This window comes from Dreissena polymorpha, chromosome 9 (assembly GCF_020536995.1).
Source record: "Dreissena polymorpha isolate Duluth1 chromosome 9, UMN_Dpol_1.0, whole genome shotgun sequence".
Taxonomy (NCBI): Eukaryota; Metazoa; Mollusca; class Bivalvia; order Myida; family Dreissenidae; genus Dreissena; species Dreissena polymorpha.
The window spans coordinates 73238410-73310498 of record NC_068363.1 but is presented as its reverse complement, the minus strand read 5'-3'; the positions used below and the strand labels follow the sequence as shown (position 1 = coordinate 73310498).

The following is a 72089-nucleotide window of genomic DNA, read 5'->3' as shown; positions in this document are numbered from 1 at the left end:
AAGGCTGTAGGATACAATTTGACAGAATTGAGAAAAAAGCTCGAGGCTTATGCTATGTCTCTCTTCTGTCAGTTAGAAGCGCTGCTGTTATGGTGTAAACAACCAAACGTGTAACAGCAACTTATAAAACTGACAAAATTACGAAAAATATAGTTCAGTGATTGGTTTTTGAATACCGTTTAGAAATGGAAATATATATATATGTTGTAATACAAATCATATAACAGGGTAATATAGATAGTAAGAAAAGCTAATAAGTTGAGAAGGAAAGGGAAGGAAGTGTAAGAGTAGAGTTCGAGTAAGAGAAGTTGCGATAGGAAAAGAAGTAGTTGCGGGACGGGGCATCGTTAGCAGAAATGGTTTGTTCCTGAGATGGAGTAGGATTAGAATATATGACTATCTCGGATGAAAGACTGAACATGTTTGAAAATTAATGAATTTACTTCGTATGGTCCGTCTTTAAAACCAAAAAGAAGTAGTTGCAAAGATATGGGTTGAAAACTGGTCAGATTGTCAAAAAGGATAACTCTTTTCACAGTATAAACGGGGCAATTGAAGAAAAAAATGATATGTATCTTCAATCTCACCACTTTGACAATATGGACTGTGTACAATATTGTTTTGCGTACAAATGTTCATTTAAGCTGCTACAATGCATTCGTAAACGTGCATGAAGAGTATTAAGCTGCCGCTCTCCATCGTAGTAAAGCTGGGGAACTATTGTGTTTATCTTTGTTAAGATTTGCTTTGAAAGCTGAGAGAGAAGGAGCTGTTCTTACAGATTCAGGTAAATTGTTCCATAAGTTTATAGTTGATGGCAGGAAAGATCGTGAAAAGAGTTGTGATTTACATTGAATGCTTCGAATATTGTTAGAATTGCGAAGTGAATAAGCCGAACTTTCTCCAACACGCGAGGGGATCAGTGTACACAAATAGGGGGGTGATATAGAATTATACATTTTATAGAAATTGGTAAGTTTATGTTTTGTTCTGCTATTTTTTAATGGTTCAAGAGCCGTTTCATTATATAGATTCTGCAAAGATGCTAAACGTGTTCCCCCCGCTGATTATTCTTGCTGCGTCCTGTTGAATCTTTTCAAGTTCAATTTCATCTTGTGTAGTAATGTTGTCCCAGACTACATCAGCATATTCGAGAATGGCTCTGATAAATGTTGTGTATATCAATAGAAGAGACTTTCTATCGAGCGTAAACTTAAACGTTCGCATTAAATTAATCTTCTGCCTCGCTTTCTTCTTGATTGATTCAATATGGTTTTGCCAGGAACATGAATCAGAAAAAATGAAGCCGAGATGTTTATAAGACGAAACCTGCAGTGATTTGGCAGTCCTTGAGAAAAAACCAACCACTTATCGTTGTCGACGATTATATATAGCGCAGTATCGTCTGCAAATAGGCGAATTGGACAGTGAATATCTCGTATAATGTCGTTGATGTATATAAGAAAGAGGAGGGGCCCTAATATAGACCCTTGAGGAACACCAGCATTTATGGGTAATGGGTCAGTTTGGCACCCATAGGTCACCTTTTAATATGTATTCTAAAAATAAAATCACATTACAAGAAACGAAATTAGAACAATTTAAATAGAGCTTAACGTACGTACGGGTTTATATTTTATCTTTGCTTTTTAACCAAAAATTACATTTGGACATACAGCACAAAAAGATATGGAAATAATGAGCAATTTTAATTACTTTGGTACTGGCATGTCAAGTTGGGGGACGGGGTCCATTTATTTCTGCAAATCATTATTTGTATAAAGAAGGACGTTCCAATACATTTTATGATCAAGTTGTTTGATTCAAATGTCTTATCAATCCTTAAATATAATTGCGAAATATGTTAATTTTTTGGACACCTGATATTGAACTTTCTGCATAAGACTGTACCATGTGAACGAATATATCAATTCACTGTCAATATATGCTGAAGTTGGTCGATTCCCTTTAATCATTGATAGAAACCTAAGCTATGTTGATTTGTTCGTAAAACTTTATCACGATAAATAAGCAAATGTTATCCTTAATTCTGTCATTTGTATTCAAAAATAAGAAATGAATACATAAAAGAACATTGTAAATTGATCTTCAATAGTTGGCTACATTGTAATTCGAGCAGAATGTACACGTGTACGGTTATTTCCTGAGTTCGTATTAAAGAAATCTGCATTTCTCTGTCAAAGAATATCCTGAGAGATTAGTATATATCTGAGTGGAAAATATAATTTTTGATAAATCAACTTTATTACCTGTTTTCGAAAAAAAAACCTGTATCTGAAAAGCTTGAAAGGTCTCTGTATTTAGATGTAACCGAAAATAAAATAAAACCATAGAAATATCACTTCATACTTAAAATGCTTGTTTTATTAAGCACAAAAATCCAAATACATATCAACTTTTTTCTCAACAAAACCAATTAGGCATACATATTGGGTTTTTTAAGTTCGGAATAGTAACAAAAACAACGCTTAAAAAGATAGCTTTTCGTTGTATAACATGCTTAAAGAAAAGAGATTACGTATGTTTTTTAACTGAGCGCTTAATATTATCATTTATGAACATTTTAATAGAAAATGAAAGTATTTTGTGCATGTTATCACTGATTTCTGTAGACATATTATGTATATGCCAAAATAATTTTTTATATATCACCACACATCCGTCTTACGCTTTACCCATGAACTTCCCTATCATACACAAGCACACGCACGAAAAACACACACGGTAGCTATCCTGCAATATACATAGACATTTCGACAGCATACAAACGATCAGGGCCTTCTAAATGTTTATGTTCATTAAGACTACCAGAAAGTTGCATTACGTAATTAAGATTTGTAAAAGTAATAAATAACTTCCTTTTTTGCACTCTATCATGTACACGGCTTAGTAAAGGGATTTGTTAATAGCGATATTCAGATGTCAACATATAATATGCCGTGTCAAAATGTCAAGCACACATTCGAGCAGGCATACACACATTCTCAACAAACATAGACATACATAGACATACAGTTTATTCAGACGCATACAGTACATCGTCTTCATACTAAAAAATTTCAACCCAACAAAAACACCCGCTCGAATTCACATTTTCCCCATTAAAGCAGACAATTACATCAATTGTTCATATACTGTGAATGAATTATATAAATATGTTGTTTTTACCTGACACCTAACACAATTATTGTAATAATTTTCTGTTTTCTCGCCTGTCTATGTTTTATTATTTTATTACCACGTTGGTGTGATATATGCTACAGTGAATATAATATTTGTTCTGTCTTGTTCTTAAGTGCAAAAACTGTTATAAATGTATGGCTTCATCACGTTTTGTTGTTTCCTTAGTGACGAGTCCGGCGCATTCGCATACCATATCTCAACTTTTTATTGATATTCACGGATTTTATATCTCTTCTAATAATCCAGAAAGCCCTCGGAGATCAACATGGAATAGGGTTTTTTATCATCTAGACATGAACAATTACTTTGTTATTCAAAATAAAAACGAGGAAAAGCGCACATTTGTGCATTTCATGTCAAAACCATTTTGTATGAAAGTATACATTTGTCTACTTTTGTCTGTATTTTGTTCAGCGGTCCTAACCTAATGTACACGCAAGAACAACTTTGAAACTTCTCACTATATGTGAATCTAACTCGACAGGAATGACTGTTTGAGGTAATGCAATTTTCGTTATTGCAGTTCCATTGAATGCACGAAATCAATTGTTTATAACTATACACTTTTCGTTCCAAAAAAAAAACACAAACATATTCTGCGACCAATTTTTTTCTCTAAAGGCAATACGATTTTAAACCACGATGTATATTGTAAACATAAAGTATAGTGATTGGAATTATTGATCATCGAACGGCGGCACTCTCCCATTTAACAGCTTAGCAGGAAATACAAACTCAAAACTCTTGCGCGAGAAAATTCTTTTTGTTTTGTTCACAAATGACTGCCGTATTTTTTATATATATTATTATGTTTATGTTTTTGGTTCAAAATTAACTTGATCCGATTGTTATTAAATGATGGATAAAATGTTGTTTTGCCACTTAGAAACTATCACTAGTCAACTTAAACGAGATGAATGAACGAGTCACTGAATTTTGAACATATATGAAGACATTTCAATTTAGTATTTTAATCTTTATTGAAGCGCCTGTTGTTGACATAAAGGTAAAACATGATACATTTTACTCGTGTGACGCAGATACAGGTGGACGGACGGATATGTTAACAACGCATATTGTATGACGTAGGTGTACGCTTCCTGGTGTATTATGATACACGTTTTAGATAAAACAGATCCTTCAGAACGGGAATGTGATTTAAAACCGATAAGCGCTTTAGGCGTTGGAGATCCGGTTGGGATTGAAACAAACAACTAAGTGTATTTAAGGACTTTCTTTATTGATTCAATTTGGAAGGGACACAGTAGGAAAGGTATCCAAACCGTGAGTATATCTTATTTTTCGTACAATGATAGACAAATAATGTATTTTAATTGAATTCAATAAAATGTTAAGTTTTGACAATACAGCATAATTGAGATAGACTGAAAAACAATGGTATAGAGTTATGTGTTAATTGTTTTCATATTCAACAGATTCCGTCCTAAGGGCAAAGATACATTTGCCACCTTATACAATATTCTATCAATATTCAATCTTTTTTCTTCAGGATTTGTGTGATATACAGAGAAGATACAATCATGAGGGTAGTTTTGATAGGCTGCTTGTGCTTGATGAGTATGATCCTCATGGCAACCGCCACTGACTCTTTCTATGGCATGCCCGCATATGGCTCGTACGGGAGTGGCGCTGCTATTTCCCCACTTGGATACGGGTACGGGGGCGGATTTGGCGGTGGTCTAGGCGGTGCGGGCGGCGGCAGCGGAGGAATGGGTGGAATCTTTAACATCCTCATCTTCTGTAAGTACAGACGTGAAAAAAATCCGTTTATGAGTTTCTTTTTTGGGGTTGTCCGAATGTAGATTACATGTATTTTAGTTATTGCAAAAATTATGCTAGCATAATGCCGTTCAGGGTATTTCGTGATATTTTGAACGCATATGTGTATTTGGGTTTTTTAAACGGCATACTATAATTGTTACAATACTTAAATTAAATACTGACGTTTAACATTTGCTTAGATGGGCTGAACACACGCAAAGAAACTGCGTGTGTTATATATTTATATATAATTATAATGTTTATATGTTAAGAGGATGCGCTCAAGATGGCAATTATTATTATTTTTTAATATACTTGACTTGTCTCAATTATTTTATTATTTATACAGATTATTGTAAACATAGTGTTGGCATGTATATTGTGATAAAGTTTCATTACTTTAATCAGAGTTTATATTTGTGTTTCTACTGTTTTATTTCGATTTCATTCTCTTATGATGCAACCATGCGACCACAATACATTGGGATTAATTGTGTTCTGAGCACATTCAATATTCATAATGTAATATAAAGTTATTGCTTTTTATTTGCATATTGTGGTGTGATAAATAAAAACAATAATATATTGCTGATTAAAAGCTAATGCTATCCTTCCTAAAATGAACTATTATATTCTAAAATAAATGGTTGTAAACCTCTTCTTTTTCAGTGTTCGTTTTCATCATCATCATCAATGTCTTGTTCGGTGGAGCCGGTGGGTTTGGCGGACTCGGAGGATCAGGAAGCAGCGGCAAGAGTGGAAGCAAATACAGTGGAGGCAGCAACTATGGAGATGGTTTGAGTCACTACAAAAAATAAAGCAAAATGGTAGGTTTAACAATTAGTGTGATGTTTTAAAAGTCACATTCTTGCCGTCAAGAACAAACGAAATCCGACTAATGTGGATAATGTTTTTTTCTTTAGACATGAGTGTTTACATGTGTATATAATAATATATTATTATACTTGTGTAGATTGATTTCTTAGATTAATGAATGTCTTCTATGAAAATGATTATAAATCTAGTCTTACTTAAATTGCAATAGTTATCTTTTAACACATGATTGTTTGCTTTCAGTTGTGTATTCTTGTTTTGCATTGTAATTTATATCCTAACTCTGTTGTAGATAAAGAGTGTAAAAATGCAAGATGGAGAGGTTTTGAACGGGAATACATTTTGGAATACGCAACGTATTGGAACCAAAATTGTTTTTGTAATAAAAGCAAGTGTTAACAGTATTAAATGAGAATCCAAAGATGTAGTTCTCATTGGTTTTCCTTGATCAAATAGACTCGAACGAAGCAATATTTTTTAAATTTATGAACAGTTGTGTCAAGCTCGTTTACGACAAAATAAAACCTCAATTAAGGTGAATGTTATTTACTGTTATAATATACAATATAAATAGACAATTAAATGTCTAGTAAAATTGTTTTATTATGTATGAAGATATGATCGGTATGACGTATGTTCACATGCACGAGATGAAAACACTGCTGCAAACATATATATAATTATAACAGAGATTTCGGATAACAATTTCACTGTCACCTTAAACAAAACATTTCAGGTTATTTCCAGAGTATTTACAGGGCATTGATCATCAGGATCATATTATTTTAAAATAAAATAAAATACAGTTACAAACAAAACTATAATATTTAGATTGTTTAATCGCATCCCGCGGGTTGTTGATATTTGAGTGTATTTAAACACTATCTTAGTTATACAAGTATTTTTATGCTTTTTCAAACTATTTATATAGCAAGGAGGTGCAGGCTATTCTTCATAACAGTTGGGTAATTTCATATCCTATTGTGAACAACACTGGTCATGAATATGGTTTTCTGTAATTATAATATTTGTGTACATCAGCCGCTTCTATCAATCGTTAACTATTTCAAGAAGTATGTATTCCACGTTTTTAAACTCTGACTTTGTACAATAATGTACGCGGCTGTTTTGTTAACTTTTTGTTATTGATATTGGTCGTGTTAATTAAGATATGGTAATTGTATAAGTGTGTGTGTGTAAGTATTGTAAAATTATTGATGAAAAGCGTTTCAAACGCTTTATTACTTTACCGATTTCGATTGATATTTATCGATAAACAAACCAATAAAAAATATTTCTTAGTAAGGAGTATTATTTTATTTGTAGGAATACATTCTTTTTATATTGTATGACAGAATTTCAGAAAATTGTACGTTTGATATACTGTGAACAAGTCACTTTAAACATGAACCAAACATAAGCGCCGCATATGCATCCGATCGGCCGGCCAAATATTCCTCATAATTTATCCGGATACAAAACAATTATTGCGTTAAATAATAATCTGAACTTTTTAATGCCTGTGTTTTTTGTTTAATAATGTATTTTCAATTTTCCTCCAGACCTGTTATATGCTCGGTAATTTAACGTTAGCCGTGTGTTGACGTAGATTGATGTTAAGAAATAAGCAACCTTAGTTACCTATACTTTAAGATCAAGGCACACTGATCAATGACTTCACATTAAACCGAGAGATTGACATGCGACTGGAAAAGTTAAGTCCAGCCCAAGACCATCTCGTTTGCCAATCAAATGAAATATTTAACATTAAAATGCGGAAGTGTACAGAATGTATCAATAATATAGATATACGCACGCAATCCAATAGTGTTGAACGCACTGCCTACCATCTAATTTGTGTACTAACATACATTACACACTAAAAACAATATTACAGTTTCAGACACTGTTTAACGGTAAATTTTAAACTGAAAAAGATGCTTTTGAGAAGAATTTCAATAATATTAAATATAAATACATGTTGATATTTCCTCTATGATTCTTGTTTTATACCTTCACATGTTTTATTTCTCTGTTAATTCTCAAATAACCGCTCAGGAATTATCAGAGGATCATCGAAACATGAACAATGACTATATATTGAAACGGAGAAAGGCGCAAATTGATACTTATTATTTCAAAGACTACGGACTGGAAGTGTCATTCGAAGTTTCAGCTGCTGTCACTACTTGGCTTTCGTCATTTGTCTTCAATAAACGCAATTACATATTCAATCAACTCTACATTTATAATGATTTTAGGGTTATGTCATTTCTGCTTTTGAAGCTCAATGGATTGTATTAAATTGATTGATTACAAATGATGCGCTTTTCGTTCCGGACAAAAATAAAGTATAGGATTCCTTGAAAAAAAAATATCAAACAGCATACCGGTAAATATGTTTTGAAACCGTGAGTTACTAGTATATTGAAACTGTTAAGTAAGCTGTTCGAAAAAGCTGGTCGCCGAATGAAACTCTACTTTTTTGGGAGATTTTTTTTCAAATTAATACCATATCGAATCTGGTTGTTCTTGCTATTGTTTCATTCAATTGATGATCAGAAATAATTTAGCATATTCTTTACAAAATCTTTTGGATAATTTAACGAGTACATGATTTGATAAAATCTGATTGCAGAAGCTTGAAAAAAAAGTGAGATTTGATTGACATTACGGTTAGTCGTGCAGTTTCATATCTGCACTGACCAGCGTTTTGTGGGAAATAAGCAGTATGTCCTTTTTGTAGTATTCTTGGTATCATTGGGGAATCGGTCACTTGACTTTTATATAAAAAACATTATTATTATTATTATTTATTATTACTATTATTATTATACTTATTGATATTATTATTTATTATTATCATTATTATTATTACTATTATAGGCATAATAATTAAGAATATAAAGTTATTAATAAAAATAAAAATATGTGTTATTTCTATCTCTTTATAACTGATAATAATAATTACAATAATACATTTTTTTCTGTTATTTTAATTGTTATAAGTATTACTTTTATTATATCAAAGTTTAACAGCAAAAATAATTACAGTTATTATTATCATTATTATTATTATAATTATCATAATAATAATAATAATAATTATAATTATTATTATTATTATTATTATTATTATTATTATTTTATTATTATTATTATTATTTATTTTATTATTATTTTTTATTATTATTATTATTATTATTTATTTTATTATTATTTATTATTATTATTATTATTTATTATCGTTATTAATAATTGTTATAATTTTTATTATTTATTGTTATAATTATTATTATTGCTGTTGTTGTTGTTGCTGTCAACGTCGTCGTTGTTTATAGACGGTTAACAAGTTATACTTATAATAATTATCATTGTTCTTGTTGTTTTTGTTGTTAATGATGTTTTCTTTAATGTTAATATTATTAGCTATCATCACTTGTTAACATATGAGAACTTTGTAATATGTTAAAATGATCACATTGTATTTTAGCAGTGAACAATATCGTATTGTATGTTCGCCGTTCGAATCACTCTAAAATATGCGCGCGTTCACGTTGTGCTATAACTTTTATATCGATTCTTTCTTCATATTTCACTTTCAAAAAGACGTTCAACAACTTAAGTTGTTGGTTTATTTTTTAAATTAAACAACATATTCTGATCAAATTTATACAAAGTATCTAAATATTTATACAAAACATCCACAATGTGAATATAAACAGATATATACGAAAATTGAAAGTATTATTATTATCAATACTAAGTGTACACCTGCATCGTTAGTAATTTTAGTCATGTTACTACTATTCATTTGCGTGCCATGAATGTACTATTTGCAATACTAATGACACATATGTTTAATTATACCCCAACTATGAAATATACTGAAATCATAACTAACGCCCATCTGTGTGTCTTTACGGAGAATCAAATTTTCTGCAGGCATTGTTTTTCACAGTTCAATGTCCAACATCCAAACTTGTCATTGTTCCACTCGGTGTGAAGTTGTGCAAGTGCGATTGTTATCAAGCTACATGTAAGATTCCAGAAGGTATGATCTTTTTACAGCTCCGACATTCTATAACAGTATGATAATTAATTTACACAAAATTAAAATGACTATTGAAAACCTTAATGTAGGTATATATAATATTTAAATTGTTAAAAAATTACCTACAAAGTTTACTCTAGTTTTGCTCTTTTAGTTTAAAATGGTCATACCTTGTGGGTCACAATAAACACAAGGCCAAATCGTATAATATTTGTTGTCCTCTACACAATTTTCTCAAATGGTGCCTTTAATGTTCAAAATGTTCACTTTTCAGTTTACACATTATTAAGATAGATTTATATATCAAAATAACTGTGTAGAGAATTAGGTGAGACCACTATAAAGCATCTGGTATAAAACCCTATAACATTGGTCTTCCATAACGTGTTTCAAAACCTGCTGTCAAAACTGTCACGCACAAGGATTAACATGTTAGTGTAGCAAGTTGCTTCACATTTCGTCGAGCGGTTTTAGGGAATTACGCGAGCTCTATTTGTAAATAATATATAATGAGGTATATAACCTTAATATTAGTTTTAATAATCAAAACAGTTAAGACATTTCTTGTTTAAATTTGAGTTCATCACATAAGGACTCACACAAATAAGGCAGCATGTAAACACAACCTGGTTACCATTATTTATTATGTCCTTTTCAGAAACATGACATGTTTTATTTCTTTTTCATTAAAGGGGCCTTTTCACGTTTCGGTCAAACAAATAAGCGCGACAAAAATCATTTATGCAAAAGCAGATTAGGGTTTTATATTAATTATATGTATGCAATTACAGTGGCAACACAATAAGTTTCCATTTACTAAAGCGGAAAAAATTAACATTGAAACGTATAATAAAACTAAAAGGCGATAAAACTTCTTACTTGAAACGATGCCATTAAAGCCCAGGAACTGACTCTAACAATACAGGTAAACGAATACTTTGAAAAACGATATTAACATTATAAAGAAATTATCCAAGACATTATATCCATTAATTTACGTGCCATTATAATAGTAGAAAAAAGAACACACGAAAACCGAAAAATATAAATAAAATAAAACCAAAATCCACAGTCACTCCTTTTTTGGAAATGGTGCTTCAGAAACAACCCATTAAATTGTTTTAGGTTTTAGCCTTAGCAAAAACCCGATTAAAGCGAGATTATACAATTTTGTCAAATATTCATGAATTTATATAAAATGTGTAAAAAACTTATTATGTAATTATATATTTCAATATAAAATAAAATTGATAAAAGTTCAGAAGAACGTGTGTCAAAAAATAAGAAATAAGCCAGATATTTAATTCTGAAATCGAAAACGGCTGTACAGTCGAATTTGCCAGCATGTATATCATGTATTTACGATGTGAATCTAAACTTAGTTTAACGGTTCATTTTAAATTCCTGCAACGATATATATTGATACGACACACGAACACTTACTCTGGTTCTAATAAAAAGATCAATGCTTCGGTTATTGTAATAAAATATGTTCGTCACAATCGGCTCGTGGCGCTAATTTGTCTTTGCTGCATTTTATGAAATTCGTATTTAATGTATAATTTTTCTTGCCTATTTTGTGTTATTGTAACATATTTAATCAATATATTACAAATTAACACATATAAAAATCGTATAATATCGCTTTAAGTATTTCTCAAAACATGTTTTACATAACAGTAGTGTGTATCATGAAATCTGTTATAAGGGTATCTAGTAAATTTCACGCAAAAAAGTGCCCAATCACGGCGAAAATGTCATGATGAAAATTGGATAATTGTAAATAAAATTATTATATTTACAAATACACATATAAAGAACTGAACCAATATATGAGAACATCTATATGTGTGTGAAGATGTGTGATCGGATCTTGACGCACATATTTTGGTGTGACTTGGACGAGTCAATACACGTAACTAGAAATACATGTGGACTTATTTCAATAACGAATGTTAATTGAACTTTCTTCAGAAACGAGTAATTAATTATAAGTTGTGTTATAAGAGACGATAAATAATTTTTAAACATGTCTATTGGTTTGGTCAAAATTAATTAAAATAGGATCAAATGTGGGCCGGCTCGATATTGATCGTACAAGTCTTATGAAAGAGACCTTATATCGGGCGGACCGAAACCTTTATGTTGCAAAGCTGGGTGGTAAAGTCAGTTTGCACAACGGTACTTGTAAACAAATGTGAAAAACGACAGTGTCAATGAAAAATTCACATGTATTTAAAGGCAACTTGTTCAAAAAGACGGGTTAAACATAAGAAAAGCAATATTTTTGGTAAAGATGTGTTTAACTTGTATATTAAAAATATAGAGTTCACGTATATTCCATAATGTCAAGTAACTGCATCCAGATTCATATTTTAAATTACGACCAAATAATATTAATAAAAAAGATAATTGAAGTACATTCTCAACTTCGTCGAAGAATAACGATAATATGATACCTTATATATTATGGAAGGGAAAGACCGCCAATATTATTTATCACCAGAAATGTTGCACGTTTTGAGTATCATACGCATTTTTTCATATAATTTTATTTTCAGTAAGGTTTTCCATTGTTTCCGTTTAATATTATGGGTAACGGGATCTTCATTGTCGTATGATAAAAAATAAAGTTCCTAGTAATTAACAATTCTTTCCATTCTTCGATTTTCAGTCTTAACAAATATTATTTCTACCATATTTCAATTTCATTTAGCGTTAAGCGCTAACACTCTTTGACGTTTGAGAGATGTAAATAATTAAATAAGTCGGTGATGTAGATACATCAGAATAATTAAGTATTGGTTTAAAATTAAAGACACTGATAATATTATATTAAGTGTTGTTTATAATGAAGCTCTTAAAGATTGTATTAGTGGAAAGAGAAATTGGGTAACCAATGTAAAAGATCTCCTTAATAATTATGGATTTGCATACGTGTTTGAAAATCAAAAGTTTGTTAACATAAAGACATTTCTCAATGAATTTAAATGCAGAGGCATAGATTGTTTTAAACAAGATTGGTTGCGCACACTTGAAAGTCCAGTTTTATTATTATACAAAGAGTTTAAAATATCGTTTGAATATGAAAAATATTTAGATGTCTTACTTAAAAGTCTCGGATTTTACTTCTGTGGATTAAGAATTTTAAGTCATCCATTGAGAATTCAAACGGGTAGGTTAAGTAATAACCGCATAGCTAGGGAAGATAGATATTGTACTTTTTGTTACTCACGTGACATTGAAGACGAATACCATTTTATGTTAATATGCCTTTGTTATAACGATATCAGAAGAAAATACATAAAAACATATTATTTCAAGCGACCATCAGTATATAAATTTCTAAGCCTAATGAAAACATGTTCTAAAGAAGAAGTTAATAAATTAGCTGTTTTTGTGAAAGAAGCTCTTTTAATTAGGAAGTCTATATTGAATGATGTTCAGAATACGAATACGTCCAACTGAATTGTAATGTTACACGGCTTCGATTCTGTGCTTGTCTATTTGTTTTGTATAAATGTATGTATATAATAAAATATACATAATACGAATACCACCAGCTGAATTTTTTTGTTCCGCTGGTTTGCTTATGTTTGATTTTGTTTATTTGTGTATTTTGATGGTTTGTGTAATCATATTTACGCAAGAAGTGTAAATTTACTTGTATTCATACTGGATACGAAACTGCGTTATTGTAGTTATGTTATGTAACATATCTAATGTACTCACTTATTTAATATATTTGTGCATAATATATGTAAGATAATCAATTGCCATTTACTGTCTGAATGTTTACTGTTTGGCGCCAAATTTGTTCCATACAAAGTTCGTGAGCTATTTCTTTCTATTATAATTTAATCATTATTATACACATAGCATTTGTTGATGTAAGTTTATTTCCCATAAATGCTAATAGCTATTTGCCGCTCTGTTGCACACACACTTTGAAAATATTCGAGTGTTTCCTGTATTAATTGTTTTGTGTTTACCTACCACTGTCATGTAAAATGTTAGATAGTATGTACAACTTTTACAACTATATAATCTCTTTCTTTTCACATGACCCTTCGATATGTTTATTATAACATGGTTTTGACTGACGATGTACTATGTACAAGTCGAATAAACTTTCTGTTCAATTCTGTTCTGTTCTGTAAACAGCCCATTTTATTCTCTGAAAGATATCAAAACACGAACAATGTAATTTATTAAAACAGTATAAATATTTGCATGCACAAATATTATTAATGATGTATAAGTAACGATATTGATACTCATAATAAATTAATAAATCATACAGAATATTATTCAATTTCACAAATATTTTTCAAACATTAACATTGTTCTTTCAAATCACAAAATAAAGAAACTAGTTATTTATGAGAAAACAGTACTATTAGTTTTGCTAGTATAATTCTTATCAAATAGCGACAATCATAAATACACAATTTATATTTTTGGATATTGTGCAGCCAAACAACTTTCCTAAATACCCAACATTGAATGCAATCAAAACGAATGAAAGTAGCAAACAATAATTTAAGCATGAATATATATATTTGCAGCAAACAATAATTTAAGCTTGAAAATAAATAAATAGTAACACCTAACCTGAAAGATATCAGAACACGCACAATGGCAAGTTCGCCGTGCGCGGTTCTTTAAATATTCTTTCATGGGCAACTCCTTGAAATTCGATCAGGCTTTTTCCAAATGCGTATTCCACGTGATCCCAGGTGGTCTCACGTGACACGTTTATTTACTTACTTATTCATATTAATTCGGGTCAAAACCGTTGACCCTAAGTCACGGAACTTTCCAGAATCTCCTGACTTCCACCCCCCCCCCTGTTCCTTACTTGGAAAACAATTTGGGTTGGAATGTGTTATTCATTATCTAGCTGACTAGACTGTTTTATTTCATTTATAAGTACACCAAGGTAAGACTCCAACATGTAAGTATCAATATGTGGTTGACTGAGCACAAAGGTACGTTGTGCATTTGGAAACCGGGTCTTAACGCATTGCGTAAAACTGTTATTACTTTGATATATTATTTTCGGAAAATGGACTGCACAATTCCTTACATAAAAGTAAGCATTTCTAACATTATGCAATAGCTATTTTAAGATTGTGTTAATTGAAATTAATTAAAACTATGTTAATTAGGATTATTTAAAATTATTAAAGGCTCTATAAAGGTGAGGATACGTAATTATTTACACATTTTTAAATATTTTTTTCATATTTTATTTTTAAAAGTTATCAAAAAACAATAAATATATGCTATTGGACATAATAATAAAAAATTAGCAATACAACTTCTTTTGAGCTCAAAATAAAGTGTCCTCCAAGTCAATTGTGTTTACAGACAATCAGTTTATTTACATTGCTGTTTACTCGCGAAAGAGAAAGTGAAAGTGACTCAGGTCACCAAAAATATAACGACAACTTTTAACGTTTTCCGGTTTCACTCACAAAGTAGGTCTTTTCTAAATGGTTAAAACGTTTGTAGAGATCTAATAAGTTACTTTCTGCTGGTAAAAAGTTGTTAAAATAGAATTTAAATTGATTTTTTTTCGGCTATTTTTAGCATATGTCAACGCTCTGAGGCTACACATCACGTTAGTTGCAAAACTGTAAACATTTCGTCCAATTATGAAACGGGTTTATCTTCCATAATTCTTGACAACGTTGTACCTAAGCTGTGTTATTAGCAGTTTTTATGCAAGAGTAAATGAAATCAGGTAAAAAATTAGACCAGTTGATATGCATAATAATTGGATTTGTGACCTTTATAGAGCCTTTAAATAAGTTAAAAATGAAAATTTAAACATTACAATTAATTCATAAGATTGTGATTTTAATTGGGTTACATGAGTATTCAGCTGATATGCTCCATGTTGCAATTATATATTACACATACATGCCAAATAGTATCCGTTCAAATAAACAATGTTTGATATTTAATGTTTCAATTTTCAATAATGTTAATTTTCAAGGTGGAGACATCTCAAATGTTCATCTTGTGCATCGTTTGCATTTTCCAATTAAAACTGTTCAATTAATAACAAGAAATATCTTGACGTTGATTTTGGTTGGAGTTGATGAAAGTTAAAGGCTACACTGAATGAGATCAAAGATAGCGGATGTCTTTTTCTGTGCAGTTCTCAACTGCATCAAACGCAGTACGGGATGTTACGCGGAGTTTTCGCGGCTTATTTTACATTATTTTACATTATTACATATTGCTGGTCATAAATCTATAGATACAAAACAGAAAACCAAAAGAAGAATGGAAGTGAAATTAAAACATATGAGTCAACCGGCCACACGCGAACTATCCGTACATATTTAAATATTTATACGCGCGTTTTTCGACCAAACCTGTTTTAGTGGTTTGTCGGGCATTGCTATTTGATTATTAACAGTATCGAAAATCATCGCGCTCATGCTTAATACATTAGTCAAAATGGTGGAATGATTATTGTTAAATTAATTTAAAAAAAAACACAATATTTATCATGGTATTGTTGAAAACACATTAAGAATCTATTATTGACATACCATAATTATATCGCTGAATACCTTCATTTAACATATTTCTGGTCTAAAGAAAATTCCAGTTCACCTAGTTCACGCGATAGCGTCTACATTATATAACAATTATTTTACTGGCCGCGAACTGACTCTGATACCTTGCGGGTTGGAATGCAATGCATTAAAGTGAGGCCACGCTTCCACTGCTGTAACGACGGCTTGTTAAAAACTTTATACGTTTACATGTTAAATGTTCAATTTCGAAAATAATTTAAAATGGTTTGGCCAAAACGAATATCAGGATAGAGAAAAACGATACTTTTATGAACTTAAATATACTACTACACAGACAGGAATATGGAAGTAATTACTAAATATGAGAGCATAGCCTTTAAGTACAAACGCTTTTGCGCTGGCAATCCTCTGAAAATGAAAGGTGCACGAACAAACCGTATTGATGTCAAGAGTTGAGTGTAAAACTGTTCTATCTATCAAACCTTTTCATTATAGATAAACTTGTTTCATGCTAAACACGCAGTAAAACAGTGTTACAAAGTTTAAGTGGTATGCTCAATTTGACAAATCAGCCAATGGAATAAATGAAATGTATTTATTCGTGTCTAGCCGCGGGAAATTTTATTTGAATTTTATTGGACACTTACAGAGGTCAGGTAAGGTCAAGAGCGACGTTAAACAGCTACGCCGAAAAAAAAAGTTAAAAATGTAAAATATACATTTACTTTTATTTTTAAATCGCATACACAACACACAAAACTTTGTCACAACTCTAACGCCTCTTTACAAAGGTGAATGCTAACGTATACAAATTTGCCACAATAACTTTAACGAACTGCCGATTTCCACTGTGAGCATGTAAACACGTCTAGATTAGTCATCGCGTATCTTTACATCTTACAATGTAACAAGTTGACATTTGAACAGTTGTAAAGTCTGCATAAAATCTACACGCGGTGGAAGCGACAAAATTATTTTTCGTCTTAGCCAGGAACCAATCCCTCGCTCACGGGCCGGGAACCATTGTCAATGTAAACAACGATTCTTCTGGTGCACAGGTGTTGGGCGCGTGGCAATGTCACTTAAACACTTTCAATATGTCATAAAACAACATTTTTATCATTTTGACCTAAACAATTTTTCTGATATAATATACATATACAAGGTAGGTATCTCTTGACACAGGAACATCACCTACATTAACATTTTTAAGCCGTTAAGTGCCTAAATGGCGGTCGATTTTCGTAAACTATGTACCATTGTGTTGGGAAATGTTGCCTCGTGACGTAAAATGACCACGAACGGCTTCTTGCCAACATAAACTACAAGAAAACAATTCTCCACTCGTAGAAATGCTAGGTCGGCTCTCGTCTGACCGAACGTTCAGTGCCGATTTTTACAAGAGTAAAAGTATCGAAATACCCCGGCTACAAAACATAATCCGCATTAGTACAATAAACAAATAGGAGTTTATCAACTAACAACACATATTTGTCTTTTGTCCACACCAAACACTAATATAATCGTTTTGTATGGATATTTATTTCACCGAGAACCGTATTTACCTTGAGCGTCTGATCGACATGGAGCTGGACTCGAAATTGCCGATAAACAATGCCCGATTTACAACGATTTTGACGTTATAATGCAAACAAAAGGACAAATCTGTGTTTTTAGTTTTATTGGTAGTGTTTAAGTGACTTGGCCACGCGCCCAACACCAGTGGGTACTACTTATGACAATGTGTACCCTAACACCGTTTAACTTGAAAATGCGTTGTAAAATGTTGAATTGTGATTCGTCAACTTGTATTCTGTACATTTTTATAGTGTACACTTGTTAGATGCTGACTTGTAGCAGATTACTAAAATCGATCGTACAACTTAGAAAATATTCAACATGCTAATGTAGTTTGTCATCAACTTACTTTCAGATGGAACTTTTATCTTGTATTTATTATTATTATTACACTATTAGGTATATGAAAATGTAGACTTTATATATGCACTATCTTCATTTTCAGATCTGTAGTTTAAGAAGTTACAAGTTTGTTTTTAAATATTTAAACATTTTGTAGAATCGGAAAATACAACATTTTACACTTTACAATTGTACAAAACAGATATTAAAATGTTGAATTTTAAAAATTCTCTGTTACTTAAACAAATGAGCTGAATATTCAACACGTGCACAATTTCTGGTGATGAATAATATTGGCGGTCTTTCCCTTCCATAATATATCAGATATCATTGATCTTTAAAATATATATGTGCACTAAGTATTACCATTACATGCGCAAATCCCCTGTGGGCGATAGTGATGCAGACCTTGAAAAACAGAGACTTTGAATTTCTCCGCCAATGGAAATATTTTAATAATACACCTTTGTCCTTGACGTTACGAGACCAAGTTCTCAAAACTACGTTTGAAGATGATCGTTCAAACTAACCACATAGCCAAATAACAAAACACACAAATGTAATTTTTTAATTTCAGCTTTTCCAAGATGTCGGGGCGTCTAGACAGGTCGCATGTTGACTGTATATACGTTTGGCACTCGACGCATAAATTGGCAGACGAGAGAAGACTATAAATTACAAGCAGTAACGATAGAGAAACACAGTTTTGAAAATATTGGATCAAGTTGTGCAAGGTTTGCTTTAATTGTATTACACTTCTTCTGACATTACAATTAAGTTACAAATTCAATTTAAACAAACAGGAAGTACATGCAGTTCATTTAAAGCCTGTGTTTGTTAAACATTACTGTCTTATCTTAGGATTTAACGATATGTGTTCCAATATAAAAGCGAAATTTGTATCATAGAGCTTATACTTGATTTAATTCAGGCTTGACAATTAAGCTGTTTTACCTAGGCGCTGTCAGTTTGCTTGTTGCGAGCATCTTAATGACCGCCTCTGCCTACAAATGGAAAACGCCGGTTGGCCCTGATATTTTTTCGATCCTGATTTACCGTAAGTTACGACATACATATTTATATTTGGACAATGAACACTTTTGTTTACAGTTTTTGATGGTAATCTTGACAATCGTCTGGTACTATTAGTGGGCCTTTTACATACATACATACATTTAAATATTGTGCCCGTATATTTGTTTGTCACATAGACAGAAACGTATATATTTGGACAATGAACACTTTTTAACAGTTTTTGATGGTAATCTTGACAATCGTCTGATACTATTAGTGGGCGTACTATTAATTTAGAGGAAATGTTCCCAGTGGACGCACAATAATTTAATTTAATGTGTGAAACATTCATGTGAAAATGTTTATTCAATTTATTGTATTAGTCTTTGAATTTTACATTAAAACATGTTCAACAGCAATCTACGAGTAATACATTGTGCAAAATGCTTCTATAATTAATATTCCCTTGTAGCTTGTTAGTTGGTATTATATCGAACAGTTCAATCGCATATCTCGTATGGATATACATTTCAGTGTTCGTGTTTATTATCGTCATTCGAGTTTTGTTCCCTGATAATAACAAGAAAGGCGTCAATTCATATCGGTAAACGTATGTATTTCTTTTCAAATTGATTTATATTAATTAATATATTAATTTGTACTTAAGATTCAGTTATTGACACAATTTATGCAAAATGCATTAAATTTCAAGTCAACAATCTTTTACCAAAAAAACCTTGGAATACAAATATAAACATTCAACAAATTAAGCCGGCTTATAAGATTTATTGTCGGATTACCACCATGTAGATGTTACATAACGTTTTTTTAACTTATGTTCGCTTTTCTATATGAAACATTATTAATTTATATATATAACATATGGTAGACAAGGGCGAGTCGGCGAAACCCGCAAAATGTATAAGAAGTTATTGTAAATATATAATAAAGTTTATCATTATAATATTATTAATTAGTCGTTATTTGTAAGTTGTACAATATCAATTTATTTTAAATCGATTATCATAATATTGTTATCACTTACAAACGAATAATTACAGATTGATGCTGTTAACGTTGAGATTTATTCCGAATTAACATTATAACAAAATAATTCAAGTGATTTATATAAACTGTCACGGTCAAAGCAATATTATGTATTATTTGTGACATTACATTTGAGCCGTGATCTGTGAAAAGAGGGTTTAATGCATGTGCGTTCAATGTCGTCCCAGATTAGCATGTGCGAACTGCACAGGCTAATCAGGGACAACACTTTCCGCCTAAACTTGATTTCTGCTAAGAAGGGACTTTCTTGAAACAAAAAAACATAAAAGCGGAAAGTGTCATCACTGATTAGCCTGTGCGGACTGCACATGCTAATCTGGGATGATACTGAACGCACATGCATTAAACCCCCTTTTCACAGAGCACGGCCCATTTCTTTTATATTTATTTCAGACTCAAGTTTTGGAGTGAAAGGCCATTCACCAATTTAGCTGATGATATAAACTGTTTATGAGGAATGTATCAATAAAGCTAAAGCAGTATACCGAAACGTTGTGTTATGCATGTGTTTCATTTTATGTTTGATTGTCTATAAGGGGAAGATGTCAGTCAATGAAATTTTTTTAATGGACAGTAAAAATAACAGTGATTTTCCATTATTATCTATTATGTTCATTGTTTCAAAGTAACGGTCATCCCTTGCTCTTGTATTAATCGTATTGAACCGGTAAGTGAATTTAGCTAGATAAAAAAATTAGAGAAATTAAGTTATTGTCATTGTTTCGGCGAAATTCATTATTTATTAAAATGGTGGAAAGTATCAAGGAAAATGGGAGAAATTTTTCAGTAGACGTAAATATAAAAAAATATTTTACTCGAGAAAGCTCCATTCTTTACCATAAACAAGCCCTATTCTAATTGACGATATATGTACGTAATCGAAAATGCAACATCGTACACACTAATATGTTCAGAATCGGTATTGGATTTGAGTGATAAATTGGTACTCAAATATAATTACACGTTCCCAGAGAATAAACATTAAATATCCAGCAATCAAATAATTTAAAAATTGATATAAATTTCACGCAAATTGTTACATAAGTAATCAGTATTCAAATCAGTATTCACAAAAAAGTTTCATTGTCTATGGCAATCAAGTTTATTTGTATGTTTGCATTTTTTCACTCTTTTAAATCATCGAACATATATTCGTTAGCAAAGTATAGAGAAGAAATGGAAGTAATTATTATGGTATCACATATTATAGTCACAAACGCTGTCCATAAAAATTATCAAGGGTTTTTATCCAACATTCATAGTTCAAACTTGCAATATAATAGATAAATTCGAAGTTTGTAATAATTGCAATTGATTACCATGTAGTGTGTTCAGAAGTGAAATTTCAAATGTAATATTTGGTTAGCCCTTCGGCATATTTATCGCTTATATTAATGATTGATTTTGACTTTATTGACTTTCGCTATTTAAAAAGATATAGCAAATACAACTTTAACTATCTATAAATGAATATACAAAAACTAGATGGTGTGAGAATACAAGCAAGTTAAAATTTTACTCATTCTGATGATTCGCATCGATTTAATGTTAAATAGAGAAACTCAGTCATAATTCTGACACAATTCTGATTATTGTATAATTGATGGATTTTATTTTAATAAATATTGTCAAAATCTAGACATTAAACTATTATATATAGAAATTGAACGTGCAATGTATAAAAATATCTCAATTTTAGATGGTTATACAATAACATTACTAATCACGAAACAAGCAAAATCAATCTAAAATAAAAAATCGCAAAGTGAACATCATTGAACAGTTTTCTAATTGAAAGAATCAGTTCCTGTTTGTTTGTATATGTCAACTCAATGTTCTGAATAATGGGTGACACATGTTTCCTATCGAGGACCCATCATATGTCACAAATGCATGTACAATATTCGTTAATGTCAAAATCTGGACCAGTTCAATCTGGACCAGTTCAATCTGGTAGTTCAATCTTGACCAGTTAAATCTGGACCAGTTCAAGTTCCATTCAGGTATTATGTTATTCATCAACAGATATTTAAAATTTGCTTTTCAGTATATATTTATATATTTATAAATAAATAAATATATATATATATTTATAAATAAATAAATATATATATATATATATATATAACCTCTGATTCAAAACAACAGAGTCTTATTTTTAATAACAAGTATAAACATTTTCTCCATAAGGCACCAATTTCACATGTTTTCTCATTTGCGAAATATTTCAACAACATTATCATTTGTTTTAGCTGAAATTAAAATAGTTGACTACAAAAATAAGACAAGGACGAACCATCTAATTAAATAATTACCTAGTGTATTTGAATGCGCATTATTTTTTTACTATCCAAATACCATATTCATACTAGCAACAAACTCGTAAACACAGCTGGTGCAACATGTATTACACAATTTGCAACATATATATTCATGTCGGCCACATGTTTTATCCACAATACACATGCGTTTGGTGAAGGCAAGAAATGCATATCAAGATTGATATACCATGCATTTTACTTTTTTTTGGACAATTCTAAATTTTGTCTTTCATTATGGGGAACAGATACCTGGATTGTCCTATTGTAAATTTAGCGTTTATCAGTAACAGTATACACGGGTTTTTGTTATGTTTTGATGTACAGTTTTTGATGTACAATTTTCAATATATCCTATCTCGCCGCAGTCATTTTGAGCACACAAGTAGTACAGGCAAACCTCCTGTTTTACATAATTACATCAAATAATGACACTGCAATCAATCAGGTACGTACATCAAGCACGCCTTGTATTGTTTGAAAACATTCAATACTCGTTATAAAATCATAGGTGCATGTATATATTAAATATTTCGTTTAATTTATTACAGCTTATTGAATTTAAACAATCAGCTTAAATTATTTTAGAGCAAAGTTACATTGTCTAAGGGAAGCAACCTAGTTGTTTGGTTTATCCATTGTTTATAGCAGTAGCCTCCCCTAGCAAAAGCACATGTTTGAACAGGAACAGGAAGTAGCAAGTTGTCTCCCTTTTTTATTTCCAAGGCAATTCTGAGAACAGCTTATTTTTTCACAAAATTTATAATCAAAAGAATCCTAAGAAATTAAAGCATGTCAGGTAGAGGGAAAGGTGCAGGAAGGAAGAGGAGACAGCCATCCCCTACAACAAGGGCTGGGATGAAGAGGGGACGACAAGACAATGATGAAAATGAAGGAGAAAGCTTGACCCTCTGACAGTCAAGAACGGCCATCAGGTAAAGTTGTGGATTTTGAGCAACTCATTGGAGATTCATTTTCTCTTGAAGATCGTAAAAACCTCAATTTAAATTTAAGTACCGAGATCAATAATGACAGGCCCCAATTATTACGGAGCGGCGGGGATAATTTAGGAATGCTGATCCCGGATAACTTGCAAATAAAAATCAAACAAAACGAGTATGTCAATTTAGCAACTTTAATTAAGGGAGCTGTTGACTGCAAGGAGACACAGAATGAAACCCTTTTGGGTGTGGATGAACGGGGGAACATAGTAGCTAAACCGAAGTCATCCACAGATAAAATCGTCTCCATTGAAGAGTGGACCGACGCATTTTTTTATCTTTAGCAGCATCCATTTTAGTGCGCACCCTGATCAAACTCAAGATATGCTCCAATTCATGTATGTTATTAGAGAAGCTGCCAGAAAACAAGACGGGTACCAATGGCGGACCTATGACGAGCAGTTTAGGCAACGTCAGAGTAGTTTGTTCATGCCATGTCAAAGATAAATTCCGACTTGTGGTTGCGTTGTTTTTCAGGGGCCAGTCAAGGGACAACAAAGGCAGTGTTTGAAACACGAACAAAACTGCCCCCACCTCCTTGCGTTGATTTTAAGAAAGGTTTTTGCAAGTGGAAAATTTGCAAGTTTCCCCATGTTTGCTCGGTAAGAGACAGAGTTTCCTTTAGCCCCTTCCCCTCTTAATATCAGACAATTAGAGAAAGATTTGCAACTTTATGATAAATCAGAGGCCGTTTGTCTTTTAAATGGTTTTAAAACAGGGTTTATTACAATACAAAGGCCCAAGAAAAGCCACAGAATCAAACAATTTAAAATCTGCTTAATTACAGCCTGACATACTAAGAGAAAAATTGAGAAGGAAGTGAATTCAAAAAGGGTAGAGGGGTCATTTCAATACCGTCCAATCTCAACTCTAAGAGTATCACCAATCGGACTTGTTACAAAGAAATCTTGTGGTGAGTTTCGGCTTATCCATCATGTCTCTTACCCAGCTGGCGAGTCCCTTAATGACTTTATAGATCCCGCAGTTTGCTCATTACAATATAGCAGTTTTGCTCAGGCCGTTGAAATGATTCAGTCATTAGGAAAAAAACTGTGAACTGTTTAAAATGGATATCAAAAAATGCATTTCGCTTACTGCCAGTTTCTCCACATGATTTTGATCAGCTTGGGTTCATGTTCGATAATATGTATTACTTTGACAAATGCCTTCCATTTGGTTGCTCAATCAGCTGCAATTTGATTAATAGATTTGCAGATTTTTCGGAATTTGTAGGCAAACAAAAGTCCAGTTCAAACAACCTTATGCACTATTTAGATGATTTTTTAGGAGGAGGCAAGCAAGATTTAGGGCATCGCAGGGAACTTATGTCAGTATTTGTATCTTGTTAGTCACAGTTAGGTGTCCCATTAGCAGACGAAAAAACAGAAGGGCAAACAACAAAGCTTTGTTTTTTAGGGTTGTTGCTAGACTCCGAGAACATGATGGTGAGTATCCCAATGTCTAAAATCAAAGAGATCATTTTAAAACTCAATCTCCTATTGCAAAAGAGTCGCTGCACGCTTAAGGAAATGCAAAGTTTAATTGGCATGCTAAACTTTGCATGCAGAGCAATTTTGCCCGGAATGCCATTTTGCAGACGACTAATAAATGCAACATGTGGGTTAACAAAGGCACATCATCATCTCAGAATCACGGAAGGCATAAAAAATGATTTGCAGATGTGGAAAATTTTCTTTCAGCACTTCAACGGTATACATGTTTTTCAGGTTTTGGAGCACGAATGAGGATGAACAGCTGTTTACTGATCGTGCCTCTGGAGAAGGGCTGGGTTTTGGAATATACATTGCAGGCAAATGGGTTGCAGAAAGGTGGCCACAGACATGGCACACAAAAGGGTACACAAAGGATATAACAGTACTTGAACTTTTTCCAATTGTAGTTGTTTTATTTATCTGGGGAGACACACTGAAGAACAAGAAACTGAAGTTCAGGTGTGATAACTCCTCAGTGTGTCATATTTTAAATAAAATGTCATAAAAATCTGAGATGGTAATGGTTCTTTTAAGGAATCTAACCATCAAATGTTTACAGCAGAACATCGTGATGAGGGCAGAGCATGTCAGCGGTGCAAACAACTCAATAACTGATGCTTTGTCTCGATTTCAGATACATCGCTTTCGGGAGCTAGCTCCCACAGCAGATCAGGAACCATACAAAATGCCAACCCAGCTTTGGAAAATATTCGAGACAGAGCTATTAACTTAATACAAGCTAGCCTTTCAGTCAACACAAAAGGGGCCTATCAAACAGCGTTGCGCAGCTTTTACAAGTTCATGCAAGATTATTCCATACCCTCAATTTGGCCAGTGCCAATAAAACATATCATTCTTTACATATCCATTTGCTTTGAGAAAAACTATTCTCCGTCCACTATCATGACATACATTTCTGGTCTCAGTTTCTTACACAAAATAAATGGATACCCTGACCCATCTGCCAATTTTGCGATACAAAAGATGCTAGAAGGTTGTAGACGTAGCAGAAAAGTGAAGGACTTGAGATCTCCCATTTCACTACAAACACTAAATAAAATAATTGGAGCATCAAAACACATCTGTTACACTAAATACGAAACAGTTCTCTTTGGGACAGTATTCTCATTTGCTTATTATGGCCTTTTCAGAGTAAGCGAACTTGTTCATACTAATCTGGACGATAAAGCCTTGACAAAAAGGGATGTAATTTTAGAACATGGGGGGGCAGGCCGTTCAAATTCATCTGAAGGTCACAAAAACAATTCAATTAGGTCACCCTACTTCAATCAGAATATCACTTAACAAGGAAAACAAGGACATGTTTAATTTTCTAACAGACTACATGTCATTTATTTCACCAAAGGCTCATTATTTCTTTTGCCATGCATATCTAAAACCTTTGACAATGTATCAATTTTGTTCAGTACTCTCTAAGGCATGCAAACTCATTGGCCTTACTTCATAAATAATTAAATCTCACAGCTTTCGCATTGGTAGAGCTACTGATCCGGCCATCCAAAATGTTCCTGACGATGTCATAAAGCAGATGGGAAGATGGGCATCCAATTCCTTTTCTAGCTATGTAAGAATTTAATGCTCAATGATCTGATTATTACTATTTTCAAATATTGCAGACACATAAGTCCTAGGTGACTCTCTTGTCAGATGGGCTGGGGCACAGTACCACGAGAGGGTTCGGCCGTCAGACATAGAATGAGAGGGGTATAGTGGCCTTAAGGCCGAAAATCCACTCTAAAATTAAAAATGGACTCTTGTCAGGCAAGACACCTAAATCAATTTTTGTGCATATTGGAGGAAATAATGTTACAAACACACATACATGTAAAATAATCCGATTACTCAAGAGGGAGATACAGTACTTGATTGACAACTTTGAACATGCATTGGTTGTTTGAACTTTTATCTTGCCAAGATTAACATGGGATGAAAAATCGGATCCCCAATACATTAAGAAAAAGAATGACAAAAGAATGACAATTAACAGAACTCTTTCGAAATTCATCTTGTCTTTTAAAAATGGCCGAGCCCTCAACATTAAGTCCATCGACACAAACACATGGTTTTATATACCTTTTTATAAAGATGGCATACATCTTTCTCAAGTTGGATAAGAAATGTACATTTTTGCAATTTCAGACACAACAGAACAGTTTTTAAAATCGTCACTCAAATATTTTGAAATGTAAGACACTTTAAATGTTGCAGCCTAACTTTGGGGGACAAATGGTTATATAAATATCAGATTATTTTTTCACAAAATTTACCCGCCCGCCACACCCCAATAATCCTGATATCCCTAGTAGGAAGCTAAAGCCAACTTGTTAACTTAAAAAAATATAATTAAACAGCGAAAGGAAAGTGCTTGAGTACATATATATACAAGTAAAGCTTTATGGCGATTAAAATCCTGCCGCTGAGTTTTTCTTGTTACAGAAGCTGGCAATGTGGTGCTCACACACGCGGTATCCTGCAGATGTATATTCGATTTGGACGACACCGCCTTAAATATGACATTCAATGATTGTGACAAGTGGAAGCACCCCGTAGTGCCCTGTGACAATGAACAATGTGGACTCGGGGAGCCCAGATATCCAGCTGTGCTTGGTGGACGTAACTGTGAAACAAAATTAACTGTGTTTTTTGTATCTAATGTCTTGCTTTACATCTGAAAATATACAGGAGTCGTTTCATGTCTTTGTTAGGTGCCACAGTGGGTTTTAGCGGAAAAATTCGAGGCTGCTGGGAATCAGTGGTGTCACATACATGTATACAATTATTCAAATGCAAATGCATTTTGATAACTTTGGCAATATTAAACTGGAGTTTGCTGCCTTTCCTTTCAGAAGTTGTCTCAATTTATACAATGCATAAGTTGTAGAAAAACAATTCTGTGTGGATGGCAGCCTCTCCTGATTTAACACCAAATTGCTTCAGTGTCGCTCGGAACAGGCGGCCTGACAGCGGAGACTTTTACTATTAATAGATGAAGGAGACTTAACTTATTTTGGAGACTTATTTTGGAGATTCACTTTGGAGACTTATTTTTGGAAACTCATTTTGGAGAATTATTTAGTTTGAAACTTTATTTGGAGTATGATAAATTGAGGATATTGGATATGGAGGAGACAAAATCAGCATAAGTTATTTTACCTTGGAATGGTTGAGCTAAACGTGACATCATCTGGTTCTCGGGGCTTTGGGATTTTCTAAACAATTTCTTATTCCTTATGACAAGGTCTGACCTTGATATTCATAGGAGTATAAGTGAAGCACTGTGGTCAAATAACTGCCATTCTTATTTTCTGTTTTCTATATTTTGTATTGGTACTAATAAAATGTTATTGGAAAGGAGATTCTGTCTTTGTTTATCAAAATAATTTCTTTAAATACTAAAATTACTCTATTGAACGGAAATCCAAGACTATTGCAGGAAAAGAAAACCGCGGTAGCGCTGTTTCCTATTCAAAACGAAAACAATATAAATATTGTCCGCACGATAGGCGCTTTGTCATAAAAAAATGCTCAAGAAACTTGGAAGCAAAAGCTTTTACAGCAGACATCATTCATAACTAAAGAAAGAACTCAATAAGTCAAGAATGTCCTTCGGGTGAGCAAACCAGGCAACGGATGAAGAGATTCCACTTCAAAGCTTTTGTCGTCACAAGAGTAATATAGAGAGAAACTATTAATGTAATAAAAAAACATTATCCACTAAATACTTACTCATAGTCACATGAGATAAAAAAATCGACTTTCTAAAAAACAGCAGACCCTAAGGCCAATTATACATTAAAAATGAATCATTGATGGGCGCCAATACCAACTTGCGTGTCAGGAAATCCGTTCATAAAACGTTTTCTAAGAAAACGTATTTCAATCCGGCTGTGTTCATTGCCGAAGGGGAGTGTTTATAAACGTTGTTTCCAAGATTGAAACGTGTCCTATGACGCAGGTGTCGTAGGGAGGCACTATATAAACCCGGGTCAAACGCAGCGATCTTGTCGGCAGGCCTATCGAAGGAGAACTCGTAAGTGTTCAGGTCTTATTTTACGTTTAATTTGAGTTAAGATATTGTTAGTAATTCTATTAATTGTGGAAAATTTTATGTTACTCAATATATCAGATTGTTTATTATAATAATTAAAAATTGTGTGCTTAAAGCAATCACGTGTGTTTGCGTATAGTCAAAGCTCATTTGGTGCCTTATATCGTCTAAACGATGTATAGATGCTCTAAAAACATTTTTTTCGAATCTAGTTAACAATATTACAAATAGAAATATTTCATTAGCATGTTTTTAGTCAGAAAGTTTACAGTAAATATGTCGCGAAAAAAATACAACTTTGTGAAAATGTAGCATGCTACGTATGCCTGCTTAATAATAATGTTTTTGTTTATGTTAAAAATACCGATATTTATTCATAGAACGAAACATAATCAGCTCTAGAATCGCATCGAATCCTCGATATTGTTCAACTGTTTTTAGGAAAAACAACTGGCTTACTTAGCTTTTTTTTATTTGTTTTTGCGACTTTAAAGTTGATTGTATTGTTTAACTAGAATTTATGTTTGGTAACCTGCATGAAATTTGCATATAACGCTTTTACAAATATTTTTACAATGAAATGTTTGTTATTTTAGTGCAACAAAAATGAGGTTAAGCTTAAAGGGATAAAAAAAAGACCAACATATATATATAGAAAAATAATCGAGAAATCAGGGCTAATGTTTTTTATTATAGACTACACCATGAGATCCAGCGTTTTAGTTGCCCTGTGTGCCGTCAGCGCCGCGATGGTCGCCAGTGTCCATGGATACTATGACATGAACAGTGGTATGGGTGCCCTGTCGGGTGGCTATGGTTACGGAACAGCAGGCTACGCTATAGCCCCTGGTGGCGGTGGTGGCGGTGGATTCGGAGGAATCTTTGGGATACTGATCTTTTGTAAGTATATAATTATGAGATGACAATACTGACTTTAAGTTCAAATCATGTATAACGTTTCTTTATTTTTTGCAAATAAGCTATTCACACGCATTGACATGTTTGCTATTTATAATATTGTAGGAAATGTATTACATCATGCAATCAACTAGATAGTATTGTTGTTTAAAGCTGAAATACATTTTCTCTTCAGTGTTTGTGTTCATCATCATCATCAATGTCCTGTTCGGAGGTGGAATCGGAGTCGGTGGTGGTGGCGGCGGTGGTGGTGGTGGTGGCAGTAGCTATGGCGGAAAAAAAGACGGCGGAGGTAAATATGGAGGTGGTAAATATGGAGGTGGTAAATATGGAGGTGGCCACTATGATGACTACTACGACGGCTACTACAACGGCGGCTGGTACGACAACTGGTGGGACAACGGCGGCCACTCTCACTGGCATAGGGGATAGCTTTCAGGTACTACACTTTTATGTAGAAACTTGTGTATGTTAAAAGGCAGTGTATTTCATTGTTCACACAAGAATTATCAGTCAGTAATTATGATAAAATAAATCTAACAGTTTGTTGATGCTAACACTTCGTGGTTGTTAATATTTACAAATGACGGGCTTTGTATTGAAAATCATACGTTTATATTAAATGTTGTAAAATAACTATAATTCTATTTTACTTAACTATTTTCCAGATGATGACAACGGCTTTCTCGACTGACCCCTCACGACGACCTATGATATGATATTGTCAATATATATAATAAACATTAATTGAGCATATAAAAATATGTTTTGTTTTATATGTAGTATTATAATACGAGATGCCATGGAATTTTACCGTTTTCAGTTACCCCTATGTGATATAACAAATTTACCTCACTGTTTACTTAAGAAAACTATCGAGAATAATAGGTTAGTGTTCAATAAAGGTGCGTTTTAAGCGAAGCTAACAAAATCTTATTCAATAGCCAAACATGCCCAACATAAACGGAGCAAAGAACACAACATAAATCGACAGCATAGACAAATAAACACAGAACAATTGCGTCGTGAAATATGCATGACAGCTTCATCATAGAGCTTCTGAAATGTATTATGCTGTAAACCATTTATTAGATTGATATATATCAGTAGTTTTTCTTTGGTTTTCAAATAAATTTGAGTGATATGAGTGAGACGCAGTGTAAAAAATATTTACTGAGCAGATAACGGCCGAATTATATTAAACGTAATGTGTATATTTTGCCAGTGTCAATTAAGAAAAGCTTACGTTTAGAAGTTATAAGTGTATAAATAATTATAATACACTCAAACCCTAATCTAATTGTGAATATGTCATTGTAATAAAAACATAGCGTCTCAGTTCTTAAAAATTATTGTGAATAAACCAATTATTCATTTCAATACTATTTTTATTTTATTTATGCATGCCTCACTTAGGATTGAACAAACTCAGTAAAAAAAACGAACAAGTAGATATTTTATTCAAATAGGTCTGCTAATTTCACTTTTTAAGAATCTAAAACGAGTAGCTGTTTTATTTCTATGCATTCTATACATTGCTTTAATTTTAATTTTAATTTTAAGTTACGCATCTGGCATAAGCGTTTATTGGTTTTCCTCGTGTTAGAGTTGTAATGTAAAATTGATCGGATAATGTAAAATTGTATTCAACATATTAATTGAAAAACATTTTATAGTCGTAAATGTTTAATACTAAATGATCATCGACCTTATGACGTTATTTATTTAATAATACCTAGTACTAAAAACGTTTGTTTCATTTAAAATAGTTCCATTCACTTCGACCATTGAAATGGGTTCATATGTCATATAAAATTACACGTACATAGCGATATATTGTATCACACCATGAAGCGAAACTGTGTAAGAACTGTTACTTTATTGAATTTTATACATAAAGGTATAATTGATGTCAAATGCATATCATCAACATAGAAAGCATATCATATTCTTTTAAACAAATGAAAATATTGTATTGAAACAATAAAATAACGATTAATTTTTAGATGGTGCACGTGGGCCTACGCACACCAAAGAAAATGGATTGGCAGTCATTATACACGTAGCATGTATATACATGTATTTTGACTACCGTATAATAATGATTTACAGATTTTGCTTGTACAATTCGATAGTTGACTTGATATTATATGTTTTGGGGCGTTTATTTGAACGATGTATACGTCAAACACGCCTTCCATATATAGTAACAACAGTGGTTGGTATATTCATCGGATTTGTAACGTGATCACTATATGAGTACCGCGCGCAAAAACCAATAACCAATATGCGTGCAATCATTAGTGATGTTTATAGCGTTTGACACTTTGAACGCACTTTGGTAACGCCTCTTTCCGTCTGTACAACCAATACAGATCTGTATATGTATGTTTGCAGCAAAGAAAGAACACGCCTATGGTGTGTTGTGTGTGTGTGTGTATGTTTATTGTTTCACGACAAATACACCGATCTAACAGGCATTCCGCTTGCATATTATAGAGTTTAAAAGCTTTCAATGTATAATATAAACTGCACGGCCGTACCCAGGATTTTTTGACTGGGGGGGGGGGCCCAACCGGGGAGGGTTTGGGAGGGGTCCACCCTCCCTATATATATACTTTTTTTAATTTGGCACTTTGCAAGGTGAATTTTAATGCTTATAAAAAACGTATTTTGTGATATGAATTAATGGAATATAACAAGTAAATCAGCACATTTCGGAAGTCTTAAAGGGATCTTTTCACGCTTTGGTAAATTGACAAAATTGAAAAAAGTTGTTTCAGATTCGTAAGTTTTCGTTTTAGTTATGATATTTGTGAGGAAACAGTAATACTGAACATTAACCATGCTCTAATATAGCCATTATATGCATCTTTTGACGATTTTAAAACCTAAAAATTATAAAGCGTTGCAACGCGAAACGATTGAATAATTTGGAGAGTTCTGTTTTTGTCGTGAAATTTTGTGAAACTACGAAGATTGCTTATATAAGGTATAAAATACGTCATGAATGTGTACTCGGCGGAATAGCTCAGTAGGTTAAAGCGTTTTTACTTCAGGACTCTGGCAGGACTCCAGGGGTCACTGGTTCGAAACCTGCTCCGGGCAATGTTCTTTTCCTTTTTTTATTTTTTTTCTTGATTTTTTACTGGAGCTTTTACGATCCAATGTTTACATTTATTAATATAAAGCATTTAATGAATAAGTTAAAAAAATGCCAAAATCTGTGAAAAGGCCCCTTTAAGCTTTAAACATTGGTGTGAATTCACAACAATATTAAAAGCTTTAGATTTCCGAAACTTACAGGTTTAAACTGACGATTATCCACATCAACTCTCGTATTGCTTCCACCATTTTTTTCACAAATCAATAACGTCACAGGTTTTTTTAATCTGATTTTTTGGGAAAGACCTTGCCATTTTTTAGGAAAAAAATTGCGCGAAATGCCTAATTTGGGGGGGGGGAATAATGAAAGTCTTAAATAATCAATTTAACATATTTTACTGTTTTCAAAAAAATTCAAGGAATTGTTTAATTATACAATATTTGTCTACACTGGATCAGGTTAACTTATATAATGAGATCGATTTGTTGTTTCAATTTTCATTTTTTTACCAATGAGCCATTAATAGGTTGATATTTCTCAATTCTCGGTACTCAATTATTTTAAATACTGAATTCTGCCAAATTCTTATCTGTTGCTCGGCAAATTTAGAATCTGTTTTTCTTTTAAACAAACATGTTAAATATCTCATCGTAGTCTTTTTCAGTGATTTCCTTTCAAAAATTATAAATACTCAGTTTTAATACCTTTGTCAGTGTTTTTGTTCCGGTTCAAATTCAGGGCCCTATTCTCAATGCAAAAAGTATATATTGGGACTTAAAAAATCCCAATAAAAGGTTTAAAAAAAACAATTAAACTTTTAGAAGGGAAAAATACGTCTAGGGCCTTCTCAGAGAAGGAAAAAAAACTTGAGTCGGCAATTATCAGACCATAGTCTACGACCTCCTGTAGCAGTTGCTTCCATTCGCTGCACATATCAAAATACATGTTACATCAACCATCGATAGATGAAGCATTCCTGATCACAATGGGGACTGATCGGGGATGTGGGTACAAGGCGATAAGAAAACATTGCCTAGAGGCTTATCTCGATTGGCGAGCGTCAATCCCCTTGTTTATCAGGGACAATAAAACATAGCTGCTCTTTTGTTTTGAGGGAAAGTGTACTGTGGGCCCTTGCACGAGAGAAAAAATTGCAGTGGGCCGATTAAAAAAAATATAATAGTTCGACAGCCAGCTGGGGGGGGGGCGGGCCCCTGGGCCCATGGCCTGGGTACGGGCCTGAAACTGAAATATACTCATATATACTAATATTTCAATAAACAGTCACATATATATTATAAATGAAAGATTTACATGTAAATAATAGTATCATAATTCAATCATTAAATAAATCATCATTAACGCTGAGTTTTCTTTAAAATGTCGGTTAATAAATCAAAATATTTCAATTATTGTATGGTGCAAATGTTTGAATACAAATATAAACATTTGTGAAAATATTGACATTTTGAAAAAAAAAGGTTAAATCAAGTCGTTTGTTAGTTAAAGCAAAATTAGGAGAACTTTGTGCAAATTAAGTCATGATTTGAATACAAATATGTATAACATTAAATCTTATGCACTAATCTACAATTGCATATCTTCCAATACAGTATGTTGATTGTAAACATTTCAATGAAAATGCTATTTTCGGCTCAGATTGATCGAAGGTGCGGAGAGAACATTGTCCCGAATACTGTAAGTCGCCAGTATCTAACTAAAAACAAGGAAATTCCGCTTCCACGGGGAGAATTTGCGTCAAATTGAGTAGTTTCTAAAATAATTTAAAGGTTTACCATTTTATTGTTAAATACATAGTAACAGAGACAAGAGGTACCTGAATTTCGATCGTTTTTAAATATATGAATTAATATTAATATTGTTGACAGCTAATGTACCGGTTGAAGTTATTGTAACAGGCGGATTCTTTTTATTAGGATTATCTAATTTTAAGTACACGGATTTTCTGTTTGGTATAATGTCAAATTTTAGTTTACATAACAGTGAAATATGTTAAGAGAATTTCGTCAAATATCTTTGTTTAATCTTTTGAAATTTAAATTTAATTAAATTGCACATACAGTTTTGGTGTCTTCAGTTAATTTATGGCGTACATGTAGTATTTAAATTGAGTATTGTTATGGTATAAAATTATTTCAATAAGAATAATATTTTGACATTAATCTCACGGATATTAAAAATTGTGTAAGACATATTTTGATCACCTCAAGTAAATGCAACAGATATCCAAAATTTAAGTTAAGAACAAAATACTGTTCCGCCGCCGGCCACCCCTGCCGTGGTGGTACGGTAACGGGACAAGGTTCCAGGCATATGCACGCAGGTCCGTTGTGGCACAACAACGATATTTAATATTTGTATGGAAGGATGACGCAGTCCGAGTTCCGGTTAAGACATTGATTTATTTTTCTATTGGGTTCGCATGGTATTCATATAATGGCATTGGTAATTACATCATACAAGTACATAGGTTATACACATGCAAAATCTGGTACATTGATGAACTATAATATTGTCATATCTAGGCATAACTGTCTCTGAGCTCCGTACCCATCATAACAATGGCCGCTGTTTATTATTATTGTTGTCAGGAAAGTAACTGGTTATTTATTATAACATATACGGAGCAGCTCCGGGTGGAACTGTTCTGAAAATACGGGCATGTTTACTATGTTATATACCCCACTTTCTGCCATCCAGAGTGGTTTATATTTAAATTACAAAGGAGGTTTCGTCGGAAAAGTGTTAGGAAAGATTGGCCAATGCTCCGGAAAAGTCTGGGTTTATATACCCTATGAATCACTCCGGATGACGTCATAAAAATTATGACATGTACGGAGCTCTGTAGAATAAGAATTTACGGTCATAACCGAGCAACGTTTCGGCGATGTTCGTAACATGCCGAAGCGTATAGTTTGAAGTCAACATGTATATTTAAGGATAATATATTCTTAACAATTATTTATATAACTATAGTAAACCAACATAAACTCCGACATCTTGCTAGTTAGAGTGAAAACAGTAGAATTTTAACATCAATTATAATGCAAAAGATTGAGGGAACGCCCATGACGACAATTCGATTCGTCTCGGAATTATTACTATATTTAGATCGGGAGACCCCGGACATGCGGGAGGCGGAAAACTACAACGGGCGAGGCATGGTCAGGGGTGATAACCCAAAAAAAGGGTTAGGGTAAGGGTAAGGGTTAGGGGTCGGGTTAGGGTTGGGTTTAGGCTAACCCAAACCCTAACCCGACCCCTAACACTTACCCAAACCCTAACCCTAACCCTCTAACCCCCCTTGCACAATACCATACCATGCCTCGCCCGTTGTAGTTTTCCGCCTCCCCGGACATGCAGGTTGTTTAGCAAATGAAGTTACAATTTATTATGCGTAGTAGCATTTCATGACGAAAGCTTTCTAACAATACGTTATCATTGATACATTATGATTATAGTGTTTTCTTGTTTTGCCGTTGTTGTTGTATTTTCAAGGAGGCGTTCAGTTTGCCGTTGTTGTTGTATTTTCAAGGAGGCGTTCAGTTTGCCGTTGTTGTTGTATTTTCAAGGAGGCGCACTGACTATAATACTTATACACTTCATTTATAAAAGCTTGAAACTTTTTTCAGAGAATCGCACTGAATTCGTTGCTCGCAATTCTGAGTGTGCTAAGCCTCGCATCCATAGCCTTCGTCAACGCCGGCTACTGTGGTGCCGTCGGTGGTTACGGCACCACCGGATAAGGCTATGGTTCCGGGTATAGCGGAGGCGGGATATTCGACATGCTCATTTTCTGTGAGTAAACAAACACACGCGATGCGTGCATTTGCTTTTTATTATATACTTATTTAATGTTTTATTCTTTCGGAATAGGTAACACAGATGATTCGTGTGGTTATTGTTGGCGCTTTATCATTTTACGATATTTTGATATGGGCTTGACCTTAACGAATCGTTGTCTGAAGATTGTATTTCACGCCTGTTTCATGTATGTACATGTATACGTAACACTACTACATAATATAGGAGGAATATTCGATAACGTTTGCAAATGTTTTTTAGTTCACCTACGTCCTTTCAAAACAGGTTTATGGTTTATGTTGCCTCTTGCCTATTTTGTTGATTTTTCATTTAAATGATTTAAATCGTGTGTCGTCATACAAAAAAATCATATTAAACTATTTACTGTTACCGTGTTTTGGTTATTGACGCATATATTTTGTAGTTAAAAAAAACAATCATATTTTATTTAACATTTCGTTTGAATTGTATTGCAACATAAATATATTTTAAGAAGCTCATTATTTATTACATATTGTGTGTTGTGAGAACATATATTTTTGATAATGTCCTATGATTAACAAATATTCATTGTATTGCTTGTTTCAGGTAAAACAAAACTAGAAACAAGGGCTGTTTGTAAAACATGCATGCCCCCCATATGGGCTGTCCGTTGTACTGGCAGCCATTGTGTGAATACGACTTTTGTCACTGTGATCTTGACCTTTGACCTAGTGACCTTAAAATCAATAGGGGTCATCTGCAAGTCACAATCAATGTACCTATGAAGTGTCATGATCCTAGGCAAAAGCGTTCTTGAGTTATCATCCGAAAATCATTTTACTATTTCGGGTCACAGTGACCATGACCTTTGACCTTGTGGCCTCAAAATCAATAGGGGTCATCTGCGAGTCATGATCAATCTACCTATAAAGTTTCATGATCCTAGGCAAACGCGTTCTTGAATTATCATCCGAAAATCATTTTACTATTTCGGGTCACCGTGACCTTTGACCTAGTGACCTCAAAATCAATAGGGGTCATCTGCGAGTCATGATCAATCTACCTATGAAGTTTCATGATCCTAGGCGTATGCGTTCTTGAGTTATCATCCGGAAACCATTTTACTATTTCGGATCACCGTGACCTTGACCTTTGACCTAGTGACCTCAAAATCAATAGGGGTCATCTGCGAGTCATGATCAATCTACCCATGAAGTTTCATGATCCTAGGCGTATGCGTTCTTGAGTTATCATCCAGAAACCATTTTACTATTTCGGGTCACCGTGACCTTGACCTTTGACCTAGTGACCTCAAAATCAATAGAGGTCATCTGCAAGTCATGCTCAATGTACCTATGAAGTTTCATGATCCTAGGCGCAAGCGTTCTTGAGTTATCGTCTGACAACCACCTGGTGGACGGACCGACCGACCGACCTACCGACCGACCGACCGACCGACCGACCGACAGACAGACAGACCGACATGAGCAAAGCAATATACCCCCTCTTCTTCGAAGGGGGGCATAAAAAAAACCTTATACACTCATTGTATATATTATTACTTTACTTTAATACTTTACAGTATTATTAATAAGTTTTGATTTTTTTTCAGTGTTTGTCTTCATCATTCTAATCCGCATGCTGTTTGGTTTCAACAGCGGAGCTGGCATCAACTCACAAAATAGCTATTAAAGCTAAGAAAAAGTTCGAGGTATATTTCATTTGATCAACAACCAAATTGACAAACGTTTTAATGGTTTAGATATTACACATCATATCCAAATGTCTCACACGTAAGTATATTTATAAATCCTATAGTAAGTTTCAAATAAAGTTCAAGCTATAAAATTCTCTTTCTATTTAAATGCTAGTTCCCCCTGTATGTGATCATTAGTCGACTCTCATTTCGTATCAAATATCATTTGGAATGACAATACATTTTTTTTGTCGTCGTTTTCAGATATCAGGAAAGGCTAACCAAAATATTATTTCATCTTACTGCAAAACTTGATTGCAATGATAAAAAATAATTAAACGAGCAAGCTAAATATGTGTTGTTCTTTGTTTTCATTTGCAAGAATATATCCGTAAATAATTAGTTCCTTGGTGAGATTATTGAATATTTGAAAGCAGTTGTGCCAAGATATGCTGTCTGAATAAATAAATAAAACGGAAACAATCGACTTTCAATAAACGACAATAGAAATGTATACGCATTTAGATTACCACAGCATTTTCCTAAAACGAGGAAAGTCAAATCTTTTCAAAGCTTAAAAAAGTAATTCAGATAAAGTTAAAGATTAAATACCTACTGACTATTCGGCCATAACATACTCTAAGCCGGACTTCTTTTATGTCACAACAGACGTTCGGCAGATTTCATTCCGCGAAAAACTGAGTTTATTTCACAGAACATGGTTCTTTAGTTTAGAGTTTTGTAAAAGTAAAATAAAAAAGAAAGTATTTAATAAATGGAATATTAAAACTACTAAGGTTTTATAAGACCGTGTGTTAGACTCGTTGGTTGTGTCATGAAGCATCGACTTTGCGCCCATCGTTTTGTACGACTTTTCACAGCCAAACGTTATCAGAACAACACACCAGCATGCTATTATAACATAATATTAATTGTATACACAAACCCGTATCCTTACGATTGTCACCAAGATGAACCAATACTGTGATTCTAACAAAATGCAAAACAGTGCGATGGGTACAACAAATACAAGAAAAACCAAACAACACTACCACCAAAGTTTGTGAGAATTTACTAAGCTGCGTGACTTAGAAACGTTGGGGATCAGATCGGTTGTGTTTGACAGTAAAGACATGCAGATATCATAATAATCTATTGCTATCTTAAGACACCATGTAACAATGCAGCATCAACTTTAGTTCAAACGTATTTTGATTTGCTCAGTAAATTGGTGATATTCGAAACCACAAGAGATGAATTACTAGCCAAAAGTATGCAATAGAACGCTCAAAACAAATAACCTGGTTAACACGGAAGCGCAATTCAAAATACATTACTTAATATGTGCACACCAAACATTTTAAATCACCGTAAATGACACCACGCTTTTGATGACATACGCTAGACGTTTAGAAATTGAATTTTTTTCATTTTGAAGACGAGTTTTAATCAAATCGAATTATTTTCTTCCATATGCGTTTCTTTGGTAATTTAATTCGATGATGTAAAACTGTTTAAATGTTATGCTCTAAAACAACAAGACCAAGACAACGGACATATATATAAGCTGATTTCGTTCCCCACCCTAACATCTTTGTTACGCAGTCGGTGTGAAAATATATGTTTTGACAAAAAATAATAAAGAGCCTAAAGGCTTTAACCACACAATATTTCCTACAAAAGCATCGATTATGATGCAGATCTTCATACCATTCTTTCAAAGGAAACAACAACAAAATATCATTCAAGTCAAGCAAAGTGTTTTCACAGCAAGTCCCTTTCTTCTGGTACACATGCAAGTCCTTAAATAGACTTAGCCTTTTGAATTCCTGATTATCTTTTAAACTACCTACAACGCTTTTCTTTCTTCACGAATGTTTATACCTAGGTATCAATCTGGGTTAAATTATGCCAAGCATTTTTATGTCCCCCACCACTTTAGTGGGGGACATATTGTTTTTGCCCTGTCTGTTGGTCTGTCTGTTGGTTTGGTCAAACTTTAACATTTGCCATAACTTTTGCAATATTGAAGATAGCAACTTCATATTTGGCATGCATGTGTATCTCATGAAGCTGCACATTTTGCGTGGTGTAAAGGTCAAGGTCAAGATCATCCTTCAAGGTCAAAGGTCAACAAAAATGTCAAAGCGGCGCATAAGGGGACATAGTGTTTCTGACAAACACATTTCTTGTTCATATAGCACTCGTTAAAGGATAAGCAAACACGCTCGTTAGCAGAAAATAACCAATAGACTCAATATCCGAATGGTAGTCATGGCTCACTAAGGAGCTTAGGCCATGATCAGACGAACTTCATTCAATATTCTGATACAAAATTCTGACTTCAGTCAAATGGTCGACAAAAAATATTGTATGAGAGATAGACCTAACTCTAACAGTCGCGTCGCCAATAGCGGAAATTCCCCAATAGAGGAACAAATGGATGGTTAGTGGTTCATATTTTCTTATTTTGTCATTATGTCAACTTGTTATCCGAGCTTTACAAATAATTAACGGACCATGAGATAATTGTTAAACAATGCTCTCACCTTTTTATAATTTATGTTTGTGCATTGAAAGACCTGCTCTTATAATCAAATGGAGGGCCAGTCTCCAAATGCTAGGCAACTATAACTCTAACTTTTAACGGTCGTATAACATTATTATCTCAAAATTGTTTTTAACCGTCGAGGTAGACATTGACATTTCGCATGTGACCACAACAGCAGCTGAACGTTGTAAGTAATTATATTGTAACCGTTTATGTGATATGAGATAAAAATCTAATATTTTAAATGATGGGTCATTGATTTGTTTACATTTAATTATATTTATATTTAAAATTCCAACTAATAAGATTCAGTGAACCAATAGCTTGCAATATAAGTCTACAATTAAGTAAGTAGGGGATGTTGTCAGATTGTTGTTAATATTCAATATAAATAAATACGTGTCTTAAAAGTAATTCTTTTTCCAAAAAAAAATTATTATGTTTGGGACCAGCCTTAAAGAAAATAGTGGTGGTCTTGTAATTCCTCAAAAAAATAACCGCGCTTAATTAATATGATGCAAGAAATGTTGTTTGTAGTCATACTCGAGCTAAACGTATTGATTGTTTGTAAATATATAAATTAGTCCAAAGGTTGTCACTGTTCCGTTATTGGCAGCCATTTTCTATCCTGCAGATAAATTTGATGTCACATTGGCAAAACATTTCGCACAAACTTCTTACCATAGGAAACGTTCAATAATCAGACATTACTTGCAACAAAACCGTATTGATTAATTGCAGAAAACTTTACCAGTATTACCTCACATTTGCCTTAGAATCTCAGTAAATGATGGATTCTATAAGCACACTAGAGTTGTTTCAATAAAAAAATAAAGCGATGTTTAACAATGACCGTAATTACAAATAGTTACACGAAAATGTACAAAATAGACATACAAAAAAACGTAGAAGATCTTAATCTAGATAAACGGACCATTCAACTATGTCTTTGACTACAAGTGTTGACATCAAATACTGAAATATTACTACATTCCACACCTCTGCAGAAATAAACACTGATAAAGCAGTAAGTTTAGTTAGTTTATTAACAAGGTGAAAATAATGTTAGGGTGTTAACACAGCAAATCTGAATCCGCATAACTATTGACCGTCTCATGGTTTCATTAGCATCATAAATATGTTGTTTCATTGCAATTTAAAAATAAAAACTTGTTTTATCTTTTGAATAAACATAAAATGAGTCGCTTTCTGAGAAAACTGAGCTTAATGCATGTGCGTAAAGTGTCGTTCCAGATTAGACTGTGCAGGGACGACACTTTCCGCGGACTACACAGGCTTATCTGGGACGACAGTTTACCTACATGCATTAAGCCCAGTTTTCTCAGACCGCGACTCATTTGTTTCATCTGTTTAAAATACAGTTTTACTGGAGTATCCGAGATACGCGTGGCAACATCCGTCCAAGTTATATATAGATCAATACGCTACATTCATCAAAGCAAAATATTGAACTTGATATTCCTTAAGGGTAAATATTTTCTCGGTTCAGTTTTCAGGATTGTCAAATTCGACGAAATGTGTTAAATTCCGATAAAAAAATAAAACGATCAGCCAATCAATCCTAGGTGGAAAATCTATTTTCGATAAAGCGTTTCCCGTCAAGTTTCCGCCGTAAAACGTATAAAATACCACGCTATTCAGGATAGGTTCGTTGTGAGCTGACTGCTTATCTGCTATAACACAAAGGTAAGATGCTTATTTGTTTTCACTTTTGAAAAATAATTTTCAGTCAGCGTTGGCAGTTATTTAATAAAAAATAATGTGGTGTGTGATAGTTAAAAAAATATGTTCCAGCTATCACAGTTACGTGATCTAATAATAAGTTAGAGATCATTATACGTATAATTTGAAATTAATAAACAATAATGTGTCACAATTACTGAAAAACAAACACTTAATTTTGTCTTTTCTGCACATTAAAACAAATGTATTTTGGTGTATAAATTCTTTTAAAGATCCTCGTGTGATCCTTATTGTCCCCTATCGGTGAAACCGAGGTGACTTATGGTTTGCGCTTTGTGTGTCCGTCAGTATGTCAGTCAGTCAGTCAGTCAGTCTGTCACACTTTTCAGGATCCTGCGATAACTTTAAGAGTTCTTAATATTTTTTTCATGAAACTTGAAACATGGATAGATGGCAATATGTAGATTATGCACGTCATTTCATTTTGTTCATACGTCAAAACTTCTGGTTGCTATGGCAACAAATAAAAACAAAAATTTGACAATGGTGGAGTTCCACCGGTAGGGGACCATATTGCTTGACAATAGTCTTGTTCATAATGTATTCAACGGATACGAGACCCTATCACATGGAATGATACTCGCCATGTAAGTCTATAAAGGTTTGCTTACGAGTGCTATATTTTCATCTTGTCCATCTCTCCACAGGCACCATGAAGTTGTTCCTGATTGGCCTTCTGGGAGTGTTCAGCGCCGTGTTTCTCGCGGCCGCCCCGGCCTATGCCTTTTACCCGAGTACCTATAGTTACGGCATCAGCCCATACAGCTACGGATATGGCGTCAGCGGTGGCGACGGCGGCTTTGGTGGAATCTTCAACATTTTGATTTTCCGTAAGAAGCCAACTTTTTGTCTTTAAATAAATGCTGCAGTAAAAGTAATAAATATTTAATTGTTCTGATTTATCACAGAGCTTAACACTTAATATTGAAGCGAATGTGCATTCTACCCCCATCAGACTGTGCGTCTTCAAAATAAATTAATAGTTTAAATTACTCGTCAATAGTGTTTACAATTCTAACGCTGTCTTTTTGATATTTTACAGTGTTCGTCTTCATCATCATCATCAATGTTCTGTTTGGAACTGGATTTAACAACAACAACAACAACAAAGGAGGCAGCAACTATGGCAACAACAATTACGGCAACAACTATGGCAACAACCATCATGGCAGCAGCTATGGCGGAAGTGGTAGAGGAAGGTACTATGATGATTGGTACAAGAAATAAACCTTACACTTTGGTAAGTACGATATCCATCCGCTTGTTTGAATTGCATATGTATAGTTTACTACAGTCAGTTAACCAGTTTAGAAAAACGTTAATTCTTTATTATGTGGTAAAAGCCTTTAGGCTCTACAATAACTTCTTGAAGGATTTAGTGTCAATGTGAGATGTTAAAATAAAGGGTAAAATGTATTTTGTATGATAACAGGTTAGGCCAGACGGCATATGCAGTGTTTGTTGTTCTTTTTGTCAAAAATAGCCCATTAAAGTTCGCCCTTTGGTAAATTTTTAAAAATCATTCAACTTACAGAATTAGTATTTCAAAACATTGTCATGGCATTTGTTTTCAATCAGCAAAAAGTTCATTGGAAAATAAAAAAGCCTTCTATATCCATACGCACATTTCAAAACATAACTCATTCAATTAGTTCCGCTTAATTTTTTGCTGCATTTATCCCCACTGTAAGCATAATACAAATGCTTTCTTGCTAAAACTTTGTAAATTTATTCCTTTACATAATGTATACGTTAGACTCTTTATCATTTTGATTGTATTGGGGCATTATGGAAAATTAAATAAAAATTAATCGGAACTGCTGATCATCCGGAACTGATTGACAAACTGTAGTATTCTAAACATTTCTGAGATTCTCGTTTTTAACATTAAAGAATAAAGAGTAGCATGATTGTTGAACTGGTATTATTGAGTTAATTGTGCGGCATGAAAATCCAATCTGTAGAATAATCCAATATAATTGTGTTAATTTTATAATGCTTAAGAATGGTAACGTACAAAAATGGTTTAGATCCCACCAAAAACGGCTGAATACCTTTGGGTATTTTAATTTAAATAAGTATTTACATAAAGGGAATTAACACATTGTTGACAAAGCTATAACTTAATCCAATAATGAACAATATTACTTATTCCGTGTCATGAACAGAATGCTTCATTGATTCTTAATTACCCCATTTATGCCTAGCGTCTAGAAAAAAGGCCTTGGAAAACAGCGTAGACCCAGATGAGACGCCGCATGATGCGGCGTCTCATCAGAGTCTGCGCTGTTTGATATAAAATATCTTAATATAAAATACATAAAATATCTAAATATCTAAATAAATATACTAGACATCCCTTATTTTTGATATACATTGAACCAATTATGAAGGATGTGAGAGTACACTAGGCATAAATGGGTTAAAATAAAATAACTATTTTAGTAAGCATACGTAAGCGCTCTATGAATAACAATTCCTAAATTCCAACTTCACTGAGCCCATGTCGACATACAAATGCCTGTTCTGGTCTCGCCCCCCCCCCCTCCCCGTTTTCCATTGATATTGTTAAAAAAATAGTGAATTTATATCTGTAAACTTGATGTGCATGTTAACTTATGTCGGAATTCCAGCCCCTCCCCGTTTTCCATTGATATTGTTAAAAAAATAGTGAATTTATATCTGTAAACTTGATGTGCATGTTAACTTATGTCGGAATTCCAGCCCCTCCCCGTTTTCCATTGATATTGTTAAAAAAATAGTGAATTTATATCTGTAAACTTGATGTGCATGTTAACTTATGTCGGAATTCCAGCCCCTCCCCGTTTTCCATTGATATTGTTAAAAAAATAGTGAATTTATATCTGTAAACTTGATGTGCATGTTAACTTATGTCGGAATTCCAGTTCCGTTTTATTGATGTTAATTAATAGCACCTTTCATCATTCTTCAGTAAAATCGTTGTTTGTGACATGCCAGCCGTAGTTTGTGTTGAAAATTCCAATGTTATAAACTAAACAAATGAACGGAACGCTTAACCTCAATATGTTAACAAATATTGGCAAAAAAGATTTAAAATGCGTACCTTTAGCATTATTTTGCTTTTTTGTTTGCATAAGCGACATTTAATCCTTAACGTATTGTCCACAAGTTATTAAGGATTTAAATATATTGCATGTAATATAGTTTACAGTCAACTTTTCTCTGAAGAATAAAATACATTCTTATATATAATTTTAGATTCTGAACATATTAATTTATTAATTGGTTTCGTTTTGATTTCAGAGACTGACTGCTTTCCATGTTCGACCGCTCTAAGCCAATCTTACCTCACTGCACTGTTGTGGGACCGAGATCTATTGACTTGTGTTTGTTAACAGATCTTTGATCTGAACACAATACTGCGTGTATAATAAACTTTGCATCTGAAACCTATCGGCGTTTGCATTCATATAAATTATAGCTTGCATTTGTTTAACCCATTTATGCCTAGTGGACTCTCCCATCCTTCTAAATTGGATCAATTTATTTCCAAAATTAGGGATGTCTAGTATATATTTTTCTATAGTTAAAATATTTCTTACAGAAATTCCTTTAAGCAAACAGCGCAGACCCAGATGAGACGCCGCATCATGCGGCGTCTCATCTGGGTCTACGCTGTTTGCCAATGCCTTTATCTAGACGCTAGGCATAAATGGGTTAAACTTTACACTACTGCACACGTGTTGAACACCAAAACTCACTAATGATCTTTCAACACGGGTATATCATACTGATTTTTTACATTATTACATTCTATGGTTTGTTATCATAAATTTTGCCGTGTACGCTGCTGATTATTTGCGTCTTGTTTTGTGAAAATAAGGCAAAATGCATGCGCGTAAAGTGTCGTCCCAGATTAGCCCGTTCAGTCCGCACAGGCTAATTAGTGACGACACTTTCCACTTTAATGGTATTTTTCGTTCAAAGAAAGTCCCTATTTAACGAAAATCTAGTTTAATCGTAAAGTGTTGTCCTTGATTAGCCTGTGCAGACTGCACAGGCTAATCTGGAGCGACTCTTTACGCACATGCATTAAGCCCAGTTTTCGCAGAACACGACTCATTTTTACGCGTAAACATGGTCGCCGGGCAAAAATAATACACCGGGTAGTTCGGAAATCTTGCCAAAATGGTGTGTGTCTTTTTGCGTCGATATTTTTCTTACCGTTTTTAACAGTCTTTCGGTCATGGCGGTCAGTAAAAACTACTCTTACAGTTTCCTGGACAACCTCCGACACTAAATACACATACATATGACAGTTACTTACAATATGTTCATGAACAATCACCACACAAGATATGTGGCCTGGGTCGGGAATCAACCCCTTAGTATGTACATGTTCGTGGATCTTGTGATATACATAACTGATTAGTAACATATTGCGTACATTGTAAATATTTAAACGTTGATATCTGAAACAAGAAATATCTTTAAAAAAGATATACGGCGTAAATAGTTTAATGAATGAGATCAAGGATAGCGAATGTCTTTTTCTGTGCAGTTCTTAGCTGCATCACACGCAGTTCGGGATGTTACGGGGAGTTTTCGCGGCTTATTTTACATTATAACATATTGCTGGTCATAAACCTATAGATACAAAACAGAAAACCAAAAGAAGAATGGAAGTGAAATTTAAACATATGAGTCAACCGGCCACACGAGAACAAACCTGTTTTAGTGGTCTGTCGGGCATTGCTATTTGATTCGATTATTAACAGTATCGAGAATCATCGTGCTCATGCTTAAAGTGATATTATGGGCATTTTGCACTGTTGAATTGAGCTGAAAAGAATTAACAGGTCAAAATAGTTAGTTAAAATGTGGTTACTGATCAATTATCTGCAACTCACCTTGCTACCAGTTGTTTATAAAAATATATTTTATATTCGATATTCTTACGTGACCCACCCAGTCCTGTAAGCCGAAATGATCCGTAAAACAATATTGTGTCTTTGTGTCGTATGAACAAATCTGCACTAAAACTAAATTTAGGTTCAACTCGTAAACGCATGATCAGTTGTCAAACGAAAGTACGGTTAATATTCAAATGCATTATTTTTCTCTTTCTGGTATATTGTTTTAGTATGTTGATGCTGCATTAATTACTATAAGTGTATATGAAGTAGAAACATCAAAAATAATCAACGGTTGCGATAGACACCTATAAACTGTTACATGCTCATAATATCACTTTAGTACATTAGGCAATATGGTGGAATAATTATTGTTAAATTTATTAAAAATAATATTTATCATTGTATTGTTGAAAACACATTAAGAATCTATTATTGACATACCATAATTATATTGCTGAATATCTTCTTTTAACATATTTCTGGTCTAAAGAAAATTCCAGGTCACCTAGTTCACGGATAGCGTCTTTATTATATAACGATTATTTTACTGACCGCGAACTCCGGTGATGACCTGTATATAAACTCTGAATGTCCGCGACTTGACCCGAAACCTCGCGGGTTGAAATGCAATTCTTTAAAGTGAGGCCTCGCTTCCACTGCTCTTTATACTTTTACATGTTAACATGTTGACAGGAATAAGGAAGTAAGTACTAAATATGAGAACATAGCCTTTTAAGTATAAACGCTTTTGCGTTAGTAATACTCCGAAAATAAAAGGAGTACGCACAAACTGTATTGATGTCGAGAATTGAGTGTAAAACTGTTCTATCTATTAAGCCTTTTCATTAGAGATAAAATTGTTTCATACAGTAAAACAGTGTTACTAAGACGCGGATATGTTTCCAATGTTCTGGTGGTATACTCAAATCAGCCAATGGAATAAATGAAACGTATTCATTCGTACCTAGCCGCGGGAAATTTTATTTGAATTTTATTGGACACTTACAAAGGTCAAGTCAGGGTGAAAAGCTGGCTTATGCAGCTTACGCCGAAAAACACATTGCAAAAGTTTATCGATAACTTTGTTAACCAATTCATTATCTAGCCTCATGGCCAATCAGCGATGGCAGAACATGTGCGAACACGAGTGATTGAAAGCGTATGTTAACAACTTAACATACAGTAAAATAATACATGTAAGGGATTAAGCTCTGTCTAATATCATCATCTCATCTCACAATGTATCAATCTTCTGCACGACGGTTACATTTCATTCAACGTGAGAGCAAGGAACGACAACTCTGCGTGGAGATTTATCACGTATTTGTAAAGAGTTTTAGTTCTTAAAAACGTGAAGTGTATTCCGCTGGGGTGTTGTAAAAAAACACGAAATATATTGTTTGGAGCGCAATATAGCGAAACTTGATACTAACATCTAAAACACTGCGAATATAGCTGTACTGTACATTTCCTTAAACTCCGGCGCAAAACATGCTACTGTTTGACAATCAAAAAGAAAGCAAATATTATATAAATAATATTATTTCAACGAGTTTATTGCTATGTGTGCTTTTGTCGATAAACATGTGTAAATAAGTTTCTCTCCTGATTATATTTCTCGCGTTTCATTATTCCTAAACACTTTATAAGAAACGGTTTATGTCAGGTCTTTTTTAGTTGGGCGCGTAGCGACCAGCTAATGTTGTTACTCAAAATTTCAAGTCGGTTCGCCTTATCTACGGAGAGCCTACTACCTGCCACACACAGTTCTTCAACTATATTCATTCACAAATGGAAACATAATATGAATATCGTGTTAAATGTAATTGTTTCGAACGGAGCTTATACAGAAAAGAATCAATAAACAAAGATTGTATTATACGTGTCGCGGAGGAGATTGTTTATGAATGATTAAAATAGTCCACTTTCTGCTGCGTCTTCATGACGTAGTATTTTTGCTCAGCTAATTCTTAATCTGAGGCTCTTAATAGATGTGGCTGCCGATAAACAAGGGAGAGTCCAATTGCACGGCAATCTCCACGCAGATGTGTCGTTCCTTGTTCTCGCATACACCTCAATGACGTAGTACAGGTCATTCACAATCTGAGGCAATTAATAGATTCGGGAAAACAACGCAAATAGTTACGCTTGTTTATACTCTCAATTTATATAACGTTGAACATGAGTTCAACAATAACTTCAGCGATACGATAGACAACAAAAATGCTTCATGATCGCTTAAACCGAATATAACAAACAATTAATTATAATAATAATACGAATGGTCTGTTTCGTAACCTCGTTCATGCTTCTACAGCGGGAATTTCTGGGGAAATGTTCTTTTGTTCTCAACAGATAGCGGCGATCTTTTGTACTAACGGGTGTTAGCAACGCATTAGTAGGAGGTTAGTAGAAGGTTAAGCTTGTTTATATTCACAGTTCTCAATTGATAAAACTTTGAACATGAGTTCACCAATTACTACAGGCATTCTTTAGACAACCTCAAAAATGCTTTATAATCGCTAAAACCGAAAACAACTAAATATAACAAGAAATATATTTTTAAAATGTAGTCGGCGTATACGCAGACTTGGAAATAAAGTTTGCAATTTACTTTTCTAAATAAATAAATAAAATGAAAAAAAGTTCAACTAATGTGTGTGTTTTTTTCACTTGTTAGTTGCATATTCAACGCGTGAATTGTGTGTTAGCATTGTCAAACCACACATTAGTGTTAGCAAAGACCTATAGAATATAATGTATTCTATAGGTCTTTGGTGTAAGTAGATAAACAATATACTATGGGAGTGCACATCATATGTGTCCTCACATACCTTATTATGAGTATATTTCTTCACTATCGAAAAAAGTATGTTAATATTTTATTTAAACTCAGTTTTCTTTCGACACATTTAAATCACACGTGTATAGCCGCGTCATGCGAAAATGGGTCTTATGCGTTTCTGTCAGCGTTTGTTAAACCCAACATGTGCATTTGCGCAATCAGGTCAGAGGCGATGCTGTTCGCTATAAAATCACTCACTATGTTATGATAGGATTATGTATCTCCTGACCAGACTGAGAGATGCGCAGGCTGAGTGGGCTATAAATATGATGGGCGCATATGGAATAAGACCCATTTTCGCATGACGAGGGTCATTAAAAATCTAATTGCGAATTGTAAACGGCACATTTGAGCACAATGTTTTTCGATACAAAAATGAAATAAAATGGCAAACTTGTTAATAATGGCCGCCTATCCAGACGTTCAGGAACGATTTACAGACGTGCTGACCGAGTACGGCAAACATTGTGGTTGGATAATTAATCGATTTCCTCTTATCGTGACACTATACTATTTCGGTTATTATCGTTTTCTCATCTTGAAATTAAAACTGAAAATCTGCAAGATGGATTTTAACGCGTAATTGTAACTGGGCCACAATTTGTGTCGTTTGAACATACAGAGAGCACCTGTAGTCCGGAATTCCTAACACTGAACAGTGCTTTATCCTTTGCACTGGGCACAGACACAGTGATGCAGCCAAAGTTCAGAGGTTGTATCTCGAATGCATAAACAAATCAGTACGGGTCAACAGGACTGTCTTTATAACTACCCAATTCTTGTATTTTTTTCCAGGCCGTTTTAGCGTGGCGAATCGCCATGCCCCTTTTTTGTAGCGCCACGCTGCCCCTTTCAAAGCCAGATCGCGCCACGCTGCCCTTTCCAAAGGCCGCTGCCCTGCCCTTTCATGAGCACCCGCTGTTTTCTGCCCTTATTCATAACATCTTAATTGCCCGTTGACAAAATTTCTTAGCCGACTAGTATCAGATTTTATCCTGTCACATGCCTTTAAACCATCCCGATAACCAGGTAACCTAATATCCCAAAAGATAATAGGTTAGTTTACCACGTGACCTCGAATATCCGTTAGTTGCTCTCAGCGCATGCCTTAACTATTGTCTATAAATAAACTGTATTTTTCTATAAAAAATACCAAATACATGTAAAGTACTGGTTGTTTAAACATTATTATTTAAAGAGCATAATTTCGTCTTTGTGTATTGAGTTAATAACGATTAACTCGATTTCTGTGTTGTTTAACAAGATGAAAGCTAGCCTAACCGATTTGCATGACGTGACGTCACAATGTTTTTGCTCGCACGTGGGTTTTCCCATATTCAATATTTAAACACAAAATACTCGAAAACTAGATGTTTTAGAAACATTTCAACGAATGCTGAAAATTTGACAGGATAAATAGAATAATAGGTTGGTGACGGGGTTGGAGAATGGTTATCTGGCTCTTCGGAGGATCTTATCGGGTTCGCCGATTCCTCCGACTTGCCAGATAACCTTTCTCCATCCCCGTCACCAATCTATTATTCTTTATATGGCCTCCGAGGCAGCGCGTTTGTGAATTAGTCATGCGTGAATAACCCCATGTCAGTATCAATCGATATGTTATACCACTATTCGGTCGGTAATGTGTACTCCCCCACGATAAAATCGTGGACTGTTATTTCGGAGACTTTTGTTGATGCAAAGCTCGATGTTATCCTCGTGGAAATTGTGCGTTTCATCAGTTATATCAAAACAGATTTTTTACCCACAATTACATTTAAAAACACAAACAAGGTAATTATTTATCGAAATCGTCTTTAAGATAATTAATTATTGAATTAATTACTGAGACATATACTTATTAAACAAAATGCAAATCGCGAATTGGGCGGACGTATTAGACGATTTAAAGTTGCTATGCGCACCTGTCGCTTACATCCTTTGACATTTTGACAACATGGCGGACATACAGAATTAAATTGTGACTCGTCAAACATGGCAAATAACGTCGTAAACGATCGAATTAACGATGAAGATTATACATTCAGAAGGAATTAATGACATGTCTGTGATAATCAACGATGCATAAAAATGTTTAAGATAGCAACAACATACTTATTTGTAATCTACTCAGTGGGTGTATCACGATATTTCACGGAAACGAGTGCTTGCATATTGTAAGCGATCAGTTTACACGCAATATTAAACATCTGACAAGATTATCGTTAGAAATGAGATAAGATAAACATGGTTTCATTTATATGTTAGTGGATCTGTGTATAATCAGATTCATATGCATAATATATTGCTTTACTATGTTTGTCGTGCTGTAGAGTGTATTGAAACAGCATGGAACTTAAAAGTACATTGCAAGGTAAATATATTAATATAAATCAAAGTAAGTTAAATACATCAATTTCTATATACCATTAAATGTGCTTGTTTATATTTTATGTTTTTCAACAACTGCCTCTGATGCGATTACATGTTTCTCCCTTATTCAGGTATTCACAGAACGTTTTAGCCCTTTTATGCCTAAACTGCGCGATAAAATGCCCTTTTTGAAAGTAATGCGCCATGCCCCTTTACCCTCCTGGGAATAACACTATCTTGAGTAAAAGGTATTGCTCGTAGATTTATTTTTATTGAATTTCATATTTTATTTTATTGTTTATTTTGAATTTGTAAATGTCGTCAAAAATCAAAAGTTTTGTACAGGGAATTTTCATCATGAAATTATATTCTTAGTGAGATAGGTATGCGATTTTCCAACAATATTTTTTTAATATGATGGTGATTGCAAATTGTCTTTATATTCCATTCTCATTACCATTTCATCATTTCAGAACGTTCAAAAGAGCCATGTTGTTGTTATGTTGTCTAAGTTATCTCTATGAAATAAATATGAATACAAAAAGTGCACACAAAGCTCGACCCGTGCGTTATGACACACTCTTTATAAATTTGAATGGCGTGTGTTCATTTCAAACCTGCGATTAATTTTGAAAAATGATTTGCGTCTTAAATTATGCAATAGCGAACAACTTCAGTGCCTTCAGCGCTTTGATTAAATATACATGGTCTGGAAATTTAAGCTTTTGCGGTAAAGAGATTTTCAATGTCATGCCAACGAGCGTGTGAATGGACTGCATTGAGCATTCTCAATTTTCTGAGTTGTGATATGTATAATAATTATAATAGTGTTAATAAGGAACTTAGCGAGTTACAGACATAATACACATATTTCTGTCTATATTGGGCAAATTCAACAGGTATGCACGTCATTATGTTAAAAGTTACAGAAAATAACGTACGGGTAACGCATACGACTTGTAAACCAGCAGAAGTTCAATGGCTTACATTAAGTCACGTCACACAATGTGCGGTTGCAGCCAGTAGACGGCTCATGTCAGTTCCAGAAATGTTTCGAAAATTCTACAAGAAAGTATAATATAAACGATAAAGAAAAACGAAACCAATGTATGTGTCGTTGCTGTTGTGGATGTAAATGTTATAAAAACTAAACTTTATGACGTATTTTCCTTTGCCTCGATTGCCTTTTTTTTTACAAAGATGTATGGATGGATGGAATCTATGATTATCATGTACCACCCCTCGTCACAGTGCGATACGAATGGAGTTGGAATTCAACTTAAGCACGACAGGTTGGGTGGCAAAAGCTGTGGCAAAATCACTAATACAAAAACACCAACATAATCTTAAATTTAATTATATTTATAATACATGTATGTATAAACATGGGTAAAACAAAGTGATAGGTTGTAACAGCAGTACTTAAATATGTATATGACATTATAAACTTTAAAACGACTACATAACAGAACATTTTAATATATGTATATGGAGGTTTTGCGGTATAGATTCAAATTCTACGTACATGCCATTCGTAAACAAAACAATTTAAATGTTCAGAGCGTTTGGGAAACAATTTTGTTGACAGCTAACAATTCCGCCATTACGTTATTTCATGTGAAGACTACAACGAATAACGATGCAAGGACAGAGGCTAATCAGAATATCATCTTTAAAGGGGCCTTTTCACAGATTTTGGCATTTTTTTTAACTTATTCATTGAATGCTTTATATTGATAAATGTAAACATTGGATCATAACAGCTCCAGTAAAAAATCAAGAAAAATTTAAAAAAAGGAAAAGAACATTGCCCGGAGCAGGTTTCGAACCAGTGACCCCTGGAGTCCTGCCAGAGTCCTGAAGTAAAAACGCTCTAGCCTACTGAGCTATTCCGCCGTGTACACATTCTTGAATTATTTTATAACTTATATAAGCAATCTTCCTAGTTTCACAAAAATTAACGACAAAAACAGAACTCTCCAAATTATTCAATCGTTTCGCGTTGCAACGCTTTATAATTTTTAGGTTTTAAAATCGTCAAAAGATGCATATAATGGCTATATTAGAGCATGGTTAATGTTCAGTATGGGGAGGTATAAAACCCGGAACTATCCGGAAATCTTTATGGTAAAACCCGGATCCGATATAAATGGTTATAACTTCATTATTATTCGTCCGATATTAATTATAATGGTACCGTTGTAAAGAAGATCCTCTACAGATTCTAACCATATCAAAATATTTTATGGCAGGGTCGTAGTCGGCCTGTAAATCGCGGACAAAGTCGGCCTGTTTTAACGTTTTTTTTTACACACGCAAATGCCGAAAAGAAAACCCGGATCCGATATAAATGGTTATAACTTCATTATTATTCGTCCGATATTAATTATAATGGTACCGTTGTAAAGAAGATCCTCTACAGATTCTAACCATATCAAAATATTTTATGGCAGGGTCGTAGTCGGCCTGTAAATCGCGGACAAAGTCGGCCTGTTTTAACGTTTTTTTTTACACACGCAAATGCCGAAAAGAAAACCCGGATCCGATATAAATGGTTATAACTTCATTATTATTCGTCCGATATTAATTATAATGGTACCGTTGTAAAGAAGATCCTCTACAGATTCTAACCATATCAAAATATTTTATGGCAGGGTCGTAGTCGGCCTGTAAATCGCGGACAAAGTCGGCCTGTTTTAACGTTTTTTTTTACACACGCAAATGCCGAAAAGAAAACCCGGAACCGATATAAATGGTTATAACTTCATTATTATTCGTCCGATATTAATTATAATGGTACCGTTGTAAAGAAGATCCTCTACAAATTCTAACCATATCAAAATATTTTATGGCAGGGTCGTAGTCGGCCTGTAAATCGCGGACAAAGTCGGCCTGTTTTAACGTTTTTTTTTTACACACGCAAATGCCGAGAAGAAAACCCGGAACCGATATAAATGGTTATGACTTCATTATTATTCGTCCGATATTAATTATAATGGTACCGTTGTAAAGAAGATCCTCTACAGATTCTAACCATATCAAAATATTGTATGGCAGGGTCGTAGTCGGCCTGTAAATCGCGGACAAAGTCGGCCTGTTTTAACGTTTTTTTTTACACACGCTAATGCCGTAAAGAAAACCAGGAACCGATATAAATGGTTATAAATGCATTATTATTCGTCCGATATTAATTATAATGGTACCGTTGTAAAGAAGATCCTCTACAGATTCTAACCATATCAAAATATTGTATGGCAGGGTCGTAGTCGGCCTGTAAATCGCGGACAAAGTCGGCCTGTTTTAACGTTTTTTTTTACACACGCAAATCTAGATGACAATATACAATATACGCACCGTGAAGAAACTAACTCACAACTTATATACAGAAAATATTTGAATTAAATCATTAAAGGCACTTCTAGCAGAAGAACCTGGAGTTCGTAAAGACTTTTATTAAAAAGTAAGGAAATGAACTTTCAATTATTACTTTAATCAGCAATTCAACAACAAACGGGCCATATTAAAGGGTTTCATGTGACCTAATGAACTGAACTGTTAGCCCAAAAACCCCGCCCAAAACAGATTGTCATCCTATTCGTTGCCATCCTTGCAACCACAATTTACCTACGAAGGTCAGATCGGGATTCGAACCCGAAACCACCCATTAGCCATCTAAATAAGATATGATTCCGGCCTGGGTTGCTCTACCAATTAAGCTATTCTGACCTTTTGAAAAATATATGGGTAAACTGCAATGCTGTTGAATAGCATGATTAACTTGCTTAGAAAAACGTTTCCAAAGAATTACATGTACATTTCATTGAAATTGTTTTATGATTTAGAACGATATATTTGCAGTTTAAAAGGTCACACGAGGCAATGTTTGAAAAGCCCACAAAAGCTTCCGTTTGTAAAATGGTGATAATTTGCCGACCGTGTAGTTCATATAAACCCTTATTTTGCACAAATCGGGAAGAAACATTTTCGATAGAATTAGCGACGACATATGAACGTGGTTTGTTTTTAACAGTTAATTATTTATTCAAAGCATCATCAAATGCAAAACGTATTTAGGATTGTTTGTTTGTCATGCATTATTGTAAACTTCGATAAGATTAAAAAAAGAGCAGACATGTGTATGTGGTTAAAAAAATGTAAGATAAATTGAAAGAGAGCATAATGTGGATGTGCATTTCGTTTGACTCTCTGGATTTTAATGACAAGTCGGACGTGGCATTTTAGTTAACAGTAAAATATTTGTTAAAAATTCGAACGAGCCCAAAACGCATTTTGGATCTTGTGTTTGTCATGCATACTAGAAAACTTCCATAGGCATAAAATAACTCGCTTCTACGTGATCGCGGGTTTGTAAAAAAATGGTCAGAATGGTTAGCGTTCGAAACAAACGTTATCAATAATGGTGTGGTTTAAATTAAATTGCGAAAAAGTGACTGAAGTACAAAAATGGTTGTGCATATCATTGTAAATATACCTTTAGACTTTTTTTCGTTGTATATTCGGAGTCCAATGCAATCAATGACGATTTGTCCAGTATACTTATTGAATTATCTGTCTATTTGTAAATCCAGTATGAAATTTATCAAACCCATTTTGATACTTAAAATACTTTCAAATATATATGCATTTAAATACAAGCAAAGTTCGGATTTCAATACACATATCTATACTTAGATTCTCAAAACCATACCCATATCAGTAATTTTAGTCGAAAAACTCACCCCGTATTTTCGGCACATCCCTATATACCCGTATATAGGAAGTTATCCCCCCCCCCCCTTTTTCCGGGGCTGGATGTCGAAGGCATAAATTGCATTTTATTGGACGAGATAGATTAATTTGTTATAATGGAAATGACACCATAAAAGTAACTGTACTGGAGGATATCATTACATTATATCTAAATAGATATCATATTTATAAACATTAAGATATAATTGTTGTACCATAATCACATACCTTTATCTCAGTGCTTGTTCATCTCAAATTACCATGTGCAGTATGGACACAACCATTTTTCATCTTGGTTTGTCATTGTGTACCCAACACATCTTTTGTGAAACCATCTATTCATTTTGCATCTTTTATTGTCACATTCCACCATATCGCCAACTATATCAGGCAACTTACAAGCGCAAAAAATCTTAATAGAACAACTTTTTGCTACTTTACACGGCATTTTTGGCATTTTTTCTATTTTTGGAAATGTTGTAAACTGTTGTTTAGTAATACATTCTAATAAATGTGCTCTCATTCTTGGTATATCATATCTGATAATTGAAAAATCTACATCATAATTGTTGTGTAACACCTCAGTAAGATTGGCAATAGCAAAAACACCACAATCTGTGTAATTAGGTTGACGTTGTACGTCGGGTATTTGTACTTGTACACTGCGCTCTCCATTTTCATAGATTTGAGCGATTTGAATTGAAATACTACTGTTTAGAGTTCTTGGAGATTTTAAACTGTCCACCACAATAACATGTCGATCTTTCTGTGATTGGTATGATAATACCCAGTGATTACTGGCGTTGTAATGTATTTGGGCGGACGGGGGATTTTGTTTCGTTAAACGTTTATTTATATCCCAGGTACCTAAATCATGATTAAAGTACGGAGCAAGAAGTGTGTTCTGCATCCCACTGTCAAGCGCGAATTGTTCTTTTAGCATTTGCTGACATTTGTTTATTATTGGGTCGTTCAGCCACCCGGATGGATTTTTAACTAGCTCTAAATCTATTGTAGATATATTTGCAATTTCTACATTATCGTCTTCCGCGTCATCAATGATCATTTGATTAAAACACGTCTGTTCACTGGTAAATGAATCATCGCTGCTTATATTTAAATGGTTTTCTTCTTCGAGAACGTCTTCTGCAATTGAACTTAAATTGTTGTCAAACTTTATTTGTTTACAAGAAGTGAATGAATTGTTGGTGTTCCGGCTTCTTTTTTTAGACGTTGGTGTTTTTGGGGTTGATGCTATTAAATTGGCGAGCTTTTGTTTCAGCGATGTGTCGCATGATTTTCCAGTTGGTGTCATGAGTATTGAATCGGGTGCTGGGTTAATTTCGAAGTCGGCTTTTTTCGGTTTCTTTTGTCCCGTTTTTTTGGCAACACGCGGTTTGCTATTTTTTCGAAGAAGCGTGAGATTTTTAACCGTGCGTTTATCACAGATTCCATCAATATTCAGAGTCATTTTTTACGAAGGGCATTCATAACGTTGCATATAAGTGACACGAGTGTGGTCCTTTATGAAAATTTAGGTTTAGGGGACTCAGAAAATTTAGTTGAAAATCCTAACAAGTATTATTAAAGTACGGAATCCGGATAGTGCTATTAATAATCTCGCCCTACTTTATATACGATTGTGATAAAACAAGTAATATCAAGAAACATGATAATTATAATGACGATTCTATAGTGTGCGGTCATTTATTTTTCAATTACAAATGTTTCACTATGAGTTGTGTATTAGGCAGCAGCGAATTTACTGTGTATCTCATTTCTGGAGAAAATCATATAATGAATTCACTGATAAGGATCTTGTGTATTCATTTAGGATACAATGTATTCATGGCTCAATTCTCACTATTACAGGTTTGGCACACCGTACTGTGTACGAATAAACAATGCATATTAAAAACTTCAAAAACAGAAACACAGTTGAAAGCGAGTTGATACGGATTTATTTGTATTATTCAGTATAATACTTACAAATATACACAATCAATTTTTGCAAAAGATGTTATTGAAATTCCGTAGTATGGTTCTGATATTCTAGATGTGGTCAGAAGATATGACCAAACATTTACAAGGGTGTTTTAATGATATAATAGAATAACACTAACACATACAAGCGTGTTTGTATTTACATTGCCTCGATCAAAATGCTCAACCTTATTCAACATATGAATATTTTTTTTTCTTAACCAAGGAAACATACATGCTTTATGAAATGAACACTTTTTCAGATACGGAATACTATATAAATACTGTGTTTGACGGTAATAGCCGTTTTACTGAGACAGTGAATTGTTATCATGAATAACAATTTACACATAAATATTAACCTTTGTATGGGGGAATTAGGTATTCAGATTCAGGAACAATTGGGGTTAATAGAATCAGATATTCCAATGGCCATAACTTTCTACATAATAGACAGTACATAACTTTCCGCAATTACGCACAACTGCATGTCGCCCTGAATAATGTCCATGAGTTGAAAGAAAATCAATTGAAATTGCAAGGAGATGCGTTCACACAAAAATTATTCTTATACTAAGTATATTGAAGATATAATCATAGGGTCATTATTTCAGTTTAATGGCATGCGATGTTTAAATTTCCGAATAAATGAAGTGTAAAAAAAATGAAATTATTGAATACTAACTATTTACTACATTTAATCTTTAAAAAATCACAATTTGGAAAACTCACGTGTTTTCGCAAATATTGCAAGTTCGCGACTCATTTTCACAATTCTGAAGAATTCGCGACTTCAGAAATTTCACAAATTAGGCATGTTTCTTCAATGGCCATTATATACTTTCTTTAGCGCGTTACATGACTTAACGAGTGTTGGTTTCTATTCAAATCTGCTAAATACTGCGCTCTTAATTAGAATCGCATAAACGGTTTTGGTGGCATTGTTGATGACGTAAATTACTTAGATTATAAGACTTATACTACTAAATGCTGATTGAGCAAATACGACGTAAACAGATCATAATTTCAACAAAGTCATAATCTTGATGCAATTTATGTTTTTATGAACGTGTTTACACGAGCATTAATTTGTACCCGCGCTTTCGGTAAATCTAGTAACCGTTGATAGATATATAAATATATTTACGTAAAACAATGACACTGCGATAAGATGCACTAACGCGCATAATATAAAATGGTTTAAGAAATCAAGTATATTATGACCAGGTCGGAAATTAACTCATTAGCAATGGTTACCCACGCTTGATTTATAACTAACAGACCCTAAAAACAACGACAATATTTACATAGCTTACAATTAAAGACTATATCAGTTATAAATTATGTCAACCCTCCTGAACATCAACATACAACGGACAGTGAACGAGTACATGTATTTCATCCTCGATCTTATCTGTACAATGAAAACAAGTTCTGTTACATAGCTCATTATTTTCATTCCGGTCGGTCTCTAGCCTGACTACTGAACATACTAATATTCGCGAATAAACCTGAGTTCACAGAAATGAATGCTATTTACATTATTATTTCATGTTTCAAAATTAGTGTGCACTTAATCAACTAGATCTAATAATTAGCACTTACTCATTCGTACAATAACAAAAAATCTGTATAAATTAAGACTCGTTTCATGAAGACTGAAATCAAAATCATGATGAGAGCTCGAATATACGAATTTGAGTTTGTTAGTGAATTTTACTTTAAACGAGAACATTGCACTATGAATGCATACTAATTCGTTGATTTTGGACCAATTCGTACAAGTTTTTACCCGCAGCCTTGGAGCGTTCAAGTCTCTCTCTCTCTCTCTCTGGTGTTAAATGCAATATACGTTTACAATCTCATATTTTTGTGCAGTTATTTCAGCTTGTGGTCTTGTTTACATAAGACGTTTAAAACGATTTTACTACTAGCGAAAGGCAAGTCAGTCTTTCGTTGATTTTTTTGTTCTAAAAAGTGCTTTCTGCAATGCGTGCTTATACTTTTGTAAGATACGCTAAAGAGAAGTACAATTCCTATTACCAAAATATGAATCATTTTCTGCACACGTGAAATGCAAATTATTTCATTGCGAATGAGATGCTAATAGACTGATGTAATGACAGCGATGAATTTAAAGAATCTGTTTGTCTTACATGTACACTATACATGAAAGGAAGGTATCATTACTCTCGTTTATTTTATATATATTATTATGAAAAATTATTTCGTTAAAGGCATAGTCAAACGGAAATACTTTTCATGGTTATTATAATATATCATTCCTTCACTAAAATGAATGATATATCTTTGGATAATTGTCAATTTTGTGGTTTAAATTTGAAATGTCATAATATGTAACGTCTCTTACAGAGTATATTATATATACGATTTTGTAGTGACTGTCATGTTTTATACATAGCACACACAATGCACCCATATCCGATTTTTCGTCATTTAAAGTCAAAAGTTTCAATTGGTTGCATCAAAATATCACTCACTACAAGTTGGTTTTTAACTACTTCAAAAAATGAAAATGCCCCTTTAATTGACTATAGAGGATTTGACACCATTGAGTTAATGCTGTTAGTACAGATGACATAATAGTTTCAGATTTTAATTCGCACCGTTCGCTTAACTCAACGTTCAATGGCACGCGAACTTATTATTGTAACTAATGCAAGCTAAAAATAATATGTGAATATTTTCTAAAAAAACCACTATCCTGCGAAAATGGATCTTATTTAATTGTGGTTCCCTCTTATGTTGTCCGTCGACTTTAAGAATAATGTGTCAGTAATAAAAGTATTGTACATATTCACATGCTTTGTAATAAATGAAAGATGCAAATGTGTCCAATTCATCTTTTTCAGTGCGCTTAATGTAGCTTCTTTAATATCCAACTTAATTAGCGCCGTCTTTATTAAGGCTATGTCTATTTTAAGAACAGATTACGGGGCGCCTAGATTACAGTGAAGTTTATACTAATGTGCAACAATGATGTGGGTCCACTCTCGTTGTTTATTTTATATGTACATAACAATTTGGCAATAAATGACATCAGTTATTTTCAGTAAATCCAATTTGTTCATAACAGTAGCCAGGTGCCTGAGATAGAGCTGATAAATAGGGATAACCACAGCAGGTGGCTAATACACAGTGTAGACTTCCCCTGTTGTATTATTGGAATTGTTTTTTATCTGATTGGCATTTATGAAGTGTATTAATTCGGGTCTGTTGGCGATCATTTTATGTGCAAAACTGTGTTTCTTACTGACTTTCAATCGTTATGCTTTTAAACACAATTTCATGAAACCATTTAATTAAATACATTGGCGCGTTGGAACATGAATTGTAAATCAAGCTGAGTGGTATCAGTTTTTAAATCGCATAACTCGCTTAAATCTACGTTCAATATCACGCACGCTTAACAAAATTATAAAAACATCACGTGATTCATTATATTGGTTTAAAAAAGTATGTACACATATGATATGTATTGTTATATTTTGTTTTTGTTTTTAATCAACAAGAAAAAATAAAACATTGTCATATATATAGCGCTTTACCTTTGCAAAATTCTACATTACATAAAGAAGTATCGTATTTGTTAAAGTGAACATGCTTGACATATTTATAATGCATTATTACAAGTAATATAGTGCACACGGAATGTGACCTTTAACTTTATGCAATCCACATTTTTAAGCGTCGTATTGTAACAGTAGCAGACAACAGGCATCAGGTTAATAAGAATAACTGATGTATTTATAGAACGTGAATAAAATCACCAAGTAACATGTTTTGAAATTACAAATAATAGTATAACATTATTCATCTATCAATAGTCATTAAAAGCTATGTTTAAAAGCAAATAATATCAAAATGTTTGCCGAAATAAACAATTGTGCTGTGTTTGTGTCACGCTCTATTGGTATTTAAGTCGGTCCATACAATCACCGAAAAGCACCGAAAGGCACTCAATTTCTCTCTCTATATATGCAATATATCGTTTCTAGCGTGTGTTAACGGGTTTAATTAGTTATTAATGGTTATATGAATGTATGTCTATACTACATTTTGCCCAAAATTGGATTAATATCGGCAATATACCGACCGAATAGCAATTCATGTCAAGACCGAAAAGCAATCAATTTCTTGTATATAAATGAAAAATTGCGTTTCTATTGTGTGAGTAACGGATTAAATGAGTTATAAATGGTTATATTTTATGCATACTTATACTACCTTTTGTTTATTATGATGTATTAATGCCCAAAATTGGATAAATATCGGCAATATACCGCCCGAAAAGCACTTCATGTGACGACCGAAAAGCACTCAATTTCTCGCTATATATATGAAAACTTGCGTTTCTATTGTGTGTAAACGGACTAAATTAGTTATAAATGGTTATATTTCATGCATATTTATACTACCTTGTGTTTATTATGATGTATTAATGCCCAAAATTGGATAAATATCGGCAATATACCGAACCACAATTAAATAAGATCCATTTTCGAATGATAATGATTGTATAGCAAGAAGTCATATATTAATTCTAGCTAAACTTGCATTAGTTAAAATAATTGTGTTCATTAAGTTCACATCAATCTGTTCTGTAAAAAGAGATAGAACAGATTAAAGACGGCGCTAATAAAGTGTGAAAGTGCGCGTGCCTTTGAACGTTGAGTTAAGCGAGAGGTGCGAATGAAATTACACATAATTAAAAACTGATAATATTGTGTCACCTTGCATTGTGCTAACATCAATAACTCAAAAGTGTCTCGATGCTCGCGCAATAAATGGTTTTAATGGAACCATTAAAATCGCTATTATTAATACAAAGCACATGAACTAAAATTCATGCTGCAATTTCTATTTAAGAGTTTCACGTCAATTAGAAAAACTTAAAACATTTACATCAATTTACGTATAAGATGATAAACAGCATGAAGTGCTTTTCGGTTGGTACATTGCCGATATATTTATAACTTGCTACCAGTTGATTATAACTATATATTTTATTTGATATTTTACATGACTGTCTTAGTCCTCTAAGCCGAAATGATCCGTAAACTAAAAAAGTTTCTTTGTGTCGTATTACTTAAACTAAATTTTGATTCACATCGTGCATCGAATCATTTCTGTCGGTCATGTCGGTTGATATTCATTATTTTTCTGGGATTGTTTTAGTATGATGCTGCTGCCTTTGCAAATATAACAGAATAGTTTATTTTTGACTTAAGCATGTGAAGCTCATCGTTATTAACATACATATAAATAACAGCATGCGTTGAAGTACACCCAAAAACACACATAATTTTAAAGAATAAATAATCTAAATAAACACGAAATATATTTCGTGAACATATTTCGTGAGAATGGTACATGGATGGGTTTAATACACAGTGGTCACACAATGTTATGCATATAGGTTTACAAAAATATAGATACAGTTACATATTTCTGACCTTATTTTTTTTTGTGAAAAATGTACTTCTATTTAACACTACATATATATGACATTTTCTCTTATTTTAAAGCATGTTAAACAATACATGGCTAGCTTTCTTAATACAGTTTTGTTTGTGCTATTAAGTAGTTTAATAAACATGAACATATTCGGTCGGATTCTATAATATTTCGGAATTAATGCATTCCTAACATCATTATAATAAGGACATTTAAGAACAAAGTGAAATTCATCCTCGATGTCATTTAGGTTACATAATATACATTTGCGTTGATCTCTGTCAATAAGTGTATATTCAGTTATTATCCTTTATAAAAGTGCGGCTCGTGTGAATTTGTGAATAGCAGAAGCATTTGTCTGCTTAATTAAGATCCGTGTTAGTGTTCGTGTGTCGTATGAATAGATATCGTTGCAGGAAATTACAATGATCCGTAAATTTAAGATCTGTACAGTATTGACGAAATCAGAATGAAGTATCTGGCTTATTTGGTATTTTTCCACACATGTTTTTCTTAACTTTTATTTAATTTAAATCCGTTTATAGGAACTCTATATATATATATATAGCGAGAAATTGAGTGCTTTTCGGTCTTCACAGGAAAAGCATTTCGGTCGGTATATTGCCGATATTTATCCAATTTTGTAGTATAGACATACAATCATATAACCATTAATTAACTAATTAAACCCGTTAACACACACTAGAAACGATATATTGCATATATATAGCGAGAAATTGAGTGTATTTTCGGTGCTTTTCGGTGCTATTCGATGCTTTTCTGTACTTTGCGGTGATTGTATGCACCCGTAAATAACTATGTATAGACATCGTGAACAATACATAGTGAGCAATCTACCCATATATACAATATATAATCATATCATAATATATATATATATATATATATGTACTGTGCACGGTACTTACCGAAAAGAAAGGCGCAACTTCAAAAACGTCCCTCTCGTACATAAACTGGAGCGTTTTATATCCAGAATACGAGAACACTGTGTACGATCCCTTACACAAATAATCAGACAAGTACTTTGTCTGGCTATGTCCCACTACTAAAGGCATTGTAAGTAAATAAAATCAAACACAACAATTCGAGCACAAGGTCAATTAACACACTTTATATCAACACCGATTCATAAAATGTTTATATGATTTATATCGTGATCAAAGCTAGACTTGTATTGCAGTTATGATTTTTTTCTTAACAAAAAACTTCTTATTTAAGTATTCGGATCGGAACGGTTTGACAACAAGCTGTATATCTACCCAAGACCCAAATCTTCGATTGACAGTAAGTAAGAACAACATGCCAAGAGCAGATATACAAGGGTGGCACTAACCTGTGATCGCGACCATTGTATCCTTAATTGGCAGTTGTTGTTACTGTGTCCCCGGAAAATTTCAGGGTATTGCATGAACCATGTCACGAAATTGACATTTAACTGGTAATATCAATGTCAAAAGTAGCAGTAACAGACATAGTTACCGTGACTTAGTGGTCTAAGGTGCCCATCTACCTACCCAGGGGTTGTGGATTGATATGGCATCTTTTCATATTGGTATTAACACGGCCGTAGGAATAGGTCCATTGTTTACATTACAATGGTATCAAATAATGTATGGTCGGTTGGGAAAGTGATGATTTTATCACCTTTTCCGGGTAGTCCTATAGGCATTTGCGCGTGTACAAAACGTTAAAATAGGCCGACTTTGACCGCGATTTACAGGCTGAATCTGAACCTGCCTTAAAATATTTTTAGATGGTTAGAAACTGTGGAGGTTCTCCTGTACTACAATACCATTATAATTAATATCGAGTCAATAATACTGTTTTATAACCCCGTTTACCTTCTCCGGGTTTTCCTTAAGGCATTTCCGTGTGTAAAAAAAACCGTTAAAACAGGCTGACTTTGACCGGGATTTACAGGCGGACTCTGACCCTGCCATAAATTATTTTGACATGGTTAATAACTGTGGAGTATCTTCTTTACAACGGTACCATTATAATTAATATCGGACGAATAATAATGCATTTATAACCATTTTCGCTTTGATGCTTCGCCTTATTTCATATTATGCTTTCTCACAATATTTTTTACATATTTAGAAACAGTGGAACAATACCGTAACAACGGTACCAAAAATGTATGGTCGGTTGGGAAAAGGATGCTTTTATAACCCCTTTTAGCTTTTCCGTGTTTTCCTCAAGACATTGTTCTGTGTTAAAAAAAACACGGTATTTTTCGGTCAACTTTTACCGCACAGCGATTTACAGGTTAACACTGTCCCTGCCATAAAATATTTTAACATTATTAGAAACTGTAGAGGATCTTCTTTACAACGGTACCATTACAATTAATATCGGACGAATAATAATGCATTTATAACCATTTATATCGGTTCCTGGTTTTCTTTACGGCATTAGCGTGTGTAAAAAAAAACCGTTAAAACAGGCCGACTTTGTCCGCGATTTACAGGCCGACTACGATCCTGCCATAAAATATTTTCATATGGTTAGAAAATGTAGAGGATCTTCTTTACAACGGTACCATTATAATTAATATCGGACGAATAATAATGCATTTATAACCATTTATATCGGTTCCGGGTTTTCTTTACGGCATTTGCGTGTGTAAAAAAACCGTTAAAACAGGCCGACTTTGTCCGCGATTTACAGGCCGACTACGACCCTGCCATACAATATTTTGATATGGTTAGAATCTGTAGAGGATCTTCTTTACAACGGTACCATTATAATTAATATCGGACGAATAATAATGCATTTATAACCATTTATATCGGTTCCGGGTTTTCTTCTCGGCATTTGCGTGTGTAAAAAAAACCGTTAAAACAGGCCGACTTTGTCCGCGATTTACAGGCCGACTACGACCCTGCCATACAATATTTTGATATGGTTAGAATCTGTAGAGGATCTTCTTTACAACGGTACCATTATAATTAATATCGGACGAATAATAATGAAGTCATAACCATTTATATCGGTTCCGGGTTTTCTTCTCGGCATTTGCGTGTGTAAAAAAAAACGTTAAAACAGGCCGACTTTGTCCGCGATTTACAGGCCGACTACGACCCTGCCATAAAATATTTTGATATGGTTAGAATTTGTAGAGGATCTTCTTTACAACGGTACCATTATAATTAATATCGGACGAATAATAATGAAGTTATAACCATTTATATCGGTTCCGGGTTTTCTTTTCGGCATTTGCGTGTGTAAAAAAAAACGTTAAAACAGGCCGACTTTGTCCGCGATTTACAGGCCGACTACGACCCTGCCATAAAATATTTTGATATGGTTAGAATCTGTAGAGGATCTTCTTTACAACGGTACCATTATAATTAATATCGGACGAATAATAATGAAGTTATAACCATTTATATCGGATCCGGGTTTTCTTTTCGGCATTTGCGTGTGTAAAAAAAAACGTTAAAACAGGCCGACTTTGTCCGCGATTTACAGGCCGACTACGACCCTGCCATAAAATATTTTGATATGGTTAGAATCTGTAGAGGATCTTCTTTACAACGGTACCATTATAATTAATATCGGACGAATAATAATGAAGTTATAACCATTTATATCGGATCCGGGTTTTCTTTTCGGCATTTGCGTGTGTAAAAAAAAACGTTAAAACAGGCCGACTTTGTCCGCGATTTACAGGCCGACTACGACCCTGCCATAAAATATTTTGATATGGTTAGAATCTGTAGAGGATCTTCTTTACAACGGTACCATTATAATTAATAACGGACGAATAATAATGAAGTTATAACCATTTATATCGGATCCGGGTTTTACCATAAAGATTTCCGGATAGTTCCGGGTTTTATACCTCGCCGTTCAGTATTACTGTTTCCTCACAAATATCATAACTAAAACGAAAACTTTCGAATCTGAAACAACATTTTTCAATTTTGTCAATTTACCAAAGCGTGAAAAGATCCCTTTAAAGGTACCTGTTCACGGTTCGGTTAATTGAAACATTTGAAGAAATGGGTTTTTTTTGCAAATTTTTGTTGAAATTAAGTTATTTGCGAGGTAACAATACCGATAATACTGAACATTTCCCGTGCTTAAAATATCCATTATATGCATCTTATGTCGATTTAAAAACATGAAAATTATCAAACGTTACAAACGCAAAACGATTGAACAAGTGGCGTCCTGTTGTTATCGTTATATTTTGTGACACTAACTGGATTTCTTATAAAAAGCATTAAAAACACCATGAACAATAACAACACATTCCAAAACCTGTGAACAAGTCCCTTTAAAAAATTCAAGCACAGGTAAGCTAAACATGCTAGTCTTAAGATGCTTTGATAGGAAAACGTAATCTGTTCAATTGAAAATACATATACGTTTGTCAGCTTGGAGCTCCTGGTGCTAAACATGGCTGTGTCAACTATACCAAACCATGACATTGTCACAAATACCCCAACATGGCTTTGTCACAAATATCCCAACATGGCTTTGTCACAAATATCCCAACATGGCTTTGTCACAAATATCCCAACATGGCTTTGTCACAAATGCCCCAACATGGCACTGTCACAAATATCCCAACATGGCTTTGTCACAAATACCCCAACATGGCTTTGTCACAGATACCCCAACATGGAACTGTCACAAATACCCCAACATGGATTTGTCACAAATACCCCAACATGGCTTTGTCACAAATACCCCAACATGGATTTGTCACAAATACCCCAACATGGCTTTGTCACAAATACCCCAACATGGATTTGTCACAAATACCCCAACATGGCTTTGTCACAAATACCCCAACATGGCTTTGTCACAAATACCCCAACATGGCTTTGTCACAAATACCCCAACATGGCTTTGTCACAAATACCCCAACATGGCTTTGTCACAAATACCCCAACATGGCTTTGTCACAAATACCCCAACATGGATTTGTCACAAATACCCCAACATGGCTTTGTCACAAATACCCCAACATGGCTTTGTCACAAATACCCCAACATGGCTTTGTCACAAATACCCCAACATGGCTTTGTCACCAGCAAAACATCTATGTCCATGACTAAGATCATGGGCACATAACTCAAAAATAAGTAAATCACTACACTTAAAAATGTGTCTTTAAACATACAATAGATGGTGAAGACAGCTCTCAAGTTTCAATTAAATCACTTGAGTAATGTAGAAGTTTGCTGAACAAACTTTATGTTTCTGCTTATGTTTTTGCTTAAAAAAATATCTGCTTTTGTTTTTGCTTAAAAATATATCTAACATCAATTGCACCAATAAAAAATGGTTCAATCAAAAGCACATAATTCAGGAACGTGACCATCACTGCACATGGAAAGTGTACTGCACATTTACACTCCATTGTGATGCCAACAATTCTAACACAGCACGCGACTTGTTTTCTATAGACAAAGAAGGAAATCAAGTGTGGGTTATTCTGCAATAAATTATGGGCGGAGCTTAATATTTTCGAAAATAGTTCCGAATAACTTAAGTAAATATTGCAGTAAAATCCACGGGCTAAATCCCGCTCTAAAAGAAATGTAATAAATGTAGCATGTATATACATGTAATGAAACAACAAATTGTATATTTGGTGATAAGTGGCATAACCACGCCTGCAAAGAATGTTATTTGTTAAAAAAACGTAATTAAGAAAACATTTAAAGCATGTCCGTTTTTCAGTAGCATCAATAAAAGTGACGTCATTTAGTGTCTACGATTGTTGTTCTCAATGAAAGTGATGTCATTTGCAAAATATTTATGAATGAAAACGACGTCATATGTTTGTACAATTCAATGACGTCACTAAATAGTGAACTTTGTACTAGAAGGGCGGAGTATTGAAAAATATAGTTCGCGTCCAAAAGCTTGAATCAAATCAATCAGAATCGTGTAAGAATAGAAATAATATTTTTCTATGATGGTTTGTTGTCGAATAACCCACAGTAAGGAGTATAGATGCGTGTTATTAAATCTCGTGATTTAATTCCTACGCATCTATACTCCTTACTGTGGGTCATTCGACAACAAACCATGATAGAAAAATACCATTTCTTAAACAAACCAACTGACCGTCCAACTGACACAGAGACAGCAATATACCCCTCAAAAAATCATACGCTGGGGGTTTACATTACATTGTAACTTAACCTTGCCCTAATGATTAGTGCTGAAAAATCATTACAAATACTCAATTTGAACAAATGTGAAGTCTAAAAGAAGTTAAAAATTATTTTAGAAATTAGATAAAAAATATATGGGAAATCAGCAACAAACATAAATGCTAAAATTTAAAGGGTTCTTTTAGAAAAAGGGAAAAAAACATAAAAAGTACGAGACACTCAAAAGAGTTTTTTAAGCAATATCTGAAATACTCAAGAATTTAAAGCATCAACAATACAAAACATTTTAAGCCAAATAACTCTGTTTAATTCTATTATCTCAGAGCTTACACTCTACTGAAATAAACTACAAATTACAATGAGATTCACCACCTGCTTTCCACTTTTCAATCAAAGCTTTTCTGTCTTTTGGCAGTGTACCAAAATATTGCTTTTGGCGTTCTGAG

The 72089-nt window shown here is 33.7% G+C and overlaps 4 protein-coding genes and 1 long non-coding RNA gene across 5 annotated transcripts in view; 4 read left to right on the top strand and 1 right to left on the bottom strand.

Annotated features, from left to right (window-relative positions):
• Positions 1–4388: 4388 nt before the first annotated feature.
• Positions 4389–5804, top strand: LOC127846167 (ctenidin-3-like). Its single transcript, XM_052377344.1, has 3 exons — positions 4389–4488; positions 4715–4965; positions 5656–5804. Exons 2-3 carry the CDS (start codon positions 4746–4748, stop codon positions 5802–5804), a joined length of 369 nt encoding a protein of 122 aa, XP_052233304.1. The 5' UTR covers positions 4389–4488; positions 4715–4745.
• A 13484-nt stretch (positions 5805–19288) lies between these two features.
• Positions 19289–20921, top strand: LOC127844634 (uncharacterized). Its single transcript, XR_008032847.1, has 3 exons — positions 19289–19408; positions 19900–19975; positions 20827–20921. It is a non-coding gene; the product is annotated as an uncharacterized LOC127844634 (long non-coding RNA).
• An 8319-nt stretch (positions 20922–29240) lies between these two features.
• Positions 29241–30991, top strand: LOC127843779 (ctenidin-1-like). Its single transcript, XM_052373560.1, has 4 exons — positions 29241–29296; positions 30011–30214; positions 30408–30671; positions 30901–30991. The coding sequence occupies exons 2-3, from the start codon at positions 30019–30021 to the stop codon at positions 30662–30664; spliced, it is 453 nt and encodes a 150-aa protein (XP_052229520.1). The 5' UTR covers positions 29241–29296; positions 30011–30018; the 3' UTR covers positions 30665–30671; positions 30901–30991.
• Positions 30992–41280: 10289 nt separating this feature from the next.
• LOC127846166 (keratin-associated protein 19-3-like) lies at positions 41281–46577 on the top strand. Its single transcript, XM_052377343.1, has 4 exons — positions 41281–41287; positions 43804–43986; positions 44199–44396; positions 46442–46577. The coding sequence occupies exons 1-3, from the start codon at positions 41281–41283 to the stop codon at positions 44381–44383; spliced, it is 375 nt and encodes a 124-aa protein (XP_052233303.1). The 3' UTR covers positions 44384–44396; positions 46442–46577.
• A 22785-nt stretch (positions 46578–69362) lies between these two features.
• Positions 69363–72089, bottom strand: part of LOC127845655 (cyanocobalamin reductase / alkylcobalamin dealkylase-like) — a 17736-nt gene continuing 15009 nt past the window's right edge. The window contains exon 4 of the mRNA XM_052376683.1: positions 69363–72089. This exon is cut by the window's right edge and continues 215 nt beyond it. Within this exon, the coding sequence (XP_052232643.1) occupies positions 71990–72089 (100 nt within the window). The 3' untranslated portion in view covers positions 69363–71989.

Coding starts and splice junctions, on each gene's coding strand:
- LOC127843779 (XM_052373560.1), top strand. CDS start 30,019: ATGAGATCCAGCGTTTTAGTTGCCCTGTGTGCCGTCAGCGCCGCGATG. Junction 30,215..30,407: donor CTTTGGGATACTGATCTTTT/GTAAGTATATAA, acceptor TTTTCTCTTCAG/TGTTTGTGTTCATCATCATC.
- LOC127846166 (XM_052377343.1), top strand. Junction 43,987..44,198: donor CTTCAACATTTTGATTTTCC/GTAAGAAGCCAA, acceptor GATATTTTACAG/TGTTCGTCTTCATCATCATC.
- LOC127846167 (XM_052377344.1), top strand. CDS start 4,746: ATGAGGGTAGTTTTGATAGGCTGCTTGTGCTTGATGAGTATGATCCTC. Junction 4,966..5,655: donor CTTTAACATCCTCATCTTCT/GTAAGTACAGAC, acceptor CTTCTTTTTCAG/TGTTCGTTTTCATCATCATC.